Here is a 71,617-nt window from a genome sequence, read left to right on the forward strand (position 1 = left end):
CTGGTGTGTGTCTGTGTGTGTGTATGATGATATCATTCATGTGAAAAAGTATATTAGTATGTGCATGATATGATATTAATACAAAAAAGTACAAGTGTGTGTGCCAATGAGAGCGATTGAGAAAGGGAGAGGGGAAAATTGAGATGCAATCCTGAAATAGATCCTGGAACAGAAACAAGGGCAACGGTGGAAAAACCAGAGAAACCCAGATGGAGTCTGGAGCTGAGTCAATAGTAATGCACCAACGCCAGTTTCCTAGTCTCGACCAAAGTCCCAATGACAACGTAAGATGTTAACATTAGGGAAACTGAGTGAGTGTGACCTCTTCAACTCTTCTATAAATCCTAAAGTTAAAATTTTATTTTAAAAAAGTCTGGAAGGAACTTCCTGAAGTTCTAGAATAGCAGAACTAATCTCTGATTGTTGTGTTCTTTAGTCGCTAAGTCGTAGCTGTCTCTTTTCCGATGGACTGGACCCTGTGGACTGTACCCCACCAGGCTCCTCTGTTCATGGGATTTTCTAGGCAAGAATACTGAAGTGGGTTGCCATTTCCTTCTTCACTATATATATGTATATGTGTGTGTGTGTGCATTGTTGTTTAGTTGCTAAGTTGTGTCCAACTCTTTTAAGACCCCATGGACTGAAGCCTGCCAGGCTCTTCTATCCATGGGATTTCCCCAGGCAAGACTACTGGAGTGGATTGCCACTTCCTTCTCTAAGGGATCTTCCTGACCCAGGGATCAAAACTGCAGGCGAATTCATTACCACTGAGCCATAAGGGAAGCCCTGTGTGTGTGTGTGTGTGTGTGTGTGTGTGTGTGTGTGTGTGTGTGTGTGTGTGTGTGTGTGTGTGTGTGTGTGTGTGTGTGTGTGTGTGTGTGTGCGCACGCATGCACATTTTATTTTTTTTTTGTTAAACCTGGTAACCCCAGAGGTTACGAACTCCCACTGTTCTGACCCCTAACAGCAGGGATTCATTTTACCTGTTTACCCACACACTGTCTTGAAATTTAAAGTCTTAATGTTTACATTAGAAAAATATCAGAAGCAGTGATCAGCAAAGTGGGAATCACAAGTTTATGTCTCCTTTATCCATCTCCCCTCATTCCAAGCCCCTGAAAACAGTCAACCCAAACAAAGGTGTTGGATCCAAGTTCAAACAGGGACTTTGACTCTGAGACACCCCATGTCGAGGCTCCAAATGGTCAATGGAAAAGGACTGTCCTTTTCCATTTCCTTCAAGGATTCCCTCCACCAGGTTAGACCACATTTCCCAAGGCTGGGAAAAGGTAAAAAAGTTCCTGGCCCCAAGTCGGGGTTCCCAGGTCTAACATCTAAGTGCCCCAAAGACAATCACAGTGGCTAACGTTTATCGAGGGCTCAAAACACTCTATCCTATTTGATCCTCATGACAATCTTATGAGGCAGTGCTATTATTACCTCCATTTTACAGATGCAGAAACTGAGATTTAGAGCGGAGGAAAAAAACACTTCCTGAAATAATACAGCTGGCCTGAACTCAAACCTTGGCTTATTGGATTCCAAAACCCTGCACAATTATACAAGGCCATCTCGAGAAGAATCAAAAGCAAACACTCCTCCTGTCCTCAGTCTGGCAGGTGACCGATTCCCGGGACCTAGGGTCTGTGGTCTGCAGTCCCTTGTCTTCTGACTCCTTGCTGCCAGCATTGCCAAAGAAAAGTCCGACACCAATTATATTTTTTCCACAGGAGCTATATTCTTTCTGCCTAGAAATATGTCAGATTTTCTCTTAACCCTGGAAGTTTGTGAATTTTGCCAAGATATACCTTGGTGTGTGCTTTTTTTCCTTATCCACCCAGCATGGAGGAGCTTGGGAGTCCTTTCAATTGGCAGATTTCATTCTCCCCTCGGCTGAAGACAATTTTCTTGTGTGTGCTCAATCACGTCTGATTCTTTGCAACCCCATGGACTGTAGCCCACCAGTGTCCACTCTCCAGGCTCCTATGTCCATGTAATTTTGCAAGCAAGAATACTGGAGTAGGTTGCCATTTCCTACTCCAAATTTTCTTGAATTATTTATTTTTGGCCCCTCCTTCTGGAATGTGTAGCATTTGCTTCTCTTTATTTCCTTCCAAGATACTCTCTGCAGGTCATCCTCCAGACCACTGTATGGATTGCAATGACCCTCCTTGCTGACAAGTCATCTAGTTAAGTTTTTATTTCAGAAATCGGCTCTTAAAGCTCCAGGAAGTCATTTTTGGATTTCACTGGCATTTCTGTATGTTTGTTTCAGTTTTTGTTTTATGTAGTAAAACAAAACATGGGTTTTAAAAAATAATCAAATTAACACACTGCTTCATTTTCAAAAGAGAAGACTATTATGCCATGGACAGTTGGACATAAATTCCTACTTTTCTCAAATTGAAGCTTAGTATGTACATCTCTCTCCTTAACCAAACAAAGTTTTACTGATATACATCAAGCCCTAAGAACAGGACCCTGCCCTGAGTGGGGCACCAATAAATATTTAAGTAATTCTTGTCCTTTGAATTGGGGTTGATATCATTCTTGCTTTAAAACAATGTACATCTATAAGCACTACTTATATTGTTTCCTCTCCTCACACCTTCTTTTAAAATCGTCAACGGGTAATTTTTAAAATTACCATTCGATAAAATTGACCTTTTTTCATGTACAGTTCCATGAATTTTAATACACTTAAGTTTTATTGTTGTAATTAATATTACTTAGTTGTTGCTCTGTTTCCTCCTCTGCTCACTAGATGTGGAGGACAGTATAAAAGTCCTTGGAAATGTCCATGTCCCTGTAACTTGTGAGTATGTTACCTTACCTGTAAAGTCCCCTGACAAAGGGGACTTTGCAGAGGTGATAAAAAATCTGGAAGTGGGGAGATGACTCCCCCACCAAGACTACTGGATTACCCACGCTGGCCCAAAATAATCATGGGGGTCCTCAGAAGATGGAAAGGAAGCAAGAGGAACAGAGAGGTTGAAGCCAAGAGCCTGGAGTGATGTGTCCACGAGCCAAGGGGTGTAGACAGGCCCTAGGAGCTGGAGAAGGCAAGGAACGGATTCTCCACGAGACCCTCCAGAAGGAATGTTAGCCCTGCATTTTCAATTGATTTCTGACCTCTAGAACCATGAGATGAATAAATTGGTGCTCTCTTAAACCACCAAATTTATGGTAATATTTTTATAGCTGCAATATGGAACTAATCCACTAGATTCATTTTCTGATTGTTCTGCCCGATGTTCTTCTCTTTGGCTTCTGTTCAGGTGGGCAGTTATTTTTCTCTTTGGCTCCATGGAACTTAGGTCTGGTTGTTGGATACTTATTGACCATAGGAATCCCACCAGCAGTGAAAAGCTCTCAGGCCTGGTGGAGCTGCATTCTCAGGCAAGGTGCCTTAGCCGTACCAGCATCAAGGACAGAGAAGCTTCAGCCCAGCCATGAAGCTCCCTCCCCTGATATACCCTTGAGGTTGGGGCTGAACGTACCCTTGAACATCTACACAGACCCAAACCCCAAGTCTTCTCAGACTGCCACTCCCAGGGCTCTCGGGGACTCCCCAGGGCCAGTCCAGCTCATTGACAAGAGGGGATATTCGGTTCTCCAACAACAGAACCTAAGGTCTAACAGCCTGTGGGCCCAAGTCCTGGTGGCCACATGGCACCACAACCTACTCAAGGTGCCATGTTCCCAGGATTTCCCTGACACACATAATCTCACTTAATCCTCTCAACAGTCTTATGAAGGTGTGTGTACTATTATGGTCTCCACTTCCCAGATGAGGAAACTGAGGCCCTGAGAAACTTATCACCCTGACCAAGACCCTCCCACCCCCCGTGAATTAACAGAGCCGAAACTCCCTCCCCAGCACCTTCTCCCAAAGGCCCAGTTGAATCAAATATGTTCTTAGAGGGTCCAGCTGTACAGATGCCCCTCTGGAGGGGCCTCAACCAGGGACTCTCTACCCCTACCATGCATTCTGAACATCTACTGTGGCTGCAACAAACTTTTTGTTTACCCATTTATAGCTACTGACTGCTCACACAAGTGTTTTACTGGAAATCCATGGTGTGCCTATTAGCTCGGGAAACATTTGTTCTGGTGTTGTCAGAGAATCTTGGGCAGAAAAGCTCTTTTTGCTCTGTCTGCGTGCAGGTACATGTGCGTGTGAGTGTGCATAGATGTGTGTTATTATGTGCCTCTGGACGTGTGCGCAAGTGCATGGGTGTGGGTGCATGTGCCCACTCAGGTGTGTGTACCTGTGCCTGCACACAGACAGGAAAATACATTTTTTGTTATTAAAGATTCTTTAGAATCAGCTCCTGGGTAATTCTAACCCAGGTGTGATTGCAGGGAGGAAATAACGTACACTTTTTTTTTTTTTTTTTTGCCATGGCAATAAATTATTTTTGGGTTTGCACCCCCAAAAGTGAAATTTTTTTCTATCTGAGTGATCACTGCCATTTACTGAGGACCTGCCTGGGCCTCATAGTTACTTACTCTGGAAAAATCTCTTAAGGAAGGGCTTTTTATGGTTCTCACTTTCTGTGCTCAGAGAGGTAAAGTCACTTGCCCGAGGTCACACAGCGTGCCCCCCGCCCCCAGTTCAAGTGCAATTCTGTCTGACCTTCCAGCCTGAGGGCTCAATCATTCCACTCCACCGCCTCAAATCGCCTAAGGTTGAATGAAAACTTTATAACAATCCCTACTCAGGCCCTTGACAAGGAAAGCAAAGTCTGTGTTACTTGTTTCCTTAACTACCTTGTTCTTTCCTAGGGGCCAAGGATCTTCCAGTTTTCTCCAGCAACATCCACAGAGGTTTCAGCACATCAGAGCAACTGAGCACATATTGGTAGATTGATTTGGTTGATAGGATCTCGTTTGCTGGCCTTGCTCCCAGTCAGATTGCCCCTGGCATGGGCAGCCTAGGGGCTGGTTCAACACAGTGTCTCCTGCTCCCCTCGTTTCTGGTGTGAAATTCCAAGGCCAAACCATGCGGTCTGCCTTGCACACCCTGCTGTTGCCTCACCTTGCGCCCCTGGCTCCCTCACTCACTCAGCTCAGGTCGCACGCTCCTTCTGCTCCGCAAGATTCCCAATCTGTCCTCCTCTGAGGCTCCTGCTGTCCCTGGGGCCAGAAGCACTCTCCCCATCTCTGCTCAGCACTGCTGCCTGGCACTACCCATCTCTATTTCTTCCCTCGCCTGGCACTACCCATCTCTATTTCTTCCCTCTGTCGAATCTGTCACCACTGGAAATTCTCTGCGTTGTTCATTTGTATCTTTTCATCCATCTACCCCTTGCACGGTGTCACGAGGCATGCAGTTTGTCGCTAGGCGGCTGTCTCCCCTACACTAGCCCCAGGCCTGGCATGCAGCAGGGCTCCACGAGGGGGTGACCACCCAGCCAGCCATTGACTCTGTGGCTATACCACTGGGGCGGCTGAGGAGATGTTCTGCTTCTTACAGGCAGATGTTCTGGTTCTTGGACTCTGAAGCCCGTCACCCACGGCCACTAAACAAGGCCACGACTTTATTCCAAGCCCTCCCTTCTCACTCCTTGGATCCCAAGGCTGCCTGCGAGGCCACAGGAGGAAAACCATCCTGAGAGAGATTAACCATCACAGTGCCTTGAGTTCTGAGAACAAACCACCTTTCCCAAGGCCCTTTAAGAGCCTGGACTCTGGAAGCAAATGGGCCTCAGATCCACTCCCAGCTTCTGTCTGATCCCAGGCATCTCATTTTTCCTCTCAGCCTCAGTTTCCTCATCTGTGAAACGGGGACACAGAAAACAAGGGGGTCTCTCCCACACAGGGTGATTAGATTTTAAATAGGAGCACAAAACATATACACGGTTCCTGGCACACAGCAGGCACTTGATGAGAGCTGTTACTTCAATCAGTTAACAGACTTGCTGAGCAGCTGCTGTGTGCTGGCCAGTCAAGAGCTTGGAGCCGAGGAGAGTGTGGTGAGGACTCACCCTCCTGAGCGGCCCACTGAGAGTGAACAAAATAAGTGAATTGCACAGTATGTTGTTGTCCAGTAGCTCAGTCGTGTCTGACTCTTTGCGACACCATGGGCTGCAGCATGCCAGGCTTCTAGGAAGTGGTAAATGCTGGGGAGAAACACAAGGCAGAGAAAGGGCTCTGCAGGGCTAAATGGCTGTTTTTTAAAAAATATTTATTTGGCTGCATCAGGTTAGTTGTGGCACTCAAGATCTTCGCTGCGTCATGCAGGATCTTTCATCGCAGTACAGACTCTCGAGTTACGGGAGCACTCTGTCTCTCTAGCTGTGGCCCGTGGGCTCAGTAGTTGCTGCGAGCAGGCTTAGTTGCTCCGCAGCATGCAGAATCTTGGTTCCCTGACCAGGGATCAGACCCATGTCCCCTGCACTGCCAGGCAGATTCTTAACCACTGGACCTCCAGGGAAGTCCCTAAAGGGTTATTTTTAAAATAGCGTGCTGAGGAGGTCTCATTGAGAAGGTGAGCAAAGACCTGAAGGAGGTGAGGGAAGGAGGTTCACAGATGGCAGATGGAAAAGCATTCCTGGCAGAGGAACCCACAGGAGCGAAGGCCCTGAGGTGGGACCCGTGACTGATAATGTAAGAGGATTTTTAAGTCTGCTCTCCCCACCATTTTCCTCCTCAAAATTGACAAGCACAAGTGCCGACTGCCCAAGCGCTGCAGCGAGCAAGCAGCATCTCTCCCCATGCACCAGCCGCCCGGCTCTTTAACCTTGAATGCCTTTCTGGGTCCCACGTGTCACCGGGTGGCGACTGAGCTGCCCTTACTTCAGAAGAACGGCATGGGGTGGGGGGGCCTTAGGTGGTGTCCGCCTCACCTACCACTGCCAAAAGTGGTCATGGGGTTATTTTTAAACTTGGGGAGGAAGTATTTATTGTTCCCGGGCTGAAGAGAGCTGGGCAGACCGTGGGATTCTTCTGGGGGAGCAGTGCTGTGTCCTTTCCACCATGGTGAGTACTCAGGGCCCCCGGAGGAGGTAAGTGATGCTGGGTGGCGAGGAGGGGACACCACCTACAAGCAAAGGACCAGATGGGAGGGGGAGCACGGCAGCTCTCTGGGGCCCCAGATCCTGGAGGAAAAAGCACTGCTTGCTGCGTGCACACAGAGGAACCCCAATCAATGCCCCCGATAAGCCACAAATAACAGCAGCTCCCGGGGACTCGCAAAAACAAAGTAAGAGAGTTGGCTTTTTTATGGCTTGTCTACTGACCTCTTGAGGAATCAATAACTCCCAGGGCTTGCAAAATGGGATTGAACGCTTTTAAGGATCAAATTGTAATTCTTTTCTCTTGTTCAGGCAGCTGGGGAAAAGAATCTTTTTTGTTTTCACCTTTTGAACTTGCAAATTTAAAACCTCTCTTCCTCTGTTGTTTAGTTATGTGTCCCTCTCCAGAAGCAGGAAGCCCCCAAAATCAGGATCAGAGTAAGGCTGTGGTTAGGGGCACAGACTCCGGAGTCAGTCTGCCCGAGTTCGACACTGGCTCTGCCTTTTTGTGACTGTGTGACCTTGGGTAAACGAGCCAACCTCTCTGAGCCTCGGTTGCCTCCCCGGGAAAATGGCGATGGTAATAATAGCATCCACTTGACAGAGCAGTTATGAGGACTAAATGCAATAACATATGCAGTGTTCAAGCGTTTGCTGCAACTCAAGTCAGAAGCAGGTGGGGAAATGTTAACTCACTCGCCTCTGCTCTGTTTGCATGGTGCAAGGACAGAACATTTAGAGGAGATGTTGCTGCCATTTGGATCAGGGGGAAATCGAGGGGGACAGAGCAGTTGGGTTTTAACACCCTGAAAATGTGTCATTTCGTCTCGCATTCTTCATGGTTTAGTGAGCCTGACTTTTTTTTCGCCTCCAATCAATTTTCCTTCTGTGCATTACTGAACTTTTTGTGAAATGCATCAGAACAAAAGCAGCTGGGTCCTGCTGGAGCTGATCCGAAAGCCTGGCCTCCATCCCTGGAGACACACCTCTACCTCCCCTAGTTTGCAAAGGAGCTGCTGCAAGACCCACAGTCTTTTGCCATCCACCAGAACCAGGCTGACTTTGAGAAGTCTTATTCCATGTCCTTTTAACTTTACAGCACTGCCCTTTTGAGATGAGTGTCGGCACCACACCCCCATTTCGCAGATGAGTGGCTGAGACTTACCCAGTGATGGAACCTGATCTAGTCTTCTAATTCCCAGCCTCTGACTCTTTTAACTGATGTGTTTTTTTTACCCTCTAGTCACCTAAGAAAGCCAAGAAGAGAGCAGAGGGAGCCAATTCCAATGTGTTCTCCATGTTTGAACAGACCCAGATCCAGGAATTTAAGGAGGTGGGTGCAACTGGGTGGAGATTCCCACATGCTAGAAGGAGCCTTTCCCTCATTCCATATTCCCTGCAAGGACCTCTCAGTTATGTCGTCTTTGTTTCCGTTCTGTTGTTGTTGGCCATCCCATGCCATGTGCGGGATCTTAGTTTCCCAACCAGGAATCGAACTCACACCGTTGCAGTGGAAGTGCAGTGTCTTAACCCTTGGATTAGCAAGGAAGTCCTAGCTTATCTTTATCCTCCCCAAAACACCCCAAATTCGGTCTGAACATGTGCGTCAATGACTTAAAGAAATTAACTTTTGCTGATCATCAAAACAAAGTCTATGTCTTGTTGAAAATGTAGGAATGAATTTCAGAAATGCCTGAAGAGTAAAAATGGCCCGACTTATAATTCTATGACCCAGAGATGATCAGTTAACATTTTGGGATACGCCCTGCCAGTGGTTTTTGTTATGTATGCACATATTTGCTAAACAAAGGGACCATCTTCTATGCACACTAATCAGTACCTGTTATTTTTTCTTGAGCAATTCAGCACCAACATTTTCCATCATTTCTTTAAATCACCTCCTATGGTTAGATGTTATGTTTAGAATGTTTTACTATTATAATTAATACCCTTTGCTTGTATCTCTGGTTGTTTCCTTGGGGTAAATTCCTAAAAGCGGAACAGTTGGATCGAAGGAACTTTTTTTTTTTTTTTACAAAAGAAACTAAAACCAAGTACAACCACTGGTCCAAGCTGCCCTCCAGAAATCCTGTGCTCATGCTGACTCCCATCAGCCCCAAGAGGAGAAGGTGCCTTTCCTGCCACATCTGCATCAACACTAGGTGTTAACATCTCAAACATGATTTCTGCCAGTCAGAGAGATGTCTGAGAGTATCTTGAGATTTTAATTTTTGCCATCTTAATTGTTGACTGCTAGCTAGGCCTGAAACCCTACCCCAGTCTATGGGGATGTGCCTTTGTAAGCAAACCTAAGTACCAATTATGTAAAATTAAACCACTGCTGCAGGCTCAGGATACACTGAATTAATTTTCCAGCCATCCTGATGGCTCACACTGAGTTATCCACTCTCTCACCTGGCCCTTCAGAGGAAAACACACCAAAGCTATGCCAGAGAGGCCACAGTATTTTATATGAAAGGAGAAACCACTGGGGGCTTCCAATGGGACATGAAGACTAGCCCCTTCTGTCCCCACCAGCATTCATATCACAGGAACATCACGCCCCACAGGCTACCAGGGAGAGAGGAATTTCTGGGATGAAATGTCACATCTGAACCTGAAATAGTTCTCTTCCCCGGAGAAGACTACATCCTCTCTTCTCCCTCCCTCTGTCCCAACTTCTGGAATGAGATCAGCTGCTTGGGGGCATGACCTGGGGGTGCAAATACTTTCGGGAACCAGTTGTTAAAAGAACTCAAGAAACGTCATTGGTAAAATACCTGGGCATTCACAAAGCTCTTGGAGTCTCCCTCAGAGCCAGCTGGAAAAGATTACTGGCTTCATTTTACAGATAATGTGGGCTTGCAAGTTGGTGAGCAGACTCCAGTTTTTAACTCTTTTTTTTTTTTTCAGCAACAGCTTGATAAAGTTGTAATTCACATACCATGTATTCACCCTTTTAAAGTAACTGTACAATTCAGTGGTTATTTAATACAGTCACAGCATTTTGCAACCATCATCACTTATCTAATTTTAGAACATCTTCATCGCCCCCAAAAGAAACTTCATACCCATTAGCAGTCACTCCCGAGTCCCCCCTCCCCGCAGCCCCTCACAACCACTAGTCTATTTTCTGTCTCTAAGGATTTGCCTGTTCTAAATGCTTCATAGAAATGGAATCATACCCTATGTGGCCTTTTGTGTCTGGCTTCTTTCACTTAGTATCATGTTTCAGGGTTCATCCATGTTGAAGCATGTGTCAGAATTTCCTTTTTATGACATTTCACATTTTCCTTTGAATGACATTCCACTGTGGGGAGAGACCACATTTGTTTATCCATTTATCAGTTTGGAGCTATTGTGAATAGTGCTGATGTGGACGTTCACACCCAGGTGTTTGTATGGATACATGGTCTCATTTCTTTTGGGAATACCTGGGAGCATGAAATTGCTGGGTCCTGTAGTAACTCCAGATCTAACACCTAATATCCCTCGATGCTCCTTGAAAACCCCAGAATCCCACTTCCCTCAGCCCTTGGCACAATCTCTGGGGCTCCTTCCCACAATTTCTCCCAGGCTGACCAGACAATCGCCTCTCTTTCACAGGCCTTCACCATCATGGATCAAAACAGGGATGGCTTCATTGACAAGAATGACCTGAGGGACACCTTTGCTGCTCTTGGTACGTCGCCCCGCACCACCACCCAACACCAGCTAGGAAGGTCTTCTTATCCCACTCCCGTGAGGGGCAGGAGGTGAGGCTATCAAAAAGGTCAAGAGCTTGTCATTTTGAAACAGCTCAACCAAGATCAATCTTTAAGGCAAATTTCAGAGGACAGGAAAGAAGTGTTTAGTCTTTGAGTGTCTTAACATATCTTTTTCTTTTAAAATCATTTTTATATGGTTTTGAATATAATGGCAGTTTACAATAGAAAACTCGGAAAATTCAGAAAAGTATAAGGGAGTAGACAATGTTGACCACCAGGGCATATTCCACTGTTAACATCTGAGCCTCTAATTTTTTTCCTAGGCATCTCATGTGCGTGCATGCTTAACAGTTAGACTCATTCTATTTTGGATTCACCTTTTAAAATTTACCATCTCAGTAGGGTGATCATGAGTACCTGGAACTGTTTCAAAATATAAGTGTCCAATCTGTCACCTCCTCCTCCATTCCATGGACCTCAGGTCCATGAACAGCTGGGCAGGTTTTGTACTGAGCAGTTATACAGAGTACTATTCGTATTTGTAGCCACTTAAAACATAAGTTATCTTAATAAGGGGTGGCTTTTTCTAATTTATACAAACGTACTATATGGGCTTGTGACAGTGGCTAGGACAGATATATCAGAATCTCCAAGGCTGTGTGGGTTAGAGCAGCTATAATTTGAAAAAGTTCCCTCAAATTCTGATCTGTCTCTCCCACCTCCAAGTGAGAAGGGCTAATTTTATAACATGAGGATTTCTTATTTGAGTAAAACATTAAAACATCTGTATAAAATGTTCCAGGTCCTGAAAGCACAGTTTTAAAAATAACTAAACCCTCTGTGAGTTGTTTCCAGTTGTCTGGTTACTATAAATAACACTTTTGAGAACATCTCACGTGAATCTCTGGCCCCGTCTACTCTGGCCCCGATTATTCCTAGACAAGATTCCTTGAAGTAGGATTACAAGGGCAAATGCCAGTGCCCTGACAGCTGTTTCTGTCCCAGCTCAGAATTGCTGAGTGTCTGTCTCCTGCTCTAGGGCGTGTGAACGTGAAAAATGAGGAAATTGATGAAATGCTCAAGGAGGCTCCAGGTCCCATTAACTTTACTGTGTTCCTACAGATGTTCGGGGAGAAACTTAAGGGTAAGTTCATGTGTATTTCTGTTTATCTACGTCTGTAGAGGTATATATCTGTGTATGTGTGTGTGTTGGTCTGTGCACTTGGGTCTGTCTTTATGTGTCTTCATCTTTGGGCATCAATTAAAAGCACTAGGAGAACATACAGGAGTTGGCAGGTGAAGGCAAGGTAACATAAGAGCGGGAGAGAATAAAAAGAGCAGTTAATAGTGCTCCAAGGTTGGCCTTCATCCAGACCTCATACGAAGCACTTTAAATGCATTATATGCATTCCCTTAGTCTAGGATGTAGCTTCTCTTCTTATCCTCATCTACAGAAGGGGAACTGAGACTCAGAGACGGAAAGTCATGTGCCTGAAGCTACACAGCTAACAAATGCTGGAGCCAGGATTCAAATCCCAGTCTTTCTAAGTCTAGATCCATGTCTGACCTTGGGTTTGCTCCAGAAATAACTGGATTCTCAGCCCACACTTTCAAAACACCAAGGCTCGGTGCTCAGAAGTGGTGAGGTCTTTCTTCCTTACCCCAGATTCTCAGCCACCCATGGCACATCAACCCCATTTTCTGTTTCAGGAGCAGACCCCGAGGAGACCATTCTCAACGCATTCAAAGTGTTTGACCCTGAAGGCAAAGGAGTGCTCAAGGCTGATTAGTGAGTGGGATGTGAGTGGTGGGAGGGGGACATGGGGGTTCCTTGATTCTCCCCACAGCCCTCCCCACAAAGCCAGAGGCAATATCTGCTTTTCTCTCTCTGCAGTGTCAAGGAGATGCTGACCACGCAGGCAGAGAGGTTTTCCAAAGAGGAGGTAACAGGGCCCTTCAGACACCCTCTGTACCCCAGTTACTGGCCTCACCTTTCTAGGGACTCCCTCTCCAGACTCTCTTACATAAAATACCCCTGACCCCACACTGAGAGAGAATCTGCTCTTGTTTACTGAGCCCTTATCTCATTTCATTCCCTCAGTCACCCTGTGAGGTAGTGACTAGCACTATGGTCATTTTACAGATGGCAAAACTGAGGCTCAGGGAAGCAGTTACTAGCCTGAAAGGACAACCCTAATGGGAAATGCCAGGTCCTAGATCCAAACCTCTGTCTGACTCCAGGTTCTGCCTTCCTCGTAATACATTGAGCCCTGGTGACGGCATCAATTTCCTGAGGGACTGAAGGTGTCATGCAGGGTGACCGTGTATTGTGTAGGTTGTACACCGCACAATCCTCCTGGATGCCCTTAATAATATATACTGCAGAGTATCTATTTGTTGCAAGTTTTTTCCAGCAGATGGCAGTAAAGTGTCTTGCTAGAATTTTCTAAAAATCAGAACATACATAAGACTTTCTGGCAGGTGGCAGTAATGTGCCTGGAAGAAGGGGCACTATTGTTATCAATAATTCATCAAAGGCCCTGTATAAACAAGCAACTGTCTTGTCAACATTGCTAATTAATCTTAATGAATCTATTTAAAATAGTCCCTTGCAGCCTCTCAGGCCTGATTCCGTGAAGTTTCATATTTTACTAAAAATTTTATTTGAATTTCCTCCTTAAAATTCAAGCAGTTGAAAGAGCCTGCCTTTAAACTCCCACCATCTTTGTGACTTCGGACAAGCTCCTTAACCTCACTGTGCCTCTATTTCTTCATCTGTAAAGTGGGGACAATAATAGAATCTACTTCATAGTACACATGACGATGAGTGTACTATGAAGTACACTTTAAATGAGTTCAAATGTGTAAAGTGCTGATACATGAAAAAGGTAATATGTGTTAGTTATTATTAACCCCAAATTAAAAAAACAATAATTAGCTAATATTCTTTAAGGACTTCCTGGTGGCTCAATGGTAAAGAATCCTCCTGCCAATGCAGGAGACTCAAGTTTGATCCCTGAATCAGGAAATCCCTTGGAGAAGGAAATGGTAACCCACTCCAATATTCTTGCCTGGGAAATCCCGTAGACAGAGGAGGCTGGTGGGCTACATTCCATAGGATCGCAAGAGAGTCGGACACAACTTAGCAACTAAACAACGAAAAAAATTTTTAATGTAGAAATTACACATTAAAAAAATTAAATTTCCCTCAAAGAATCAAATTCCTCAAAGAGTCTGACCTCCTTGCCCACATGGCCACAATGGCCACAATGGCTGGCCCTGAGGAGTTATAATCTCTGTAGATAGCCTATGTCTCCATTTAACCACAGTCCCCAACAGGCCCATCGTGCTCCCCTATATAACCTGCCCCGCCCTTTACACACACAATTGAGTTTGCAATCCCTGCTTTCCCCATTGCAGGCTGGGTACCTAGGAACATCCCTGCAGGATGGCCCTTGGGGTCAGCACCTGGGGAAGGAAGCAGGAAGGCAGGGAGGGAGATACCCATGGCAGCCCATATCCTCCAGGCCCCAGCTGCCTCTCCACTTGGGCCGCCCTTCCCCCAAAACCCTCAGCATGTCTTGCTCGTTCGTTGCAGATTGAGCAGATGTTCGCCGCCTTCCCCCCTGATGTGACTGGCAACTTGGACTATAAGAACCTGGTGCACATCATCACCCACGGAGAAGAAAAGGACTAAGGGAGTGGCTTGCCTTTGGGTGGGCAGATGGGGGCATCCTTGCCCTCTTCTCATTTTGCCCAGTAACACACCACCCCTGACCTTGGCCAGCTGGTCATGTGGCTGCCTCATTTATCCACCTCCATCTTCTTTGCAGCCTGGGTGCCTTAGAGCTACCATGTGACCACACAGCTGGCAGATGGAAATTCACCCAGAGTCCATGTTCAAATAAAAAGGAGGTCGTGTATTTGTTCATGATGTGTCCTTGAGTAAGGAAGACCCTTTGCTAGTTCCCATGAAGGCAGTATATGAGTTAGGGATGCCCCTGCTGTCATTATTATTGAATCTTAGTGACTCTTTACTTAAAACAGATCTTCAGGGACTTGGGATTCTGCTGGTGGTCCAGTGGTCACCAGCAGTTCCTGGTTCTTGTCTATCCCTTCAGCAATCCTAGTGGAGAGAGGACACCTCTCTCTCTCTCTCCCAGTTCCACACAAATCCCAAAACAGGGCCTGTGCGATACCTGAACCAACCCTGAAACAGGTGCAGTACTCTGACTAGCAGACTTGCTCAAATGACCAACCCTTGCACGGGGGCTGAAATCAGCCCCTTCCAAACCTTACATGGCCAGAGGGTGGGAAGGGCCATTCCCAACGGAAAGTCCAGATGTAGTTTAGGAGGAAGGGGGAGTAGATGTCAGGTAGTCTAAGTTTCCAAGGGAATCCCAAGAATCTGAGACCTAGCCAAAGCGCAAGATGTACTGGAAACAAAGAGCTGAAGCTGGGATCAAAGTGGCAGCTGGGGTCACCTAGAGGGAATCAGACGGTCTGGGTGGTTGGAGGAGCCAGAACTGAAGTGAGTCTTTAAGGTTCAAGAACAATAACAGAGACCCCCAGAGGAGAAACTCAGGGTCTGCTCCAATGACATCACCTGCTGGGAAATATGGTTCCTTTCAAGCCAACTGAGAGGGCAAGGACTCAGGACCCCCATGCCATACCATGATGACCCTTCATGATCCACACCCTGCGATGACCCATGCTCCCCTCACATCCAGAACCTGTGACCTGGGGCTCCTGCAGAGACAAGGCCAGGCCCTGGAGAGGCCCCAGCTTGTGGCACTCAAATGGAGTTTGTGTTTCAGGACAAGACATCCTGGACACAGCTCTACAGTGACACACTCATCCATGCGCCCATCCCACACACAGATGCAGACACAGGGCCTCCTCGGCTCCAGGTTCCCACCTGTGAGTCTGCTGCACCCTATATGGTTCTAGGACGTGAAATCAGTATTTTGGCTCCCATGTGGCCCCTACACTTCACCTGGTGAGCCGTGACGGGGGGGGGTTACCGTCTCAAGGGTTCTCAAGGGCCACAGTGACCTCACACCACTCGCGCCACCTACGTCAGCTTTGGACCTCCACCCTCCTGCTCCTCCACACCATCCCAGGGAGGTGCCAGTGCCCCAGTCTCTTAGTAATGAGTGTGAAAAGGCACTGAGGTTAGAGAACAAAACATTTACTCTCTCTAGTTATGTACAAATGGCCAGAGCCGCCTCAGGCTGTCGCCTTCTTCTTGGACTTCAGCTCCTCCCCCTTTTCGGGCGTGCTGTCCCTGTTCCGAGACTCTCTTGCGGTGTAGTGACTGAGCGCCATTTGCCGAAGGCTGCTGTGGTCCAGGGGCTGCTCCACTGCACCAAAGACGGGACCCATGTGAGGAGTTCAAAATCAAATCCAGCACAGCGGAAGGGCGGGCTTCCTTCCCAGGGCTAGTGCCCCTTCGCCCTGTTCAAGGAACTCCAAGCCTGGCTTGGTGACGCTCCACAGCACTGGGGATGGGAGTGTGAACAGTCTCCATGTTCAGGGAGAGGGAGGACAGGCAGGGATGTGCTGCTCAGGGATGGCCAGACAATAACTGTCTTTTTCCTCCCAGACGAGGATGTGAAGGTGAGTTGGATTTAATATCAAGGAGATAGGGCCACCACGTGCAGTTGCTCAGGATGTAGACTGCACAAAGACACCTGTTTCTGCAGGACTGAAACCCACCCCCCCGCCCATCCACACACGCTTGATTGCCAAGCCACGTCTATCCAGCAGGGGTGGCTTTTCCTAATTAATCTGCCTAGAGGGGCTTCCCTCTTCTAAGTTACACATGCAAGCCATAGAGGCTAGTGGGCTAAGAGAACCCAATGTTTATCAATATTCCCTTGAACAGAAATGAAGATATCATCTGTATATTCCTGACCTTGTGAGGACAGTGTTATCAATGGCTGTTCTCTGCCACCCTCCTCATTTAAGAACTCAAAGGGTCAAGAGAAGCTGTGCTAAGGTGGCTGACACCAGCCCGGGTTTTCACTCCTGTTAACTTTCAGTTGCTCTGAATAAATCAAACAGATGTGTGTACACCTGTGCATCTCTGCATGCGCACATATTGGCAATTCCCTCCCTCCATTCTTGGCACACCTGCACGCTTGAAATGCTGCTCACAGAAGAGGGGAAACTTTTTTAAAAACCAATTTTTCCCCTCTGGTTACTGAAATCACACAAGGTCACTGTAAAAGAAAATTCTAAGCAATGACAGAATTAACTCAGAAATAAAAAATTCTCTGCAACCCACCACCCAGAAATACCCACTATAAGTCGGCATATACATCCTCTTCATTTTTATATGTATAATCTAGATACTTTCCTTCCCTTCCTCCTCCTCCTCCTTCCTTTTCTCTCTCCCCACCCCCCACCCCCCCACCTTCTATCTCTTATGTACCAGGTTGTGAAAGGCTGTCTTGTGAACTGTAGGTTTTACGCAGCATCCCTGGACACTAGATGCCATATACACATATGTCAGTTCATGTCAGCCCACAGCATTCTTTTTAGTGGTTGCCTAGTATTCCATCACATGCATGGGTGAACTGTAACTTGTTTAACCAATCTCTAATAGGCGAGCATTTCAGTCATTTCCAGTTCGGCTGCCCTCCTACTTCCAACTTTGAACCTTGAGTAAGTTTTTCTCTGAAGGACCAATTCCCACAAGCAAGATTACAGACTCTACGCATGTATCTGAAATCCAGGGTAATTATTAGGTAAGCCCATTTCACCTGTAACCTGCCTTCACTAATCAAGGTCATTTTCTTATTGGTATAAACGTCTCGCTTGTCCTCCAGGCAACATGTGGCCTAAACAATGTGTCTGCCTGAGTTGTTTTCTAGGAGCTTGGGTTCAGCTGTGTCTAGTTCCAGCTGAGCAGGTTAACCCTGGATAGAACCACAATCCTTCCACTGAGCACATGGGAGTGTTGCTGAATGACATCTTGAACACACAGAGGCCCAACACTTAGTTACACCTATACAGAACCAGGATTAGGGCACCATTTTCCAATCACCTTTCCCCACATGTTCCATGCCTCAGATCACCTGGCATCTTTATTCTTTATCCCATAAACACCAGAGCCCCTTGCTTTCTGGGAGGCAGATTTTGGAGATTTGTCTCCCCATCTCCTCTCCTTGGCTTTGCGGACTTGCAAATGAATCACCCTCTCTCTGCTGACCCTCTGTGTCTTGGCCTGGCTTGCTGCGCATCGCAAAGATGCAACCTGGCTCAGTAATATAACCACTTCTCAACCTTCCGGAACATGTTGCCAAACTGCCCACCAAACACCACGTGGGGCCAGACTTTACCCCCACCTTCAGAGAGAAGGGCTAGTTCCCTCAACCCCCGCAAACCACAGTACCACCAGCTTCTGCCTCCAAAAGCAAAGAAGATTAATGTGCCTGTGCCCACAGGGCCACAGTTAATCTCTGGTGTGAACCAAGCCTCAGCTGCTTCAATCATGGGGTGGGGGGACACAGATGGGGTTGGGGAAAGGAGGTCACAGGTGGAGCGAGACTCAAGAGCATACGGTGAGGATAGGAGACGGGATCAGGGAATCTCGTCTGCTCATAACGTGCCAACTTGGAAATTTTGGCTACTTTAAGGTTCATGAAATGGTCACAGAGTAGTTGTAATTTTTTAAAGTATCCGAGATAACTACACTTCAGAATCTGTGGCTTTGTCATCATGCTGTAGAAAGAAAACTCCAGGTAAGAAGAGAACTTACCTTCATCCAACTTGTCGCTAAAGGGGTCAGCCCCGAACACTGGGGGGACGACCTTGATGGGTTCTACAGGCTTGAGGAGGGCGGAGCCGCCCCAGAAGGGGTTGAGGAAGGATGGCTGGACCTCCGCCTCTGCCACTTCCATTTCCATAAGCCGCTTGTAGGATTCTAACACCAGCAAGTCATTGGTCTTCTTCTCAATGATGGCTGGAAAAAAGGTGTAACCAAGAAGTTTGCCAAAGGGACCTGGGTCCTAGGGGAACTAGAGGTAGCGCTCCCTGCTGGAGAGGAAGGGAAGTAACAGGAAGGGGGCAGGTCATGAATGCCTATAAGGACAATGGCTTTCTCTTGGGTTACATCATTCACTCCCTAGAGAGCACAATTTGGTTCTTGAGAGGCAAAACCAATATGACTCTTTGATGTATAAGGCACGATATACATAAAAAACATGAACAGTTATATGGTATATCAACTGTATGAAAATTCCATAAGGAAGAGCAGTTAGGAAAAGTATGTCTGAAAAGGCTCCATAGGGGACAATAATAAAAAGAAGGTTGAGGAACATTTTTTTAACACTAAAAATTGGGAGCCGTGGGAAAACTCTGCCTTAAACTACTGATCTTTTCCTCAGTGCTCTGAGTTTGGGGGAGCTGTCCTTCCCACTGTGTTTCACAGCCCCATGGAGTCATCAGAATAATTCATTCATTCATTTATTCATTCATTCCACAAATGATTATTGGATGCTTATCAGACCAGGCACAGTGCCTGAGACGCCACGATGCATGGAGGGAAAACAATGACGATAAACAATAACAGAGATGCAAACCCTGATGGAGCTCATAAACTTCAGCGTGAATGGGAAGATGGAGAGAAAGGCAAGTTCAGCAAATAAATACACATATCCTCACTATCCAGATGCTTGTTATCTGAATTCAGTAACTATTGGGTTTAAGGTGTTTTTTTTTTTTTTAATTTTCATATACCGCATACCATTTCTCTTCTCTCTGAAAATCAGGAACCAAAAAGATTCACATCTGAAACTTGCTATTGGTTCTCAAGAATCTCCTCAATTCACACAATGATAATTACCTGTTTATAGAGACAAACTAGGCAAAGATTAAATAATAGAATTGCTATGAGAGTGAGTACCAGACCACCTGACCCGACTCTTGAGAAACCTATATGCAGGTCAGGAAGCAACAGTTAGAGCTGGACATGAAACAACAGATTGGTTCCAAATAGGGAAAGGAGTACGTCAAGGCTGCTTATTTATTGTCACCCTGCTTATTTAACTTATATGCAGAGCACATCATGAGAAACACTGGGCTGGATGAAGCACAAGCTGACATCAAAATTGCCAGGAGAAATATCAATAACCTCAGATATGCAGGTGACACCACCCTTATGGCAGAAAGCGAAGAACTAAAGAGCCTCTTGATGACAGTGAAAGAGGAGAGTGAAAAAGTTGGCTTAAACTCAATATTCAGAAAACTAAGATCATGGCCTCTGGTCCCATCACTTCATGGCAAATAGATGGGAAAACAATGGAAACAGTGACAGACTTTACTTTGGGGGCTTCAAAATCACTGCAGATGGTGACTGCAACCATTAAATTAAAAGATGCTTGCTTCTTGGCAGAAAAAGCTATGACCAACCTAGATAGCATATTCAAAAGCAGAGACATTACTTTGCCAACAAAGGTCCATCTAGTCAGAGCTACGGTTTTTCCAGTGGTCATGTATGGATGTGAAAGTTGGACTATAAAGAAAGCTGAGCACTGAAGAATTGATGCTTTTGAGCTGTGGTGTTGGAGAAGACTCTTGAGAGTCCCTTGGACATCAAGGAGATCCAACCAGTCCATCCTAAAAGAAATCAGTACTGAATATTCATTAGAAGAACTGATGCTGAAGCTGAACATCCAATACTTTGGCCACCTGATGGGAAAAGGTGACTCATTTGAAAAGGCCCTGATACTGGGAAAGATTGAAGGCAGGAGGAGAAGGGGATGACAGGGGATGAGATAGTTGGATGGCATCACCGACTCAATGGACACAAGTTTGGGTAAACTCTGGGAGTTGGCAATGGATAGGGAGGTCTGGCGTGCTGCAGTCCATGGTGTTGCAAAGAGTCAGACACAACTGAGTGACTGAACGTAACTGATGAGAGTGAATAATAGTGGGTACAGCAGGACCAGCCTCAGATGGAGCAGTGGAGAGGGGCCTTTCTGGAGAGAGGACATTTAACCTGAGATCTGAGAATGAGGAACTGGATGTGGGATGAGTATCCTAGGAACAGCCCATGCAAAGGCCCTGAGGTAGAATTAGTTGGGGGAGAGACTTGGAAATACAGAGAGGAGAACAGTGTGGCCACAGGAGGTGAGCAAAGAGGAAGAGCAGGACAAGAGATGATGAAAAGGGTAAGCAAGGGGACTTTCCTGGTGGTCCACTGGTTAAGAACCCACCTGCCAATGCAGCGGACACCAGTTCGATCCCTGGTCCGGGAAGATCCCATGTGCCCGGGGCAACTCAGCCTGTACATCACAACTACTGGGTCTGAACACCCTAGAGCCTGTGCCCCACAATAAGAGGAGCCGTTGCAATGAGAAGCCCGTGCACTGCGACTGCAAGCAGCTCCCTGCTCACCACAAGAGGAAGCCTGCACACAGCAGTGAAGACCCAGGACAACCAAAAATCAATAATAAGTAAGTAATTTTTTTAAAAAATGTAAGCAGGGGCCAGGCTACTAAGAAGTTGAGAGGCTGTGGGTAAGAAAGAGTTAATACAGCAAAATCTGACTGCTCTCCTTCGAAAAGGTTGCTCAGCAGTTTGGTCCTTGGACAGTATCAGGGAACTTGGATTTCAGGAAGGTCCCCACCACCATTAACTGTTAAGAGAGGCTCATCATGCCTTTATTGTTCAGTCGCTCAGTCGTGTCAGACTCTTTGCGACCCCACGGACTGAATCACACCAGGCTTCCCTGTCCTTCACTATCTCCCAGAGTCTGCTCAAACTCATGTCCACTGGCTCAGTGATGCCAGCATGCTTAATCTATTAAAAAATGTAGCTTATGCTATAAATAAATACTTGCTGTTCTTTCTGGGGTCTGGAACTGGGGTATGTGCCAGGCTGGAGGTGCCTGTATGATCAGCCCCCATCCTAACCCTAAGTGATGAGTAGCCAATGAGCTTCCCTGGTTGACACCATTTCACTTGTGTTGTCACGACTCATGGCTGGGGGGGATTAAGCACATCCTGGGAGACGACCCTTGGAAGCTTGCTCTTAATTTCCTCCGTGCTTTCCCCCAAGCTCCTTTCTCCTTTACTTATTTTGCTTTGTACCTTGTGGCTGTAATAAATCATAGCCATGAAAATATGACTATGTGCTGAACCCAGGAGCCCTCTTAGTGAATCCCTGAAACTGACAAGAGGGAGGCGCCTTGGGAACCTCCCAAACACAGATGGTATTAAGAACCTTCGATTCTATCCTAAGAGTGGTGGAAGTCATTCATTCTAAACTGGCATGATCTCTGTGGGTGCATCTCCCTCTCTCCTGAGCTCAAGGCCTAGAAATGTGTATTACAGTTAATAGGCATTTGCTACATGCCAGGCACTGCTCTGAGCACTTTCTTTCTTTCTTCCCAATCTGAATGCTTTTCATTTCCTTTTATTGCCTTACTGCATTATCGACGACCACCAACATAATATTCAATAGGAGTTGTGAGAGCAGACATTCTTGCCTTGTTCCTGATCTTAGAAGAAAAACATTCAGGTTTTTTTTTCACCATTAACTATGAGGTTAGCTTCAGGTGTTTCTGGAGATGCTTTTTATCAGGTAGGGAACTTCCCTTCTAGTTCTAGTTTGTTGAGAGTTTTTTTTTTATTATGAATGGATATTGAATTTTGTCAAATACTTCCTTCTGTATCTATTCACATGATCATGTAACTATTTCTCTAAGAACCACTTATTTACTTAACCTTCCCAACATTTTTTAGATGAAAAAACTGAGGCACAGAGAGGTTCAGAAGATTGCCCAGAAAATTCCCTGATGGTCCAGTGGTTAAGCATCTGCTTTCCAATACAGGGGACGCAGGTTTGATGCCTGTTTGGGGAACCAGGATCCCACATGCCATGGGGCACCTAAATGCTACAACAAAGATCCCAATTGCCGTAACTAAGATCCGATGCAGCCAATAAAGAAATATGAAACACACACACAGACTCAAAAATCCATGTTTAAAAAAAAAAAGTTGCCAAAAGTCATACAGCTAGTAAGAGTAGAACCACGATTTGAACTCAAGCAGGTTGGCTTTAGTGCCAGGCTTCACCACCAGGCTCACTACCTCCAAAAGAACAAGTCCTTGTGCCTGCTCATAGAAATCTCTGGAAATGGTTGCTAAAAGTCTAGTGGGCTTGACTCACCAAAGTACTGCGGGAGGTTGATATCCGTGACTTTCCCCGTCTCCCCTAACTGCACCAGGATCTTGGTAGCATCACAGTTTATCTTCTTAAACAGATTCTCCACTGAGTTCTTGAGATACTCCAGGGTCTTGGTGATCTCCTTGTAGTTGTTCTCGTACATGTCTGCCTCCTCCGTGGTCTTCTTTAGTTTCTCCTATGGCAGACCCCCAGTTCCCATCCAGGTCAGCCAGGTGGCCACTCTGGCTGGGCTCAGCCCTCACATGTGAGAGTCTGAAACCAGGGTCTCCAAACTGCAGGTTTGCAAACCTCTAAGGGGCTTCCCTGGTGGCTCAGACGGTAAAGAATCCACCTGCAGTGCAGGAGACCCAGGTTCGACCCCTGGGTTGGGAAGATCCCCTGGAGAAGGGAGTGGCAACCCACTCCAGTATTCTTGCCTGGAGAATCCCCATGAACAGAGGAGCCTGGCAGGCTACAGTCCATGGAGTCACAGAGTCAGACACAACTGAGAGACTGAACTAAGCTGAGCGACTGAACTAAACTGAGCGACTAACACTTTTCACACAAGGGGTTGCAAGAACAATTTAATGGGTCTCAATCCACATTTTTTAAGTAAAATAAAATAGATCAGAAAATAGAGAAAGAGAGGAGAAAATACTAGTATTCACTGGAAGTAGTGAGGATAGATATTATTTAATGTAAAGATTAGTTTCACTTACATATGTGCATCTGCATGTCTACTGAATTGCAGCATTTTTTAAAAGCTGTTGACTCATTTTTTTAAAATTAAGGCCCACGGGAAGAAATATATCTACATTGCAGTCCAATACATTCACACACTGCTGTTCAGTCGCTAAGTTGTGTCCAACTCTTTGTGACCCCATGGACTGGAGCATGCCAGGCTTCCCTGTCCTCCACTGTCTCCCAGAGTTTGCCCAAGTTCATGTGCATTGAGTCGGTGATGCCATCCAACTGTCTCATCCTCTGCCGCCTTCTCCTTTTGCCTCCCATTTTACATGTATGTATTTATATACATTTATCTAATCAAAGGAAATTAAAGTTTCACAAGTCAATATTCTTACTGTGTGTTCTAATATTTTCCATTCTGTTCTATTCCATCTTGTTATCTTTAAACGCTAGTGACAATCCAACAAACCGATTTCACCATTCAGTTTAAATCACATTACTAGAGACCAGGGGTTCTCAAAGTGGCGTCCCAGGACAAGCAGCATCAGCTCCATCAGGGAACTTGTCAGAAATGCAAGTTCCTGGGCTCCAGTCCAGACCAACTGAATCAGAGGCTCTAGGTGTAGGCTCAGCAATTTGTGTTTAATGAACCTCCAGATGGTCGTGACACATGGTAAAGTTTGAGAACCTCTGTGAGTCCACTGGATCACAATTTCAGTTTCACATTGGTATCACCCGGGAGCATTAAAACATTGGCTGCCCAGAACCCAGCCTCAGACATTCAGACATCTCGGTCTGGCGTGCAGCCTCAGCACTGGGAACTTTAAAGCCTCCAAGGCGATTCTGACTTGCAGCCCAGACTGAGAATCGCTGCTCTAGGATAAGTGCTTTGATGGCTTCCCACCTCTCTCCCTTGTTCTCAGCTTGCAAAGGTGAACTGGGCCCTGGAAGGATCAGCCTTGTCCCTACCAGCTCCATATGGACCATTCCAAACAAGGATCCCAGAGGGCCCTACCCACACTCCCACTTATCGGGTGAGGGAACTGCGGTTCTGAGGCAAGGGAGAGGGAAGCCGTGATTTGAACTGTCCCTCAAGCACCACACCAGGCAGCTTCCTCTGTCTCAGCCACTAGTATATTCAGTCCCCAGGGCTGAATTTCCTCATATGTCAGCCAGAGCCCCTCCTCTCATTCTAAAGGTGCAGTAAAAGATCACATGATAAAAACGCTTTTTAACAGCCTGATGTGATGTTGATAATACATGTATGTGTGTGCATGCTCAGTCATGTCCAACTCTCCGTGACCCCCTAGATTGTAGCCCACCAGGCTGCTCTGTCTATGGAATTTTCCAGGCAAGAGTACTGGAGTAGGTTGCCATTTCCCCCTCCAGGGTATCTTCCCGACCCAGGCATCGAACCCTCGTCTCTTGTGACTCCTGCATTGGCAGGCAGATTCTTAACCACTGTGTCACCTGGGAAGCCTGATAACCCATGTCCAGCACCTAAGATGTTCCAAGCACTTCACACACATCTTCTTAACTAATCCTCACAATTGCCCCAGTTTCCAGATGAGGAACACTGAAGTCAAAGAAAAGTGAACTTGTGCTTACCTCATCTGTGTTGAGTTGTCTAAGAACCTGATCTTCGGATCTTTATTTAAGCAATTATTTAGTAACAAGATGATGGTGACTTGAAGCTTTATTGACTTACAGGATAAACAACAATAATGATAGTTATGTTTATAGTTCTTTGCCCTGCAGTATGCCAAGCATGTACATGCAAGATTTTATTCAATCTTCACAGCCCTATGAAGTGAGTACAATTATTATTCCCATTTCACAGGTGAGAAAACTGAGGTTCAGAGAGGTTAAGTCAACTTTCTCAAAGTACTAACGTCAGGAAGTAACTCTTCTGGGAATCATACCCAAGCCTTTGTTCCCAGGACCTGGTTGCTTAATTTCTATGCTAAACCTCCCGTGAAAGGACTGATTCCACCACTTCTCTCAGATGGGACAACGAATGGAAGGTAAGTAGAAAGGTTCCAAGAGTAAAGGAGATAGGCGTGATCTTTAGTAGGGGGTAAGAAAAGTGGGTTCTAGGTGAGCCCATTGCTATTAAGACAAGTTCTCTTGCTAAGTGTATTTGCATTTGAAAAGAGGCTTCAGGAAAGCCCAAGGAACAAAGAGTTACTGGAGGACTTCAGACAGAGGTTGGGCGATGCTTGGGGTTGTCTGGTCAGCCTCTCCAAGCTGTATCCCCCATTAGGCCTTCAAAACCCCAAGATGCAGAGCAGCAACAGTCCCAACCCCAAGGAAGCACGTGGACACGGAGTGGCCAAGAGTCAAGGATGCGGGATGCCAAGCATGTGTCCAACTTGACGGGGGTGTCTCCTTGAACTTGGGCCCTGCCTGTGTCTACTTTCCTCATTCCCGAATCCTGGGAGAAGTTGCTGAGCCTGAGAGGTGCTTTGCTGCCCTCCAGTGGTGCATTAGAGAATGGCAGGGCCATCCCTGTCTACCACCTGCAATGCCAAGAACAGAAATCAGCTACAGAAAAAAGGAACGGAAATGACCCATGAGCATAGTTCCTGGGACAGGAACTACTGAATTAGAAAAGGGCTTTGCAATCAAGCTCTGTGGTTCATATCTTTCTCAGACATTTGCTATCCATTCTCCCCTTATACCTTAATAACAAAATGGTTATCATTTCAGTGTAGCAATGTGCCAACTAAAAGTTGTATTTCCAACCATCCTTTGAAATAGGAATGGCCAGTAAGACACAGATACAGATGCTGTTGACTGAAAATTCAAGGAAAGAACTTTTAAGCTGACTAACTAAATTAGAAAGGCCTTTTTTTCCTTCCCTACTTTCTTTCTGCTTGGAATGTATATGATGGCTGGACTGTAATACAACCACGAGGCATCGTTGGGAATGCAAGCCACACGCTAAAGATGGCAAAACTGGAAGAAGAAGCCTGATTTACTGATAACATCATAACCAGCCCTAAAGTGCTAATCTCCAGATTTACATTTTAACAAAATAAATAAACTTATATGGCATAGACCACTGTTATTTTGGGTCCCTATTATTAGCAGCTGAATGCAATGCAAAGCTCATACAGCATCACAACTCCATGATGATGGGGATTGCTTCTCTGAACCTCAGTTTCCTTATCTGTAAAATAGATCATATCACCTACTTCATAGTGTTGTTGTGAGGATTAAATGAGATAGTGCAAGCCAAGCTCTTAGCCCAGTGTCTTGTGCATAGTAATTGCTCAGGAAATGTTCGTAATTACTATTATTGACTGAGAACAGGCCACAGCTAGGACAAGGGAGAGAGAGAAGTAAAGACAGAGGCAGAGATCTGTTTGGAACTCACCAGTCAGGGATGAAATTACAGGCACAAGGGCCTGGGATAGGCTTCCTGATGTGGGAGAGTCTTTAAAATGGAAAAAGAAAGCCTTTGTCTTTTTTAGGAGCAAAATTTTGCAGCAACATCTGTAGCAAAGGCTGCCTGTGACAAGGGGTCAGAACATGTCAAGACATGACTCAGGCCAGTAGTCACAGGACAGACATCTTACTCCTACTGAGAGTCAACTGACAGGCCATCAGATAGACAACAGAGACTCCCATGTCCCTCCCTCCGCAGTCTGGTCTTACCTCCAGCTCTCTCAGGATGGCGTGGTTGTCTTCATGGGATGATTTCTGCTGGGATCGCAAGCGCATGATCTCATTCTGCTCAGGAGAGAACCAGACCATAAGGAAAAGTGGTGTCCCCCTTCCTAGAACACCTCAAAATAAGCCAGGGCCTTGAAGAGTTCATGAGGACTTATTTCACTTTTTTAATATATCTAGAATATATTTTAATTGGAGGATAATTGCTTTACAATGCTGTTTGTTTCTGCTGTACACATGTGAATCAGCTATAAGTACACATATATCCCCTCCCTAGTGAGGATTTAAATGATCCATTTCAAGAAACCTCAGAACCCCTGGACCCTTCTTAGGTCCATGGAAGTTTCCTGATGCTTTTTAAATTAAAAGGAGGATGAGGGGCGTGAGTGGGTGGGTGGTTCATCCTTTCTGGAGAATTGCCTATAATCAATAGGATTTGCTGCAATGGTGGCAATGTTCTATCTGCACTGCCCAGTACCGCAGCCATTAGCCACACAGGCACAGAGCTCTTGCAATGTGGCTAGGACCAATGAGGAACTCATTTTTAGATTTAATTTAAATTGATTTAAACTAAAATCTCGCATGTGACTGGCGGCCACAGTAATGGACAGACAGCTCCAGAGCAGGGGTTCTACCACTCTACCGTGAATCAGAATCACCTAGGGGTTTGTGAAAACAGATATCTGGGCTCCACACCAGAGCTTCTGATTTAGTATGTCTAGGTGAGGCCCTGTGCTGTGCTATGCCTAGTCACTCAGTCATGTCCGATTCTTTGCAACCCCATGGACTACAGCCTACCAGGCTCCTCCGTCCATGGGGATCCTCCAAGCAAGAATACTGGAGTGGGTTGCCATCCCCTCCTACAGCAGATCTTCCCAACCCAGGTATCCCGCATTGCAGGTGGATTCTTTACTGTCTGAGCCACCAGGGAAGCCCAAGAATATGAAGCTTATCCCTTCTTCAGGGGAACTTCCAGACCCAGGAATTGAACTGAGATCTCCTGCATTGCAGGTGGATTCTTTACCAGCTGAGCTACCTGGAAAGCCCGGGTGAGGCCCTAGAACGCACATTTCTCACAAGTTCCCAAGAGATGCTGCCACAGTGGTAGCCCAGGGGCCAGATCTGAGAACTCCAGGGCTAGGACAGTGTATCCAAATGTAAAAGGCATGCACTTTTTGATGGGGCAATACCACTTCCAGGAATCTGTCCCAAGGAAATAGTAGGACACGTGGGCAAAGGTGGCCACTCAAGGCCACCTCTTGAGTTATCATTCATTATCTCCATTAGGAACAACCTGAATGTCTACTGGTTGTGGATTGGTTAAGTAAATAATGGTACATTTATATCATGGGGGGAAATGGCCTCAAATTAAAATACAATTTAAATGCATATTCCAGGCTTATTTTCAGAGAATCTAGGTTTGTACGTATGAGACAGGGCCTGAAGAATCTTCTTTTTTAAGAAGCATCTTGTGATATTATTACTACAGAGCATCTAGGGAGCATCGAGGGGCTCCAGAAGCCACTACAAAGAACATAGGAATAAAAAGGTTTTTTTAATTATGTAAATTTATTTAAAATACCAGGGGAGAAAACCATAGATGATATTGGGCAAAACTGTCGGAGAAAAAAGTTCATAAAACAGCAAAAACTATTTTGTTCGCTACCACGTTACCAATGTCCTTTGGCCTTCAAAAACCTTCCCTGTGATACTGAAGATGGCCACCAGAGGGAAGTGGCGAAGCGCCTAAACGGGAGGTGGCCCACTCAGAGGCCAACAGGGCCCCTCTTGCTTGAGACTGGTCTGGTCTCTTCAGAGCAAATGAGACCCCAGCTCCTCTCAGCAAAGGAGGGAGAGTATGGTCTGACCAGTTTATAGGGGCAGTGCACTCAGCTTCCTGTGAGAATGTGGGCTGGAGTTGTCAGATCTGATTTTCCTAGAGAAACCAGAAATCCACATTTTCATGTGGAATATCCTGATTTTTAAATGTTGGCAACTCACTAATTTTAAAATTTGGGTATGAAGGAGGCCAAGCAACAGAACAATGAAGCCTGCGTTCATCAGTTTATGACCTCTGACCCCAGCCCTCTAGGTAAGAGTGAAGCCAGATGTTAGAATCCTAAATGTTTTTTACTTAAATCTGAACCCTACTTTGGGCAGAGGTGCCACAAGAGGGCAAAGAGATAAGGGCTCAAACACCCCCTCCAGTAACCCATCTCACCTCCACCCCCTTCATCCAGAACCACTCCATTTCATCTGTTTTATTTACTGATGTTTCCTCATACCCTAGTTTAAAGAAAAACTTCGGTAGCTTTTAACGAAAGCTTGGAAACTACTGCTCCAGTCCGAATATGTCATTCTACAGGTGGGGAAACTGAGGCCCAGAGAAGGCGGGAGTTTGGCCATCTTTCCTCAGATACATTTGTCCTCACAACAGAGACAGGCTGTGTGGCTGAAGAAGAAAGGAGAGTGCCCTCAAGGTGATTGGGAAAGTCAAGGTCAAGGTTGCTGTTGGAGAACAGCTGCTCAGTGCCTCCCACTGTGTGCAGGGCAGTCCTGGGCTTTGGGAATGGACAGGGCACCCACGAGGGTGCCTGTCCTCTGAAAGATGGGCCTCCTCTCCCCTTAGCTCTCTGGGCCACCCAGCCAAAGGGGTACCCCAGCTGGACAGTGGAAGGAGAGTGGGATTGGGGTACTTGCCCACCCTCTTGGCAGGTCATTCGTTTGGCCACCAGCCACCAGGAAAGACACACAGACAGCCTTCTCCACATACCTGCCTCCTGGTTCCAGAAACGGCTCCGTCACCTCACCCATTCTGGAGCTCAGCTATGCGATTCAGCAATTCCCGCCTTAATTTCTTTAGGGCTTTGTAAATAGTCTCTTTTTTCAAAGCTCACCTCTCTTTACCCATTTTGGGCATGCCATCTGTTTCCTGTGACAGCCCACCTCCGTTTCCACGTGTCACCTGAACTATTATTATCTATTAGTAGCTTTCTTTAAATTGACCCAATTTTGTGTAGTTTGTTTATCACTATTTGTTTACCGTTATTATTACTACCTGGGCTTCCCAGGTGGTGCGGTGGTAAAGAATCCACCTGCCAATGCAGGAGACTCAAGAGGGGCAGGTTCGATCCCTGGATCAGGAAGATCCCCTTGCCTGAAGAATCCCATGGACAGAGGAGCCTGGCGGGCTATAATCCACAGGGTCGCAAAGAGCTGAACATGACTGAGCAACTGAGCATGCAGACATTACTACTACTTACCACCCTAAGAAATCCTCTCTATAGAATCACAATGCTCTGCGTGCTGTTCTTTCTAATCCCCATTAAAATTAACTTCATCACTCATTTTGAAAAAATTAAAATGTTTCCCCCTGTCTTCTAGCTACTTGCATGTGGCCCCACATTCAGGAAACGGTGACAGTGCAAAAGGAAGGGCTCCCCTAGGTTTCCACCCAGCACAGGGACCTCAGAGGGAAGAGTAATGAGTTCTCAGAGGAGGTGACATTTGTCAGGACTAATGAGTGGTATTGCATCAGAAGAAAAGTGGGAGGGGGGGGGAACAGCATGAGGAAAGTTTCAGAGAAGGGAAACACAGGGGGCAGCTGGGACTGGCAGCTGATGGGAGTGCCTTGAGGGTCGCGATGAGAGCTGAGCCTGCAGGGGCAGGTTGAAGCCAAATTCTGAAAGGACTGGAGTGTCATGCTAAGTTTAGACTCTCTCTGTGCAGAGAGTTCCAAAGGCTGTTTCTGTGTGTTCTGGGGAGTAAGCAGCTCAGGGAGTCAAGCTCGGGAAATTACAGGTTCAACAAAGGTAAATAGTTTCTTTACTGCAGGACTTATCAGAGCCCTTACTATGCTCACGTACATCAGTTCTCTCCAAGATCAATTTACCATCTCTCCTCAATTCTACAAAGCTGTCTATTGACAGGGGTCAGCCAGCTTCTAAGGCAAAGGGCCACACAGTCAATATTTTGGGTTTTGCAAGCCATATATGGTCTGTCTTGCATATTTTTTTCCCTTACAATCCTTTAAAAATGTAAAAATCATTCTCAGCTCATGGGCTGTGCAAAAATAGGTCAAAGGCCATATCTGGCTGTAGCTATAGTTTACTGAACTCTGGATTATAAGACATACCATGGATTTTAAATGTCACCTCTCAGGGGTGAGGGGACATGAACCTATTAAGTGTATGTATCAACTGAAAGACAAATACCAGTTTCAGGAACGTTAAAATGTAGAGGGGAGAACATTGGGGGAATATAGTATTTCCCAAACTTTTTTTGACTTGAAGTCCTTTTTTCTGCAGAGCAGCTCAAAGAGTGTTCTGAGGAAGCTGCCTTGGGGAAGGCTACTGCGGGAGCAGGTGGGCCCCTGGCCTGGGAAAGGAGAGGTGCCCCGACCTGGATTCTCTCGATCTTCTTGTGCATCATCTCCATGTCATTGTTGAGCTCCGTGACATACGTGAACCGAGCAAAGTTCTTCTCCTCCTTGGCCAGAAACTCCTCGATGAGTTGATTCAGGTTCCCAGTCTTTGTCAGTTTCAGCAGCCGGAGGTGAGCCACCTCGTAGCTCTCAAAACTCTCACCCTTGCTCTTCTTCCCATACTTCTTTGCCTTGAGAGCTAGAAAAGGAAGAACCAGCAACTGTGAGTCTGAAAGGGAAGCCACTCAGAGCACAGCCTGGCAGAGGAAAGAGCTCCATAACATTATCACTGTGCCCCAGGGAGGGGGCTAGACTTTCCCAGGACAAGGAGGGGGAAAGTGAGAGATGGAGTTTCCCAGAAACACACTTCTAGCCATACAGTTGCAAATGAGAAGGTAGAAGGGGACAGAAGGGCTAAAAGACCAAAAATCAAATGCAGCTACACAGGGGGCTCTCTGAAGAGCTCAGATCTTTCAACCTGTTCAGGAGAGAGTTAACATAGCAGCCCTGAGCCTGCTCTGCTTAGAAAGGTCTGTTTGCAAGACCGGCCTTTCACCTTCATCTGGGAACTTAAATGGTGAACATTTCCCTACACTGATATAAAACTGTCCTCAAATGGTTAAGAGTGGCTCCTGTGCCCTGACTGTATGGACAGTGTGGCCTGTGCCGAACACCTGCCTTCCTGCTGGGAGGCTGGAATCTTGGGATGTGCTGGGGAGAGAGGGCCTACACGACCAGCCCCTAGTAAGAATCTTGGGCATCGAGTCTCTAATTAGCTCCCCAAATAGATGACTCTTCACACATGTGTTGTCAAAGCTAGAGGCTGGAAGAATTAAGCATATCCTGTGTGACTCCACTGGGAGAAGATCCGGGAAGCCTGTGCCTGGTTTCCTCTGGACCTCGCCCCGTGCACCTTTTCTCCCTGCTGATGTGTCTGCATCATAGCCATGTTTGCAATGATATGCTGAGTCTTGTGAGTCCTCCTTCAGAATCTCCAAACATGGATAGGGCTGCCTCCAATAAAAGTTCCTCCTCTAAATAATGGAAGCAGAGCCACAAGGTGAGGCCACATCCTGTAGGTTAGGGATGGTGGATAAAATCCAACTCATCTAGTTTAATTCGAATTTCAGACAAACAATGTATTTTTAAAAGTATAAATATGTGCCAATTGTAGATAAACCACAAATCTTTAGTGTAAGCATCTTTCAAATATTGCATGGGACTAAAATTTTATTCTTTGTTTATCTGCAATTTAAATTTAATGGTGTCTTGTATTTTTCTTTGCTAAATTTGGCAACCTTGGTACAAGGAGACTTGGGCACCTTCAGTTGAGAGAAAGAGGTATTCGGTGGAGAGAGATACCTTCTTCCTTTTTGGACTGCTCCTCGAATTCAAGACGATCATTCAGCTTGATGAGCAAGAAGGATTTGAGCTTGGTTTCATGATCGTAGACACGCTCCAGCTCTCGGATCTCCAGGTTGTACTGAGAGATGTCCTTCTGCTGGCGGTCCTTCATGGCAGCCATTCGAGCCATGGCTTCCAGCCTCGGTGGGGGGAGGGGAGCACAACAGAGTCTGAGTGTCCAGGGGCTCCTTCCTTCTCCCCCGCTTCTCCCTACCAGTCCAGACGGACTTCACTCCTGGGCAGTGATCATTCCTTCTTTTAATTATGGAGATTTCTGGGAGTAGAGGAACCACCTTCCTCACCTGAATGACAGGAGCTCACAACTCTAGACCACCCTCAGGAAAATCTCTGTCACCATCCTGATCATCACCACCACCACCACCACCATCATCACCACCATCACCATCACCCCTATCATCACTACCAACACCATCAGCATCACCACCATCAGCATCATCAAACATCACCATTATCACTATTACCATCATCATCACCACTTGTCAAGTATAATACTATGCCCCAGCCACTCCCTTATATACTCATTTTTTTAATATATATTTATTTGGGCTGCACCAGGTCTTAGTTGCTACATGCAGGGTCTTCGATCTTCATTGTGGCACGCAGGATCTTCTGAGCTGCAGCAAGCAAACTCTTAGTCTCGGCATATGGGATCTAGTTCCCTGACCAGGGATTGAACCTGGCTCCCTGCATTGGGAGTGCGGAGTCTTAGCCACTGGACCACCAGGGAATTCCCTATACTAATATTATGTAATCCTCACTTCCACCCAAAGAAGTCCCACAATAAATTAGTGGTGATGGAGCCAGGTTTCAAACCCAGATCTCTCTAGCTCCAAAACCTGCACCCTTCACATCTGAACTGCATGCCTTTTGCCCTTCCAGGGGTGAAGCCGGGAAACAGTCCAGACTGAGAGGGATCCCTAGGACTATAGGCAGGGACACCGGGGGACGATGATACAGAATAGGGGTTTAAATCTCAGCTCCACCACATCTGCCACTTACCTGGATCTCAGGTAAGCATTTTGACATATCTAAGCCTCCATTCCCTGGCCTGTAAAATGGGGATAGTAACTCCTAGGGCTGTGGTGAGGGTTAAAACACTACCCAGAGCATCTAGCATCTTGCTTGGCAGAGACACAACCAGTGCTCGGAGTTACGATGATGATGGTTTCAGGTTCCTCAACACATAAGCACAGTGGGTAGACGGGTAAGAAGCCCAACAGGTGGCTGAGACATCTCTGCCCCCAAGAGTCCCTCCACCAGCCTACCTCTGCTCGTAGGCCTGGGCAGACTGCTCGATGGCCACATTCATTGTCTTCTTCTGCATCAACAGGCGCCGACAAAGATGCTGGTAGACGTTGTCGTAAGCAGCCTTCTCATGCCTCAGTTCCTCGATCTCCTTCCGGAGCTTTGCGTTGGTGGTCAGCATCTGGTCAAAGTGTACAGTGACCTGCAAGGAGAGCTGAGCTTCGAAAAGAGGCTCACTCCTGGGGCACGAGACAAGCTTCCTTCCAGAAGGCAGCCAGAGTGTTGCAGCGCCTTCCCCGCACCTCCCACCCCAGGCCCACCGAACCACAGTTGGAGCGCTGCCTGGCCTGTGTGTACACCATCGTTCACCTTCTCCTGACTCAACCAATGAAATGTATGCCTGCTAATGGCTTCATGGACATCATCCTTTCCTTCTCCGAAGGGAGGGAGAGCTGTCTGCAGAGATTTTGTTTGGCCGCGTTGCACCACGTGGGATCTTAGTTCCCCACGTGTTCCAGGTACATTCATGCACACGTGCTCAGTTGCGTCCGACTCTGTGCAACACTATGGACTACAGTCCACCAGGCTCCTCTGTCCATGGGATTTCCCAGGCAAGAATACTGGGAAATACTGGGGTGGGTTGCAAGTTACTTCTCCAGGGGATCTTCCTGAACTAGGGATCGAACGCATGTCTCCTGCGCTACAGATGGATTCTTTACCACTGAACCCTAGGGAAACCCCTTAGTTTCTCTACCAGGGATCAAACCCGTGCCCCCTGCAGTGGAAGCAGAGAGTCCTAACCATTGGACAGCCAGAGCATTCCCCCAGAAGACACCTTACGTACAAGATTCAAACGGGTTTCCAAAATGTGGATCTGTTTTTGCAATTTCCGGGGGTTATTGGCCTCCTGTATTTTTGTGAAAATCTGTCTTTGGTTTACAATTTTTTTCTCCATCTGAACAATCTGAAAAAAAGAGAGAGAGGGAAAACCCAGCTGTGTTAACATCTGTATGGGGACAAACGCAATAGCTCACTAACTCAAGCATGCTAAAACAAAAACCACCATGTTATTTCTTTTCCTATGAATAGAATCTCTCTTGGCTGTGGACTCAACTTAATCTTAGTCAGTTTGGGACAAAATGAGCACCTAAGAGTTTTTATTCTCACTTGTGCATGTAAATTTCACTCACATATGGGCAAAAATTTCACCTGATCCTAAAGCCACTGTTTTCCTGGAGAAGGCATTGATCCCCCAAGAAGCCTTCTGTAACCTTGTTTTTGGTTGGTTGGCAGGTTTTTTGTTTGTTTCTTTTTCTGACTCTCACAATAATGGGGATGCTGCTGCTGCTGCTAGGTTGCTTGTCATGTCCAACTCTGTGCAACCCCATAGACGGCAGCCCACCAGGTTCTGCCGTCCCTGGGATTCTCCAGGCAAGAACACTGGAGTGGGTTGCCATTTCCTTCTCCAAGGCATGAAAGTGAAAAGTGAAAGTGAAGTCGCTCAGTTGTGTCCGACTCTTAGCGCCCCCATGGACTGTAGCCTACCAGGCTCCTCCATCCATGGGATTTTCCAGGCAAGAGTACTGGAGTGGGGTGCCATTGCCTTCTACCGCTTCAGTCACTAGCAACTCTTAAAGAGCAGGTCATGAGGTGTCACACCCTGCAACATGTAAGACAGCACCAGACATCCAAAAATTGACCCCATCCCTTGTGACTGTCCAGTGCACCATAGGCAGGTGAAAGTCCTCTCTATAATCCTCTGTACCTAGAATCAAAATGTCTTCTACATATACACACACAGCATTTTTCATTCTCTCTTTTTTTAAATTTTTGGCTGTGCTGGGTCTTTGTTGCTGTGCATGGGCTTTCTCTAGCTGCAGAAAGCAAGGGCTACTCTCTAGTTGCGGTGCACAGGCTTCTCATTGCTGTGACTTCTGTGGCTGCAGAGCACAGGCTCTGGAGTGCACTTGCTTCAGTATTGTGGCTCCTGGGCTGTAGCGCACAGGCTCAATGGTTGAGGAGCGTGGGCTTAGCTGCTCCGCAGCACGTCGGATCTTTTCCAGCCAGGGGTGAAGCCCACATCTCCTGCATGGGCAGATGGATTCCTTACCACTGGACCACCAGGGAAGTCCTTTCATTCAGTTTTAATAGACAAGTATCCAGGAATGGAGTCACTGTATAAATTGAGAGAATGTTCATTGATTTGTCTGGAACTTAACCAAGAGTTGGCCATCATTTTGGAAATCTTGACACCAGCACAACGTGGATCATCTTGTGGTTTTTGTTTGGCTATGCTGTGAGGCTTGTGGGCCTCTTAGTTCCCTGACCATGGATTGAACCTGGGCCACTGCAGTGAACACAGCAACTGCTAACCCCTGGACGGCCAGGGAATTCCCACGGATCATCTTCTTTGAGTTGTGGATACAGCAAGCCCCAGCCAGTCTGCAGTGTGGAATCTGGCCCGCTGCCTGTTCTCATAAAGTCTTACTGGCCCACAGCTATGCCCATTCCTTGCATTGTCCATGGCTGCCTTCAGGCTATGAAGCAGAACGGAATAGCTGCAACACAGACCACATGGCCTGTAAAGCCAAAATATTTACTATCAGGCCCTCTGTGGAGCAATTTGCCAGGACTGTTCAGGATAAGTCAGGCCAAAACATGAACATATCGAAATACATACAATTTTAGTATAAACAGCTTTCCTTTATGTTTCCTTTATATTATAGTTATAGCATCATATTGATTTAAAAGAAGAAGGGTAAAGGATTATATCATCTATGAATTTTACTTCAGGATTGTAAAGGAGGTATTATAAATATTTGCTGTTAAAAAGAGGTGCTGGCAGTTGAGTGATTCATAATTTCAAGTGTCAATGACTAGAAAATGATTAAGTTCATTTAGGCTCAAAACTTGTTAAAAATATGCTTTCCTCAGAAGAATTTCCTCTGCTTTTATAGGCACAGATCTCAGCAGCCTCCCTTAAGGGGTAGCAGCTTGTATCAGTTAGGAATACATGCAACAACAAATTACAGAAAGCCTGGCTAAATAGTGGTTTAAACAAATTATGGTTTATCTTTCTCTCATAATACGTTGATGGCTTAAGTTCAGTAACTGAACTATGTAAGGACAAGATCTGTATAATTCACCTGACTTCTCCGTCAAAACATGGCTGCCACAGCACCAGCCTTCACAGTTATGTTCCATGGAGGAAAACAGAGGAAGAAATATGGATGAAGGGTAGGACCTATATTTAAGACGTTTGGCCCTTCGAAGAAAAGCTATGAAAAATCTAGATATTATATTCAAAAGCAGAGACATCTCTTTGCCAACAAAGGTCTGTCTAGTCAAAGCTATGGTTTCTCCAGTAGTCGCGTATGAATGTGAGAGCCGGACCATAAGGAAGGCTGAGCACTGAAGAACTGATGCTTTCAAACTGTGGTGCTGGAGAAGACTCTTGAGAGTCCCTTGTACAGCAAGGAGATCAAACCAGTCAACCTGAAGGAAATCAACCCTGAATATTCATTAGAAGGACAGATGCTGAAGCTGAAGCTCCAATACTTTGGCCACCTGATGCGAAGAGCCGACAATGGAAAAGACCTTGATCTAGGAAAGACTGAGGGCAGGAGAAGGGGATGACAGAGGATGAGAAGGTTGGATGTCATCATCAACTCAGTGGACATGAGTTTGAGCAAGCTCTGGGAGATGGTGAAGGACAGGGAAGCCTGGGTGCTTGCAGTCCATGGGGTTGCAAAGGGTTGGACACAGCTGAGTGACTGAACAGCAACAGCAAACCAGCTGGAGTCTCTGAGCTGCAGGGGCATCTGGTAGGGAAATGTCCGGAAAACGTTTCCTTATTCCTAAAAGGGAGTTCTAGGAAGAGATGGTCTGTCTTCTCTTGCAGATGTTGTTCCATACGGATGCAGTGCCTAGAATTGCTGCTGCCCACAAAGGACAAATACTTTGATAACCTAACTGAGCTGCTGAATCAACCATCCTGAAGCTTGTATTATTTTTATACTTCCTGTTGGTTTTAGTCACCAAGTCATGTCCAGCTCTTTGCAACCCCATGGACTGTAGCCCGCCAGACTCCTCTGCCCATGGGATTTCCAGGGCAAGAATGGTGAAGTGTGTTGCCATTCCCTTCTCCAGGGGATCTTCCCAACCCAGGGATCAAACCCAAGTTTCCTTCATTAACAAGCAGAGTCTTTACAACTGAGCCATGAGGGAAGCATGCTACTGCCTGTTAAATGAGATAAAAACATTTTCTTATTGCCAGTACTTTACTCAGGGAAGGTGGGCTCTGCCCCGAGGCCCAAGGGATAAATCATTATCGATCTAAACCAGGGGCTGGGAAACTTTTTCTAAAAGGCCACAACAGTAAATATTTTAGGCTTCGAGGACCAAGAGACTCACATAACCATTTTAGAGTATGTGAGTATGTAGATACTCACATAACCATTTAAAAAGCAAACATTTAAGATGTAAAAACCATTCTTCACTGGAGGGCCATAAAAAAACAGACCAGACTTGGTGCTTGCACCATAATCTGCTGCCCCTGGTATACCTCAAACCAATTATGGAAATTCCATAATTTCTCTTTACCAGTGATTGGCAAAGGAATGGACCTATACCCCAGCCCTGGCCAATCAGAGAAAATCTGCTGGAGGGATTTTGTGAGTTATTCTCCCTTTCATAAGAAGAGAATATCATGTAGGAAAAACTCCGATCCATTCTTTGTATTTCTGAATGCAATTCTATGAAATATTATACCAGCTAATGTATCCATTCAGTTCAGTTGCTCAGTCGTGTCCGACTCTTTGCGACCCCATGAATCGCAGTACGCCAGGCCTCCCTGTCCATCACCAACTCCCGGAGTTCACTCAGACTCACGTCCATCGAGTCCGTGATGCCATCCAGCCATCTCATCCTCTGTTGTCCCCTTCTCCTCCTGCCCCCAATCCCTCCCAGCATCAGAGTCTTTTCCAATGAGTCAACTCTTTGCATGAGGTGGCCAAAGTACTGGAGTTTCAGCTTTAGCATCATTCCTTCCAAAGAAATCCCAGGGCAGATCTCCTTCAGAATGGACTGGTTGGATCTCCTTGCAGTCCAAGCCTCTCAAGAGTCTTCTCCAACACCACAGTTCAAAAGCATCAATTCTTCAGCGCTCAGCCTTCTTCACAGTCCAACTCTCACATCCATACATGACCACTGGAAAAACCATAGCCTTGACTAGATGGACCTTAGTCAGCAAAGTAATGTCTCTGCTTTTGCACATGCTATCTAGGTTGGTCATAACCTTTCTTCCAAAGAGTAAGCGTCTTTTCATTTCATGGCTGCAATCACCATCTGCAGTGATTTTGGAGCCCCAAAAAATAAAGTCTGACACTGCTTCCACTGTTTCCCCATCTATTTCCCATGAAGTGATGGGACCGGATGCCATGATCTTCGTTTTCTGAATGTTGAGCTTTAAGCCAACTTTTTCACTCTCCTGTTTCTCTTTCATCAAGAGGCTTTTTAGCTCCTCTTCACTTTCTGCCATAAGGGTGGTGTCATCTGCATATCTGAGGTTATTGATATTTCTCCCAGCAATCTTGATTCCAGCTTGTGTTTCTTCCAGTCCAGCATTTCTCATGATGTACTCTGCAATATAAGTTAAATAAGCAGGGTGACAATATACAGCCTTGATGTACTCCTTTTCCTACTTGGAACCAGTCTGTTGTTCCATGTCCAGTTCTAACTGTTGATTCCTGACCTGCATATAGGTTTCTCAAGAGGAAGTCAGGTGCTCTGGTATTCCCATCTCTTTCAGAATTTTCCACAGTTCATTGTGATCCACACAGTCAAAGGCTTTGACATAGTCAATAAAGCAGAAATAGATGTTTTTCTGGAACTCTCTTGCTTTTTCCATGATCCAGCGGATGTTGGCAATTTGATCTCTGGTTCCTCTGCCTTTTCTAAAACCAGCTTGAACATCTGGAAGTTCACGGTTCACGAACTGCTGAAGCCTAGCTTGGAGAATTTTGAGCATTACTTTACTAACGTGTGAGATGAGTGCAATTGTGTGGTAGTTTGAGTATTCTTTGGCATTGCCTTTCTTTGGGATTGGAATGAAAACTGACTTTTTCCAGTCCTGTGGCCACTGCTGAGTTTTCCAAATTTTCTAGCATATTGAGTGCAGCACTTTCACAGCATCATCTTTCAGGATTTGAAACAGCTCCACTGGAATTCCATCACCTCCACTAGCTTTGTTCATAGTGATGCTTTCTAAGGCCCACTTGACTTCACATTCCAGGATGTCTGGCTATAGTGAGTGATCACACCATCGTGATTATCTGGGTCATGAAGATCTTTTTTGTACAGTTCTTCTGTGTATTCTTGTACTCTTCTTAATATCTTCTGCTTCTGTTAGGTCCATACCATTTCTGTGCTTTATCGAGCCCATCTTTGCATGAAATGTTCCCTTGATCTCTAATCTTTCCCATTCTGTTCTTTTCCTCTATTTCTTTGCATTGATCGCTGAAGGCGGCTTTCTTATCTCTTCTTACTATTCTCTGGAACTCTGCATTCAGATGCTTATATCTTTCCTTTTCTCCTTTGCTTTTTGCCTCTCTTCTTTTCACAGCTCCCCAGACAGCCATTTTGCTTTTTTGCATTTCTTTTCCATGGGAATGGTCTTGATCTCTGTCTTCTGTACAATGTCACGAACCTCATTCCATAGTTCATCAGGCACTCTATCTATCAGATCTAGGCCCTTAAATCTATTTCTCACTTCCACTGTATAATCATAGGGATTTGATTTAGGTCATATCTGAATGCTCTAGCGGTTTTCCCTACTTTCTTCAATTTGAGTCTGAATTTGGTAATAAGGAGTTCATGATCTGAGCCACAGTCAGCTCCTTGTTTTGTTTTTGTTGACTGTATAGAGCGTCTCCATCTTTGGCTGCAAAGAATATAATCAGTCTGATTTCAGTGTTGACCATCTGGGGATGTCCATGTGTAGAGTCTTCTCTTGTGTTGTTGGAAGAGGGTGTTTGCTATGACCAGTGCATTTTCTTGGCAAAACTCTGTTAGTCTTTGCCCTGCTTCCTTCTGCATTCCAAGGCCAAATTTGCCTGTTACTCCAGATGTTTCTTGACTTCCTACTTTTGCATTCCAGTCCCCTATAATGAAAAGGACATCTTTTTTGGGTGTTAGTTCTAAAAGGTCTTGTAGGTCTTCATAAAACCGTTCAACTTCAGCTTCTTCAGCATTACTGGTTGGGGCATAGACTTGGATAACTGTGATATTGAATGGTTTGCCTTGGAGACGAACAGAGATCATTCTGTCGTTTTTGAGATTGCATCCAAGTACTGCATTTTGGACTCTTGTTGACCATGATGGCTACTCCATTTCTTCTGAGGGATTCCTGCCCACAGTAGTAGATATAATGGTCATCTCAGTTAAATTCACCCATTCCAGTCCATTTTAGTTCGCTGATTCCTAGAATGTCAACGTTTACTCTTGCCATCTCTTGTTTGACCACTTCCAATTTGCCTTGATTCATGGACCTGACATTCTAGGTTCCTATGCAATATTGCTACTTACAGCTTCGGACCTTGCTTCTATCACCAGTCACATCCACAGCTGGGTATTGTTTTTGCTTTGGCTCCATCCCTTCATTCTTTCTGGAGTTATTTCTCCACTGATCTCCAGTAGCATATTGGGCACCTACTGACCTGGGGAGTTCCTCTTTCAGTACCCTATCATTTTGCCTTTTCATACTGTTCATGGGGTTCTCAAAGCAAGAATACTGATACAGATACCCCTTGTCCAAGGTAAGGAGCAGCAGCTATGCTTTGCTGGAGCAGCCGTGAAGAGATACTCCGCGCCCAAGGTAAGAGAAACCCAAGTAAGATGGTAGGTGTTGCAAGAGGGCATCAGAGGGCAGACACACTGAAACCATACTCACAGAAAACTAGTCAATCTAATCACACTAGGACCACAGCCTTGTCTAACTCAATGAAACCAAGCCATGCCTGCAGGGCAACCCAAGACAGGTGGGTCATGGTGGAGAGGTCTGACAGAATGTGGTCCACTGGAGAAGGGAATAGCTAATGTCTATTATACCATTATACAAGATGGCTATTTGGCAGGCCATCTTGTATCCATGAGGCCAAGGGAGTCACAGAGAAAAATAAAAATCCATCATTGTAGAGCTGCTAAACCATCCCTAGGATGGTCTATTTCCAGTAAAACATCTTATTATGTGAGAAAAACAAACCTCTATTTTCCTAGCTGCTTCCAGTCAGGAATTGCATTACTTGTAGCCCAACATATTTCTCAAGCAAGATAGTGGCTCAGAAGATCAGACATCAAGGGAACCAGTGGATCTCGCACAAAACTGGCAAGGTATAGAAATGCTGCTTATGACTGACATCAGCCAGGTTTAGACTTTAGCTGGAACACACTGTCTCTCTCCCCTATAAATTCCCTCACAGCAAAATCAAATTGCTTCATCAGTGCTGACAAAGTCAGGTTCAAGTCAAGCCAGGTTCCTTTTGCACTTGGCTCTCCTTTCCTGTTCTATGCACAAGGCAACATCCTCAACACAAACCCACTCCAGCTCTCTTCTGATATAAAACAAATGACTTGTTTTGATTTATGGGAGGGTAGCGTCCTCCCCCATATATCAGGTGTGGCCTCTGCAGCTCCGAAGGGCTGCCTGTCCCTGCCTGAGCTGACCCCTAGAGTCCTCAGGCTCTAGCTCCTTGCCAACGGAAGTTATGGCATCAGCTCTTGTGACTAAATTCAGAGCTGTATTCCCTTTGGCACCTTTATGTCAGACACTGCTTTTGTGATGCTGAAAGTAATTAGGCTTCAGCCCAATGGGAAACATTACCCAAAGCCTGTAGCTGAAGGGGAAATGCATTGCCTACACAAGATGCCCAGCAGGAAGGCATCAGCTTATTAATTATTCTGTGAGGCCAAGCAGGGCCCAGTGGTATCCTCGCCTCCAGTGACCCCTTGAAAGGACAACGTTCTGGGCACTGTGTGGTGGACACAGCAGGAGGGGATCCTGGGAGCTGGGATGGAATTAGACCAAGAAGGTTTCTGTGCTGGGCAGTGAGTGCTATACTCTTTGGATGATTGGCAAACTAAATCACCTTTTCTAATGTTTCTGAGAATCCACATCCCTGTTTCTTTTTGCAATTTTTCTTTGTTCACTTTTTAAAGCATTTTTTTCCCTTTGATGTGCACCATTTTAAAAGTCTTTATTGAATTTGTTACAATATTATGGGTTTTTTTTAATGTTTTGGTTTTTTGACGGCAAGGCATGTGGGATTTTAACTCTCCAACCAGGGATCGAACCTGCACCGTCTGCATTGGAAAGCGAAGTCTTAATCACTGGACCACCAGGGAAGTTCCCTCTTTGTTCACGTTTATTGCCTTCTTCTCATACATTCATATATTCATTCATTCACTCATTCATCAATGTTTATCAAACCACCGCTTGATGCCAGACAACAGGGGTATGAGAGTATCCAAGACAGAGTGGCCTCTGCCCTCAGTGAACCTACAGTCTAGGACTGGAAACAACCCAGGAAGCATGTTGAGTCCTAGGAGAGGGGAGAGAGAAGATAATTTGGACACACACAGAAGGGGCACATAGCAGGGAAAAATGAAGGGACAACTATCCTGCATAAACAGCATTTGAGCTGAGACCCAAAGGATGAATAAGACTCCCGCAAGCAGAGAGGATGGGGCCCAGCACTCCAGGCAGAGGGAACAGCATGTGCAAAGGCAGAGATGAGAGACAACAGTGTGGGTCCATAAAGGCAGCCAGTGTGGATGGAGCCCAGAGGACAAGGGAGGTAGGGGTATTTACTCCAGGTTCCAGAGTGCCCTACTTCTCTGAGTACCCTGACTGGGTGTGCTATCTATTCCTGGCCAGGAACCTAATACCAGGGGGATATACTTTAAACTGGATAGAGGCCATAGAGAAGGCCTCCCTGAGACCTGAGAAAGTCACCTTTAGGCTTAGAAACGGAGAAAGCAATGGTAACCCACTCCAGTACTCTTGCCTGGAATACCCCATGGACGGAGGAGCCTGCAGTCCATGGGGTCTCCAAGAGTCGGACATGACGGAGCAACTTCACTTTCACTTTTCATTTTCATGCACTGGAGAAGGAAATGGCAACCCACTCCAGTGTTCTTGCCTGGAGAATCCCAGGGACAGGGGAGCCTGGTGGGCTGCCATCTATGGGGTCGCACAGAATCGGACACGACTGAAGCAACTTAGCAGCAGCAGCAGGCTGAGAAAAAGATAAGCAACTAGGGTGAGGCATTTGGGGGCAGCATACACAAAGGCCCTGAGGTGAGAAAAGACAGCATTATTTAGCGGGGTAGGGGAGGGCAGCGAGAAAGGCTTTTGCAGCTGGAGTGAGAAGACTTCAGAAAGGAATAACATGGGATGAGCCTAGAAGGGTAGGCAGGGGCTAGATCACATAGGGACTTTCAAACCACAGTAAGGGATGAATGCTGTCCAGCAAATGTCTCTAGCTCTTTGTTTTCTGGACCCATGACGACTGCACTTCCTAGGTCCTTTTGTGAATGGGTAGAGTTGACTATTTTTGGATGGGTATGGGCACTGAGGGTATTTATGTGTTTTGTAGACTGTCTTGAGTCAATGGGTCATGAGCAGACGTGACACACTGGAGCACTCAATTGCCAGGGTGAGACCCTCAGGATCTCACTTTTTTCTACCACAACCCCTGGCAATGTCCAAGATGGGGGCTATCCCATCAGCCTGGCCCCAGGATGAGAGGATTTAAGAGCCCCTAGCCCATCCACCATAGACCATAAATCATGTACGAAAAAGAAACCTTTGTTGTTTTAAACCACTGAGTTGGGGAGAGGGAGTGTTTGTTACTGCAGCATACCTAACCTCTCCTGACTGATACAGTAAGGATTTGGGCATTTATTCTAAGTGTAATAGGGAGGCACTGAAGACCACAGTGGGGAAATGGATCAATGGAACTGAGAGATTAGGGGTTACAATGGTGGTAGAGACAGGTTTAGAAAAGCCAGCAGTGCAGGGTATGGTGGGGAGTACCCCGCCCCCACTCCTTCCCCTTGTTCAGTGTTCTGGTTAACCCTTTAAGAGAAAGACCACACCTTCTCATCCAGTTCAGCCAACAGCAGTTTCATTGATTTAATCAGGGCCTCGTAGTCCTCCTTAGTTTGCAGCAGGAAACGCAGTTCCAGGTAGTTTTTCTCATTGAGATCCAGGTTCCTGGAGGACTTGATGAGATTCAAAAGCAGGGTGATCTCATCCTGCTCCTCCTGCAAGGTCTTGATTTCCTTGCTGTTGGGAAAGCAGCACATGATTAACCCTGAACCCCTGGCTTTGCCTGGATTGGACACTCCAGGCCCCTTGACCCTGAAAAGAGACTCAGAGAGGTACTTCCCAACCCAGCAAGTTGGAAGGAACTCACGCAAGGTCTCTAGTCCAGGTCCTGAACTTACATCACCTCTGATCCAGTTCACTGCAACTTCCACTTCTCTGCACCCTTCTCTGAGTGATACCTTTTTTTTTTCCCCTCAGAACAATTTGCAGCTGTGCCTGTCAAAACCCATTACCTAGACATGGTGGGAGCCCCCAAGTTTTCTTTTGTCAGCAGCTCACTGGCATCTATCTGATTTTGCAGACCTTCTTTTCCAGCTTTCCAGCCAATTATCTCTGGTAATGACAGGCAAACCCATCAGACAGGATCTTTGGACTGTGCATCAACACAGAGCTGCACGGGAACCTCTAACCCCCACCAGCTCCTCTATTCAGGGGCTAATGATTTATGAAATTGGCTAACATGAGTCTTCTTTCTCTCCCTTGTCTACTCTGGAGAAGAGAGGGGGTCAAGGACGTGGGCAAATGGAGATTTTGAAAAGAAAAGAAGGCTTGGGTGACTGCACAGCAATTGAACAATGTGAAATGGCACAAAGGCCGAATTTCTTGCAAAGTCCTTGCAGCCTATTCCCACTGTTCAGTGCGATTTGCAGGCTTGCTGCATCAGTGTCCTTTGGAAGCTTGGAGAAATGAAGCATTTCAGGTCCCAACCCAGGACCTACTGAATCAGAATTTGCTTTGCAACAAGATCCTCAAGTGACCTCTATGCACTTTAAAGTTTTGGAAGCACCACTCTAGAACAGTAAAGAACATTCAAGGGCAAAGGGTCTGCAAAGACTTTTCTATAAATGGTTCAGTTCAGTTCAGTTCAGTCTCTCAGTTGTGTCCGACTCTTTGCGACCCCATGAATCGCAGCATGCCAAGCCTCCCTGTCCATCACCAACTCCTGGAGTTCACTCAGACTCACATCCATCGAGTCAGTGATGCCATCCAGCCATCTCATCCTCTGTTGTCCCCTTCTCCTCCTGCCCCTAATCCCTCCCAGCATCAGAGTCTTTTCCAATGAGTCAACTCTTCGCATGAGGTGACCAAAGTACTGGAGTTTCAGCTTTAGCATCATTCCTTCCAAAGAAATCCCAGGGCTGATCTCCTTCAGAATGGACTGGTTGGATCTCCTTGCAGTCCAAGGGACTCTCAAGAGTCTTCTCCAACACCACAGTTCAAAAGCATCAATTCTTTGGCGCTCAGCTTTCTTCACAGTCCAACTCTCACATCCATACATGACCACTGGAAAAACCATAGCCTTGACTAGACGGACCTTAGTCGGCAAAGCAATGTCTCTGCTTTTGCATATGCTATCTAGGTTGGTCATAACTTTTCCTCCAAGGAGTAAGCGTCTTCTAATTTCATGGCTGAAGTCACCATCTGCAGTGATTTTGGAGCCCAAAAAATAAAGTCTGACACTGTTCCCACTGTTTCCCCATCTATTTCCCATGAAGTGATGGGACCGGATGCCATGATCTTAGTTTTCTGAATGTTGATCTTTAAGCCAACTTTTTCACTTTCCACTTTCACTTTCATCAAGAGGCTTTTTCGTTCCTCTTCACATTCTGCCATAAGGGTGGTGTCATCTGCATATCTGAGGTTATTGATATTTCTCCCAGCAATCATGATTCCAGCTTGTGATTCTTCCAGTCCAGCATTTCTCATGATGTACTCTGCATAGAAGTTAAATAAGCAGGGTGATGATATACAGCCTTGACGTACTCCTTTTCCTATTTGGAACCAGTCTGTTGTTCCATGTCCAGTTCTAACTGTTGATTCCTGACATGCATATAGGTTTCTCAAGAGGAAGTCAGGTGCTCTGGTATTCCCATCTCTTTCAGAATTTTCCACAGTTTCTTGTGATCCACACAGTCAAAGGCTTTGACATAGTCAATAAAGCAGAAATAGATGTTTTTCTGGAACTCTCTTGCTTTTTCCATGATCCAGTGGATGTTGGCAATTTGATCTCTGGTTCCTCTGCCTTTTCTAAAACCAGCTTGAATATCTGGAAGTTCACGGTTCACGAATTGCTGAAGCCTAGCTTGGAGAATTTTGAGCATTACTTTACTAGCATGTGAGATGAGTGCAATTGTGAGGTAATTTGAACATTCTTTGGCATTACCTTTCTTTGGGATTGGAATGAAAACTGACCTTTTCCAGTCCTGTGGCCACTGCTGAGTTTTCCAAATTTGCTGGCATATTGAGTGCAGCACTTTCACAGCACGGTAAAGAGTAAATATTTTAGGTTTTGTGGGCCAGAGGACCTCTGTTGCATCTACTCAACAGAGCAACCATATGAAACACAAAAATGAATAGGTGTGGCTATGTGCCAATAAAACTTCATAAAAACAGGCAGCCAGTAAGACTTGGCTCATTAGCCACTACTGCTCTAAAGCAGCACTGTCCAGTAGATTATTCTGCAGTGATGGAAATGTCCTCTGGTTGCTCTGTCTGATAGCATCCACCAGGCACATGTGGCTACTGAGCACCTGAAATGTGGCTGATGAAATTGAAGAACTGAATTTCTAATTTTATTTATTGTAACTAATTACCAATGTAAATGGCCACATGCTGCTAGGGACCACCAGAGAGCACACCTAGTTCTAGAGCTCTTGTCTTCTAAACCTGGCCCTTGGGACTTCTCTGCCCCTCTTAAGCCCCTCATGGGAGGGGTCTTTGTAAAGGTACAGAGGAAAAAGTGATAGAGCAGGATAATCCATCAAAGATTATCACCAGGCTTTCAGGGTGTAGTGAGGTCAGAAGAAAGCAAAAGGAAGGTTTGTCCATCTTTAGGCAGGGCTGGGACTGCAGTGAGGGGAGTGAGATGCTTCAAAAATTAAGGAGATCTTCAGTCTCAGGGTGGTGTAGGTGCAAGGTCAGCACTGGGGAAAAGCACTTCCTTAAATATTGTACCCTAACTACCTCACTTACCTCAACCCAATTTTCCTCCTATTTTAGGTTGTTTATGTCTACTCTTTCACTCCCCTCCCCCGCTTCAGTTCCATCATAGTGAAACCAGATCAAATGGACTTGGGTCGGGTAGAGCAGGATGCAGAAGAGTAAGAAAGATTTAAGAAAAACTGAAGACACACCAGGAAGTGGGCATTCCCTGATGCCCACACCAAGGACAGACTGTGAATCAAGATCACCAGGCACAGAAGTGCAGGCTATGGACTGCACAGCCCAAGGGAGCACCATCTACTTGAAAACATATCACCGATTTGCTGACTTATTGTACTTTTCTGAGAGATAGTTCATTCAGTTCAGTCGCTCAGTCATGTTCAACTCTTTGCGACCCCATGAACCACAGCACGCCAGGCCTCCCTGTCCATCACTAACTCCTGGAGTCCACCCAAACCCATGTCCATCGAATGAGTGATGCCATCCAACCATCTCATCCTCTGTTGTCCCCTTCTCCTCCTGCCCTCAATCTTTCCCAGCATCAGGGTCTTTTCAAATGAGTCAGCTGTTCACATCAGGTGGCCAAAGTACTGGAGTTTCAGCTTCAGCATCAGTCCTTCCAATGAATATTCAGGACTGATCTCCTTTAGGATGGACTGGTTGGATCTCCTTGCAGTCCAAGGGACTCTCAAGAGTCTTCTCCAACACCACAGTTCAAAAGCATCAATTCTTCGGCACTCAGCTTTCTTTATAGTCCAACTCTCACTTTCATACATGACCATTGGAAAAACCATAGCCTTGACTAGATGGACGTTTGCTGACAAAGTAACATCTCTGCTTTTCAATATGCTGTCTAGGTTGGTCATAACTTTTCTTCCAAGGAGTAAGCATCTTTGGTCGTGTTTTAACAAAATCTCTACATAACAATGATGTTTCCAACAGATGGCAGTAAAGAATCTTGAAAAAAGGGTGCCTTTTTCTAATTCACAGAGTGATCTCATACTGACCAACAGTGGCTCTGAGTAAGCCAAACCTTGGAAAATCTAAAGAACTCCTCTAGCCTCTGAACTTCGCACATCATCTAACAGTCAAATTTTCTTTCTACTAAGAGGCAGTTACTGCCTATATAAACATTTTAGATGTAGTTAATGAATCACCTTTCCTTGGACGGAATCTAAGAATGCCTGTTTAACGTTTGCTGCTTCAAACCCTGAGAACATCTTTCTGTTGCCCAGGGAAAACTGCATAATTTCTCGGGCAACTCAATTTCAAATATTCAGTCTTGAAGATCCCAAAAGGTCACACAAACAGGAAATGTCCTTTGGGGTATCCACTGCCGGGTGATTTCCCCTTCTCTGGGAACTCCCCACCTTCACTGCTAGAACCGCTGGGGATACCCATAGCTATTTTCCGTCCTATAGTTCAACCCCCAGACCACAGCTGATTGGGCCAGAAGCAGACACCAGACCCAAGCTGAGACAATCAGATTCTCCCTGTCCTGAGAATTCTGGGATGGATTCTCAGAATTCTGGAATTGATTAAGGACAGTCTCTCTGTGTGGCCCTTGGTAGCTCAAGAATTGGAGAAAGCCATCTCCCACCAGCCACAGATGAGATCAAGAAAAGGAAGAACAAAACCCATGTGATGAAAGAAACAGGAACCAGCAATGGCTTCTAGTTTGGGTCCTTCCCTGAAACATGGGTGCTCTGCTCCCCTTGGGGTCCCCAAGACACCCTGAACTCTGAGAATATATCTCCTTTCCCCACTGAAGCTATCCCAAATGGGTCCATGCCCCAGAGGCCACATCAGAAGGCAAGCCCCATGAAACCAAAACCCCAGATTTTCTCTGACCATCACTTACTGCTGGTTCGTGATCTTCTGCTGGGAGCGGAAGTTAAAGGACTTCCGACTGTCCACCATCTTCCGGAACTGCTGCCTCAGCTTCCGAAGCTCCCCCTCAACCAGCTGCCCTTTGGTCTTCTCTGAAGGTTCCTGGGAACTTTCAGGGTCTTTTCTCCTGTGCTTCTTCTGGGTGAGACAGGGTGGGTATTAAGCAACAGGTTAGGTGACTAGAAAAGCCCACATTTCAACTCAAGGATGGAGGGCAAGAAGGGTGCTTGGGGCAGAGCTAGAGTTGAAAGACCACCCTTGGGTGATGTCAGCTGCTTGTGTGTTACATGGAAAACCTGCCCTGGGTTGCTGAGGTGGAGAGGAGGCTGGGCCTCATTATTACATACTGAAGAGGTGGCCTTGCTGTGTGACCTTGGGTGAGTCACTTAACATCTGAGTCTCCAGTCTTTCATCGATAAAATGGGTGCACACAGATTTGCTGTCAAGATTCCATAAGCTAATATGTGTTTAGTGGACAGCACAATGCCTAACCCCACAGTAAACCCTCTCTATATACGAGCTATTACCCACCATTGGCATCTTGAAGGAATTGTGCTTTTCCTCTCCTCAGACACCGTACCCAAGGGAGGTCAATGCCAGCAAGTGCTCCTCTCTCTCTCTCTGCAATGCCCTGTCCAGAGTGGCAAAACAAAGAAAACTTGTGAGCCACCCCTGCTGGTGGGGCCGGACCCAGCAGCACCCTCTCCCTCCTCCCACAGTTTGGCACCAGAGGAGGACACGACAGATGGCTGCCCGGGTGTGAGAAGAGGCTTTTTTTTTTAAGCAATGTTTTCCTGAAACCTGTTCCTCTCACAATTTATTATTAGGAGCCAGGCAGATGGTTCTGGCATGTTGGTTACCCTCTTGCTCCCTGTGTTCCCAAAGAAGAGGGGCAAAATGGCATCAAGGCAGTGTGTCCTCTGATGGGGTTACATTGAAATTCACCCAGCTTCAGCTGTGAGGATAACCTCCCCTCACTTTTAAAAGCAGGAGCCATTGGTACTGAGAGGCATTAGGTATTCAGAGGCGGGAACAATGCTAACCCTATGAACCCCATGGGGCTGTAAGATCCACTGCAACCCAACTTCCAGACTTCAGGAACTAAATTCCTAAACTAGAAACTCTGAGCTCCGCCACCCACTGAAGGGTCCTACAGTGCAGTGGTTTAAAGCATTGCTGTATCAACCATCAAATCTCAGGAAAAATTCCCTCCTTGGCCACTTGTTAACTTTGGACAAGTCATTTCAGGTTTCTGGGCCTTGGTTTCCTCATTTGGAAAATAGGAGAAATTCTAGAAGCCATTTCAGGTTGTTCAGTATGCAAGGCACTAAACCAGGCACAAAGTAAGAACGCAGTAAATGGTGTGATGTGGGTCTTTTCATATGATGACAGTTCAGCATAAAAAATATTTATGTGGGTTTATGGGGCATCCAGCATTCCTCTGCCTCCTGTAGCAATACCTGGAATTTCCAGTAGGAAGCCACACCCTCCCTCACTCCTGGTCATTTCCAGATTGGAACCTGTGACTCTGAATGGGCCAGTCATAGTGCCAGACCCCTGGCTAATCTGCATTATCTCAAGGCCTTGGCCTGAGTGATCAATTCTGTGATAGGTCATGACCCCAAGCAGAGTAAATGGTGGAATTTAAGCTTGCACATTCAGGAAGAGAGAAATTGTTTCCTGCTGCACTTTAACCTATGTGAATGAGGTTGCGAGTGGCTGGCAACTCTTCAGGGAGCCTAAGAATAAAGCTGTCTTGGAGGACAGAAGACAAACTCAAGAGAAATTTGACCTTGGGAGAATCATTTGAGGCCCTGGATAAAGCCAAGCCTGAAGATACTCTGGGTCATGTCCAATTACATGAATCAGCATATTCACTTAAAATAATCCAAGATGAGTTTTCTGTTGCTTGCAACCAAATGAGTTCTCACGCCTGAAGTAAGTAAATCTCTTTAGCACACAAATTAAGAGGCTGCTGATGCTGCTGCTAAGTTGCTTCAGTTGTGTCCAACTCCGTGCGACCCCACAGACAGCAGCCCACCAGGCTCCACTGTCCCTGGGATTTTGCAGGCAAGAACACTGGAGTGGGTTGCCATTTCCTTCTCTGAAACTAAGAGGCTACTGTGTGCTAAGTATTGTAGGGAATTCAGGTGTAAGTCAATCTTCAAGGTGCTATGAACCCTGCCCTAGGTAAAACAGTGGGAAAAGGTGCACAAAGAAGATGATTTTCAATTTGGGTTTTGAAGGATTAATAGGAGTTCACCATGCAGAGAAGAAAAGTGGGGAAGAAATTGGGGGTAAAGAGAAGTGCCTGGGCGAAGGCTGAGCAGCAAGTGAATAAAAGGAGTGTTCAGAGACAGGTGTGTGCTCTAGTATAGATCGCAGCACCCACTGGGAAGAGCCAAGAGGTTTGGAAAAGCTAGGATGTTCCTTAAAAGCAGGGATGTAAGAAGATCAGCCTTTAAGAGATGAGGTAATTGTCTCCCAACAACCACTTCTCCTTCATGAAGAATTGTTGCCACGGTAGCTGCCTGACCAGGGCTTATACTTCCCAACTCCTCCCGAATCCATGCAGGCCTATGAATCCTCACCCATGGATGTGAGCAGAGAGATGTGTCCCTTCCAGACCATGACTTTAAGATGTGGATGTGACATTTCCATCTTCCCTTCCCCACTCTGACATTTAAGGGAAGTGCAACTCCAGATGGGCAGAGCCACAAGACAGGTCCCCTAAACCAAATTGTGGAAGAAGTCACCTGCCAACCATGAACATCCTCATTGGACTGTTACCAAAAAAAGAAATTAATTTCTATTATGTTAAGCCAATGAAATGTGGGAATATCTTGGTTATAGAACTAGCTATAGAGCTAGCATGACTCTTAGAACAGCCTAAGTTCTTCTTAACAGGACTCTGATTTTGTCCCTCGTCAATGTGCCCAGTTCTAGAGGATGAATCTTGATTGGTTCCCACTAATCCTAGTAACCCTATTTCCCTTTGTCAATGATTGGTCAAAAGATGAGCATGTGACCCAGATCTGGCCAATGAGACTTCAAAAGTCTATTCCTATTTCTTTATGACAAAAAGAGCTTGTCCATATTCCCCTTTCTTTTGCTTTTGGAAATTACTGTGAAAGAATGATAACTGGGTGCTGGAGCAACCATCCTGTGACCATGAGGAGAAATATCACTGTCACACTAAAGAGAGCTAAGAAGAAATATGGGGGGAAATTTAGGTCCTCACTGACACTGTTTGCCACTGCCCCATTCTTAGAACAGCCACCTCTTGGCTTCTTGTTAAGTGAAAGAGTTAAGTGTCACTGCTGTTTAAGGTATCCTTATCAAGTATTTTCTTCATTGCGGCCTACAGCATTCCTGCCTTACATGACACACTACCTTGAAAATGATTCTCTAGCTGCTGGGTGACAAGACAGTAGTGACTGAGACTATTGGACCTTTGACATTTCCCTAATATGTTCTAGGGGGTTTCTAGAGGGTTTGGAGACTAACTGAATTTTGGTAAATCACAGCTGAAGGAAAATATCTATTTCTGGAAAATTTCCACAGACAGGGAAGTAGAGTAAAGACTAAAGTTCTATAGCTTGGTTATTTTTGGAAGAGCCCTCAAGGTAGGCCTAGAGGCAGGATTTATTAGACTGAAAAGATTTGGGTAAAGGATACTCACTTTAGGACCTCCTTAAATTATAGAATTTTGTACAGCTCCAATTTCATATGGTCCAGGAGCTTTTCTATATCTAAAGATTTTTGATCCTAAGTGGATCTATAATGCACTTTTCTAAAAGTATGACTAAAGGATATCTGACATTCACTGACAATGTGATTTCTCTCTCTGATCTTCAGTCTCCTCATCTGTCAAATGGAGATACTCACCCACATGCTCAGTACAAAATAATGTATATAAAGCTCTTTGTGCAGAGCCTAGCACATAATAGGTGCCTGATGAATGTAACTTGTCTGTGAATCATGATTTTTAAGTATCAGTTTATCTTGCCCTTGAGCTAATTGGTTGTGTGTTTTCCCCCAAGAACTGGAGACTCCATCATCTTCTACCTTTTGGCTGATACACACACACACACACACACACACACACACACACACACACACACAGAACCAGGCTCCTCCTGGGACACTGGCTTTTCTCCAGCTTCTAGAAGCCAACACAGACCTTTCTGTGCCCTCTGGGCTGGGCCCACTCTGCTCCCTGGGAAGAGATCAGCCCTCATTCACACAGCTTGGACTTCAGAGAGCCCTGCAGGGTGTCCTGGCCCCTGGCACACCACCCTTTTGGTCAGGGTTCTCAAACTCAAGGCCCACGGGGCAAATTCAACCTGCCGTCAGTTCTGGTTAGCAGGCAGTGTTTTAAAATGTGAATGTAGGTCATGCTCTCTCTCTCCTGGCTACAGGCTCTATTCCTCCCCATTGCCTAACTCCTCCTCCCCTCAATTCCCACATTTCCTGTATTGGGAGCCAGCAAGAATCTGAGTATGCAGTTCTTGGGAGGAATCTTAAAGCTGCCCATGCGGTGGAAAGTGTCAGCAAATCCAGAGGTCCAGGTCAGGGAGCATCATGAAAGTGCCTCCAGCTCCCTGGATCTCAGTCTACCCACTATAGAATCTGTAATCCTGGGCACATGATTAGCTCTTAGCAAATACTATTGGAATGAATGAAGTCTCCTAGTGGGTGGAGACTTCATTGTCTAATATTTAATTAGCTGAGGTAGAGGGGGCAGACTCCTCTGCTGCTGAATTTTAACAATCTGCCGTTAAAAGAAAATCCTGACTCCCCCCTGGAAGGGCTCTGCAGGGCCCCTTGGACAGTCTACTATGTGGATTATAAATGCCAAGTCTGAGAGAGAAGGATCCTACCAAAATTAAGTCAAGGCTGCATAACCTGTTAGAATGTTAAAACATATGCTTGCAGCACTAAGCGGGGCGCAGAACACAAATTTTTTAAAATTGGGACAGTTTCGGGGGGGGAGTGAAAGTTTGTTGGGCTTTCTTGGAGTTATTTTACACACTGTAATTTATTGACGTTTAATTGAGGGGGGCCAGGATATTTTCCAAGTTTAGGGGCAGCTAAACCTCTGAAGTCGGGGGCCAGGGGCAGCCACCAGGTATCTGATTTCCCCAGCAGGGAGCGCTGTGACGCAGCAGGCGCGGCTGCAAGCGCAGAGAAAACTCACCAGCGGCGGCCTTCAGGACCGCTCCCACCGCGTGTCCGACAGCCGCAGCTGCGTGTCGGACCGCGCTGGGAGAACTGCTAGCTGCACCGCTGTGCTGGACCGCGCCGCCCCCAGCCCCAGGTCCGGGAGTTCTCGGACCCCTGGAACGGCGCCTTTGTGACTCCCACAGACGGACGTTCTGCCCTGGAAGGTGCTGGGAGGGTGCAGGGCCCTTAAGTGAGAAGCAGAACAGCCGATCAGAGGAAGGGGTTTTGGGGGGAGGGCAAGAAGGGACACTCTCCCCGGAGACACCCCTTACTGACTAATTGAACCCTCACAGCACTGCTTGACTCAGTGACCGCTATCCTTCCGTGGCTTGGCCACTCACACCGCCATTCAAGCTCCAACGTCCTCTCTTATTCACACGAATCTTCTCCTGCCTCACATTCGCCGTCCTTACAGCAGTCCTACTGGGTGCATACTTTACATACACAAACGCAAAGGAACCTAGATCTTCCTGCTTTGGAAACAAATACCCACAGGTGCAGGGGAACTCGTCCATCAATTTTCTTCAGGAGCACCCACCCTCATCCTCTGTGAGCTTAACATGGGGAACCCCAGTCTGATCCTGTTTACCTATGACCAGCACCATAGGTGGTCAGCATTTTTCACTGGCCTAACTGTGTTTGATTGTTCAAAGATAAACATTTCTTCATACAAATGGCTCTGAAATACAAGCCAACCACTTCCTCTGAGGCTAAACTCAAGAAGCAGCCACAGTGCTGAAGGGAACCGATTACTGGGTTTCTAGGGTGCACAGAGTCAGACACGACTGAAGCGACTTAGCAGCAGCAGCAGCAGCAGGGTAATTTTGATGCCTGTGATTTCCACCTTACCTCCAGCCACTTGAGTGAATGGTAGCTCAGTCTCACTTAGCTCTCCATTCTCTTATCCCTAAACTCTTGGGACAAGATGTGTTTTAGAAGTTACTGTGTTTGGGATTTCAGAAAGGTACTTTGGTGCACAAGGAAGCATGTTGCCTCTGATGTTGCTGGCAACCATGTAACCGTGAGGGAAGTTAGTGGGACAGTGTATATTACAAATGAGATTTGGGCAACATGTCAAAATCAAACACACTGACATCTCTGCAAGAAAATATGAATATTAATAAAAATTAGAATAAATAAAGATCATAAGCAGCTTCATGTTAGGCCTGGATGACTCACACAAAGTGTTTTCGGACAAGTGTTACCAGCCTCATTTTACAGATGAGGAAACCGAGGCTCAGAGAAACAGAGTGACTTTTACAGTTAGTGGAGGATCCAGGATTTGAACCAAGAGCTGTCTCTAGAGACTCATGCTTCATCGCAATTCTGAGTGAATTCAAAGCTCCAACCCTGAGAAGTTCTGGTAGCTGGTATCTACCATCTCTCTGATATTTAAAGGGCTGCTCTAGCCCTTGGCTCCATACATAGCCCAATGACTCATAATTTCAAGTGTCAACGACTGAAAAATGATTAAGTTCAATTAGGTTCAGGACTTGTTAAAAATAGGCTTTCCTCAGAAGAATTTACTCTCTCTGCCTTTATGGGCACAGATTTCAGCAGCCTCCATGCAGAGAAGTGCAAGGCTTTTTAAATTAGAACATGCCAGAATCAATTCTGCTAAAGGGATCTTCAGCTCCATCAGTGGGGCTTGGAGCAGAGTGAGATGCCAACTTGCCAAAATGATGAGCCAGTGGTGAGAAGTGTTGGCGATAGCAGCATCTACAGAATGGAGGAGGAAATTAGAATCAGGCTGCAGAGGGTCTAGGCAAAGGCATTTGGCCACAGACCAGGAAGCTGATTGTCCAAATGACTCTTTGACAAGGGATCAGAAACCCACCTGAAATAACTCAGAGTGATTTTTTTTTTTTTCCTCTCCAGCATCTGTTCCCCTTCCTCCCTCCAAAAAGATCCCAATTTGTTCAGGTAACCATCCCTTTCCCATTCAGACTATGTGGCCAGGAGAAATTGATTTTCGTACACATCTCCAGGATCACTCTCAATTCCTCTTAGCCCATCACAGCTATCCCATCCTCCTTGCCAATGATTGAACCTGGAAGCTAATTTTAAGCCAGTTTGTGCATAGCATTCTCCTGGAGATTGCAACTGGCCCAGGAACTGGCACATAACTGACAGTGGCCTAGGCAGACAGAAAGGAAGAACTTACAGGCCAGGGCTGGAGAGGAGATGCTTTTTTTTCTAGCTCCACAGATGGGAACAAGGAAGCATGTTGCCCTGCTGTTGCTGGCAGCCCTCCTGTAACCATAAGGGAAGGAAATGTGAGATCAAAGCCAACACGTTATACAGGGGGGAGCCTAAAGAGAACTGCAGAACAGTATCACTGGAACTCCAGTCATAGCATACCTGAAATCTACCTTGGTTCCACACTTCTTGTTTTTGGTTGGGTTTTTTTTTTTTTGGACATCCCACAAGGCATGTGGGATCTTTGTTCCCTAACCAAGGATCAAACCTGTGCCCCCTGTCCTGGGAGCTCAGAGTCTTAACCACTGGATCACCAGGGAAGTGCCACACTTCTTGTTAAAGAAGTTGACACATTTTTTTTATTGTTTAAGCCAATCCGGATTTCTATTTCTTCTAGCCAAAAGTCTACTAAATTATATGAATATCATGGTTATTGCATGTAAACCGGAGGCAGTTCCCCACGAGGAACAAGAATCAAGAACTAGAAAGCTGTCAGAAATCAAAATAGCTCCTCTCTCCAGCTCTCTCTCTCTTTTGAATCATCTGATCTCTCAACTTGGTCTCTTATTTTTAAAAAGGACAAATTTTTCCTCCCCTCAGCTTGCTTCTTATGAATTCCCATTTTAAAGTCCACATTAAAAGAAATCAAGGTCTTCTTAATTTCAACTTTCCAGAAAAGAGAACCCAAATCCAAACCCAGTCTGGATTTGGTGTCCACTGTTGTGGCCAGGCGGAGAAGGCAACGGCACCCCACTCCAGTACTCTTGCCTGGAAAATCCCATGGATGGAGGAGCCTGGTAGGCAGCAGTCCATGGGGTCGCTAAGAGTCGGACACGACTGAGCGACTTCACTTTCACTTTTCACTTTCATGCATTGGAGAAGGGAATGGCAACCCACTCAAGTGTTCTTGCCTGGAGAATCCCAGGGACAGGGAACCCTGGTGGGCTGCTGTCTATGGGGTCACACAGAGTCGGACACGACTGAAGCGACTTAGCAGTTGTGGCCAGGGAGCCACTATCAGGTGACACAACTGCCCTTCCACAAGGACTGTGAAAATAATTCTCAAAACAGGTGAGGGCACAGTCATATGGTGGAGAGAACTCTGGACCATGTGTTATGATATCCAGGTTCTAGTCCTAGCTCTGCCACTGAAGTGTGATGTGCTCTCAGGAAAGTCAGTTGACTTCTCTGAGCCTTCATTTCTTCAGACTGCCAGGGCCAAGTTGAGGATTTTAAAGCCTGAAAAGACTGTAAAATATTTCATCCCACTTACAGCATTGAAAAAAAAAACAGTACTAATCCATAAGATAAGGGTCAAGTAGTCTGATAGGATTCTGACTTCTGCCATGATGCTTTTTCAAATAAAATGATGAGTTGTTTTGGTGGAAAGTACTTTCAGGTGTCCCTACGTAAAGGTGCCCTTGATGCTGCCTGCCTTCTGCTATGACGGACTAGACAAGAACCCCTCGCCCAAGTTAGACAGAATTTAGACCCAAAAAAGCCAACACGTTATACAGGGGGGAGCTCTTCTGTTTCCCGAACAAAAGACTGATGAATAGGAATGGGGTGCCAGAGCCAGGAGACTGTGAGGTCAGGGCTGGGGCAGCCAGTTTTCCCCAAGTGTATGTACTTCTCACAAAGAGTCGTACATGACTGAAGTGACTTAGTGTGTGGTTGCGTGTGTGCATGTGCACCCGCACGCACACGCACACACACACACATGCACTGCTCAGAGGTTGACTACACACAAAGCCCTTCCCTCACGTCTTCCTTGCTGATAAAATCCTGATTTGTATTCCAGAATTGAGTATAGAACATTGAATATACAGAAGGTGAGCCCACTGAAATCTTGGGGGCAGCCAATGAGATGTGAGGGAGAGCCCACTGGGAGGTTTGGGACAGATCCAAATGTTAGCTGAACCTCCACTGCACAAAGGTGTGAGCTGAAGTGCTGGGCCCAGGGGCAGAGGGATCTGAATTACATTCCTGCTGCAGAGCTGTAAACCCACACGAGACTCCACAGACCGCCTAATTGCCTGTAATAATCTCCATGTCTGCACATACCAGCTTCTGTCATTTGCAGTCAGAAATATCATCTACCAAGAGAGCGGGCATTATTGGTATTTAAAAGCTTCAAATTATTCTCTAATGGGATCCAGAACTGCCCCACTCCTGGCCTCCCTTTCACTGAAGCCAGAGTTGCTGATTATTATCTCAGTGGCAGACTTCTGAGATAAGGAATCTGTACACCCTACAGAAAGTAATGCAGTCTCATACAGCAAGAGTGATAACCATGTTTATACTCTTGAACCCAGGAAACCTAAACCTGGAGATTCATCCTAAGAAAATAAGCCAATGGCAAAAAAAAAAAATTTAAAGAAAAATCCATAGACACAAAGATGCTCATTGTAACATTATCTCTACAGGAGAATGAAGCTGTGCTTTTGGGGTCAGAATCCAGGCTCTTTGGTGAAGGAGAGTTGGAGCAGTGATAACTGGAGGGGACTCAAGAGGCTTCTGGAGTGCTGGGAAAACTCTGTTTCTTGATCTGGTTACATGGATAAGCTCCCTTGTGAAAATTCATCAAGCTGTGCACTTCTGACATGTCCCTTTTATATATGTATGAAAGTGAAAGTGAAAGTTGCTCAATCTTGTCCAGCTCTTTGTGACCCCATGGACTATACAGCCCACAGAATTCTCCAGGCCAGAATACTGGAGAGGGTAGCCTTTCCCTTCTCAAAGGGATCTTCTCAACCCAGGGATCGAACTGGGATCTCCTGCATTGCAGGCAGATTCTTTACCACCTGAGCTATCAGGGAAGCTCTGTGAAAGTCACTCAGTCGTGTCTGACTCTTTGCAACCCCATGGATTGTACAGTCCATGGAATTCTCCAGGCCAGAATACTGGAGTGGGTAGCCGTTCCCTTCTCCAGGGGATCTTCCCAACCCAGGGATCAAACCCACGTCTCCCACATTGCAGGCAGATTCTTTACCAGCTAAGCCACAAGGCAAGCCCAAGAATACTGGAGTGGGTAGCCGATCCCTTCTCCAACAGATCTTCCTGACCCAGGAATCAAACCAGGGTCTCCTGCATTGTAGGCGGATTCTTTCCCAACTGAGCTATCACGGAAGCCCCAATATATATGTATATTGCACTTCAATGGGCTTCCCCGATGGCTTAGCGGGTAAAGAATCCACCTGCAGTGCAGGAGACACAGGAGATTTGGGTTCGATCGATCACTGGTTGGGAAGATCCCCTGGAGGAAGAAATGGCAACCCACTCCAGTATTCTTGCCTGAAAAATCCCACAGACAGAGGAGCTTGACGGGCTACAATCCAAAGGGTTGCAGAGAGTCAGACATGAGAGCACACACACACACATACAAACACTTCAATAAAACAGCTCTCTACAAAGAAGAACAACAGGAGGATTTTTTTGGTGTGGGGGGGGGGGGATGTGGTGACCACACTAGTTCCTTGTCTGGTTTCTTCCTGCCTTTCTGTAGTAATGGTTTCCCTCTGATGCTAATCTCTCAGAGCTTCTACCTCCCTTTTCCAATCCCCTAACCCTGAACACTCTGACAGTAGTCCCTTCTTTAAAGTCCCTTGAGCATCTGAACTGGTTTCAGTTTTCTTGCAGGACTCTGTTGCAGCCCTTCCCACCCCCCACCCCCCGCCCCGCCGCCACCCCATCCCCTGTGACAAGCAAGTGACCTTCCTGGATTCAATGCTGCAGAAACTCTGCCCTCCAGAGAGGATGGGAACCAGCCCGGGAGTGAAGCCAGCATTAATTTCAATTTGGCACCAGGAGCTGTGCCAAACCTTTCTATCTTTTTGAAAAAGTGAATAACTGGGCTCTCCCTGCTTCCCATATGTGCTCTCATCCTCTCCCTGCCATGGTCCCACCCCTGTGGGCGAGGCCCTGAACAGGTAGGAGGCATGCTGAGCTAGGAGAGAGACAGAGAGGGAAAGAGGACACTGGATGCCACTACAATGCGCTGGTGCCCCAGCAGCACACACACCCACCATGTCACTCAGCCGCTCTAAGGAAAGATCGTCTCTGTCTGGTCTCGTCTTCACGGGGAAACTGACGCTTCACTGTAGGAGGCACTGGCGTTTACTTCCCCCATATCTACTCTTTCTCCTTCTTTTCATTTCTTTCTTTCTTTTTTTTTTTTTTTTACAAATTTTTATTTATTTATTTTTGGCTGTGCTGCGTCTTCGTTGGCTTTCTCTAGTTGCAGTGAGCAGAAGCTACTCTCTACTTATGGTGCTCAGTAGCTGTGGTACACGGGCTTAGTTGCCCCAAGGCATGCATGTGGAATCATCCCGGACCAGGGATCGAACTCTTGTCCCTTGCATTGGCAGGAGGATTCCTAACCAGTGGACCACCAGGGAAGTCCTCCTTCCTTCCTTTTCTTACTTTTAGTGGGATAACAGCTCCCCTTAACTGGGAGCTGGGTTTGTGACTTGATTTGATCCATAGAATGCCACAGAGTGATACTGTGCCAGTTCTAGGCATAGGCCTTAAGAAGGCCTGGCAGCCCCCACTTTTGCCCCAGAAGGTGTGAAAGACACTTAGTTACTCAGAGACCACCATGCTGTGAGGAAGCCCAAGCTAGCCACATGAAGAGGTCACACAGAAGGGCACCAAGGCCCTAGACATGTGAGTGAAGCCTTCTTGGATCTGCCAGCCTGGCTCATCTGCCAGCTGAATGCAATAATATTGTACAGAAGATACAAAAGACACAGTTTAGCCCTCTAAGGGCTTATATTCTAATTATGGAAATCTGCTGGGGCAAGACTCAAGTGGCTTTGCTTCCAGCACAGCCCAGTGTCCCCTTAATGTCAAGGGTGACACAGCCCTGGGTGAGCTCAGGGTCATGGGCTCCCAGACCCTGGGCATTGTCTCTCCTACTGAGAATGCTCTCTGGGCAGATCCTGAGCCAGCCTAGGGCTGACTGGGGTGCAGGGAGAAGCAACTAGGTGAAAACCAAATGCCAAAGTCAGCAGTCGGACTGGCCAGAGAAGTGGGCTCCTGAGGCAGAATCTGGGTTGTTTTTTTTCCCAGATTGCTGAGCTCCAGAACTGGGCTGCCCTCCAGAGAGCCTGCAACTTTGAGTGGGAGACAGGGTCTCCCAGTAGAAGGGGCTGAGCCGGTTTAAATATCTGCTTTTCCTTATCTGCCCCACCTTGGGTTTCTGGAACAGAAGCAAGAAAGGCCACCCCACAGGGTACACAGGTGATAAATTTGGGCTTCAATCTGACAGGATCAAGTACAAATCTCAGCTTTGCCTCTTACAGCTCTATAATGTGAGGCAAGTCCCGTCCCCTCTCTGAGCCTCAGTTTCTCTTCTGAGAAACAGGAGTAATAACTACACCTACCCATGGACTCTCTGGAAATCATGCCTTAGGCTAGCACATAGTAAATGCACAATAACTTGCTGGTTATTATTATTCAAGAAAATCTCATTAGGCACCTGATGAGGGTTGACTGTGGGGAAGGAGAGCAGAGTATAGTTTCTGGGTCTTTCCAAGGACACAGTAGTAGATTGTACTACTGGCCATAAATATTCACTGCCCATCCCATGTTGAACTCAGACATGGTCATGTGACTTACTCTGGCCAATGAAATCTGGATAGAAGTGACCCATTACTTCTGGGCAGAAGCTTTAAGAGCTGGTGTGTGATCTTAAACACTTGTTTTAAGCCACTGAGTTCATGGGGCCCTTTGTTACTCAGCAGAGCCTAGTCCATCCCAATTATCCTGTAGCCTAGCCCCCAAGCCCCTCTCCCCTCTGCCACAACACCTGACAACTTCCAGGTGGGCTGCTCCCTTACTCTGGGTCTCAGAGTAGGCATGAAGTATGTGGGTCAGGGTGGCTGACAGAGAAACAGAAACCATAGCAGTCATTTTAACAGAATTAGAATGGATGTTGGAGGACAAAAAAAAGCAAAGGAGTGCAACTAGACAACACAGAGACGCTAACTGCAGGAAGCAGACACTCTCCCTGGGGCTGGCGGACAAAGGGTAGAGATTGGAGTGTCAGAACCCAGAGCCTTGGAAGAGAGGCCCCTTGGGGCTGGGACTCAGACCTTCGAGTAGGGAGTGCTGGGCACTTGTGGAGACATAAGGAGGCTGGTTCTAGGGGTGTGTGTATAAAACCAGAGACTGGAACCAGTAGCCACTGCCAGGATGCAGAAGTGTTGCTTGGGTGACCTTGACCTGAACAGACAATAGAAGGAAGGAGCAAGTCACTTCTCTTTCCTCCAGCCTGCCCCCTATTGGCAGAACCTACCAGGAGCAGCTGACAAGGAAGGAATGTGGCTGGTCTCAGCCCCAGCATCACAAAGCAAAGTATGGGAGGGGAAATTTGGAGCTGAGAGACAGCAGCCTAGCAACATGTGGAGTGAGAGTGACAAATAAACACTTGTTTTAAGCCACTGAGTTTCATGGGGCTCTTTGGTACTCAGCAGAGCCTAGTCCATCCTGATTATCCTGTAGCCTAGCCCCCAAGCCTGAATCCTAAATTCCCTCCCAGTGCAATGTGAAGAAGGCTTCCCTTCTTACTTCTTTACCTTCTCACCTGCCTCATATCAAATGTCTTCCCTTTCTAAGAGGTTCTAGAAGCCTTAAGGCTATATATTGTTATCCTGCTTATTTAACTTATAAGCAGAGTACATCACGTGAAATGCCAGGCTGGATGAAACACAAGCTGGAATCAAGATTTCTGGGAGAAATATCAATAACCTCAGATATGCAGATGACACCATCCTTATGGCAGAAAGTGAAGAACTAAAGAGCCTCTTGATGAAAGTGAAAGAGGAGAGTGAAAAAGTTGGCTTAAAACTCAACATTCAAAGAAAGAAGATCATGGCATCCAGTACCATGACTTCATGGCAAATAGATGGGGAAACAATGGAAACAGTGACAGACTTTATTTTGGGGGGCTCCAAAATCACTGCAGATAGTAACTGCAGCTATGAAATTAAAAGACACCTGTTTCTTGGAAGAAAAGCTATGACCAACCTAGACAGCATATTAAAAAGCAGAGACATTGTTTTACCAACAAAGGTTTGCCTAGTCAAAGCTATGATTTTTCCAGTATTCATGTATGGATGTGAGAGTTGGACTATAAAGAAAGCTGCTGCTGCTACTGCTGCTAAGTCACTTCAGTCGTGTCCGACTCTGTGCAACCCCATAGACGGCAGCCCACCAGACTCCCCTGTCCTTGGGATTCTCCAGGCAAGAACACTGAAGTGGGTTGCCATTCCCTTCTCCAATGCATGAAAGTGAAAAGTGAAAGTGAAGTCACTCAGTCGTGTCTGACCCTCAGTGACCCCATGGACTGCAGCCTTCCAGGCTCCTCCATCCATGGGATTTTCCAGGCAAGAGTACTGGAGTGGGATGCCATTGCCTTCTCTGATAAAGAAAGCTGAGCTACTACCAAATGCAATCTACAGATTTAATGAAATTCCTATCAAATCACCAATGGCATTTTTCACAGAACTAGAACAAAACATTTCACAATTCATATGGAAACACAAAAGACCCCGAATAGCCAAAGCAGTCTTGAGAAAGAAGAATGGAGCTGGAGGAATCAAGCTTCCTGACTTCAGGTTATACTACAAAGCTACAGTCATCAAGACAGTTTGGTACTGGCACAAAAACAGAACTATAGACCAATGGAACAAGACAGAAAGCCCAGAAATAAACCCATGCACCTACAGGTACCTTATTTTTGACAAAGGAAGCAAGAACATACAATGGGGCAAAGATAGCCTCTTCAATAAATGGTGCTGGGAAAACTGGACAGCTACATGTAAAAGAATCAATTAGAACAACTTCCTAACACCATACACAAAGATAAACTCAAAATGTATTAAAGACCTAAATGTAAGACCAGAAATTATAAAACTCTTAGAGGAAAACATAGGCAGAATACTCGATGACATAAATCAAAGCAAGATCATCTATGACCCACCCCCTAGAGTCACGGAAATAAAGACCAAAGTAAACAAGTGGGACATAATTAAATTTAAAAGCTTTTGCACCACACAGGAAACCATAAGCAAGGTGAAAAGATAACCCTCAGAATGGGAGAAAATAGCAGCAAATGAAGCAACTGACAAAGAATTAATTTCCAAAATATACAAGCAGCTCATACAACTCAATACCAGAAAAACAAACAACCCAATCAGAGAGTGGGGGGAAAAAAAAACAAACCTAAACAGACATTTCTCCAAAGAAGACATACAGATGGCTAACAAACACATGAAAAGATGCTCAGCATCGCTCATTATTAGAGAAATGCATGTTAAGGAAATGGCAACCCACTCCAGTGTTCTTGCCTGGAGAATCCCAGGGACAGCGGAGCCTGGTGGGCTGCCGTCTGTGGGGTTGCACAGAGTCGGACACGACTGAAGTGACTTAGCAGCAGCAGCAAGTTAAAACTACAAGATATCACCTCACACCAGTCAGAATGCACCTCATCAAAAAGTCTACAAACAATAAATGCTGGAAAGGGTGTGGAGAAAAGGAACACTCTTGCACTGTTGGTGGGAATGTAAATTGATACAGCCACTATGGAAGACACTACGGAGATTCCTTAGAAAACTAGGAATAAAACCACCACATGATCCAGCAATCCCACTCCAAGGCATATTCCCTGAGGAAACCAAAATTGAAAGAGGCACATTGTTCATGCAGTACTATTTACAACAGCTAGAATGTGGAAGCAACCTAGATGTCCATCAACAGATGAATGGATAAAGAAGTTGTGGTATATATACACAATGGAATATTACTCAGCCATAAAAAGGAACGCATTTGAGTCAGTTCTAATGAGGTGGATGAACCTAGAACCTATTATACAGAGTGAAGTGAGTCAGAAAGAGAAAGATAAACACTGTATTCTAACACATATATATGGAATCTAGAAAAATGGTACAGAAGAATTTACTTGCAGGGCAGCAATGGAGAAAGAGACATAGAGAATAGACTTATGGACATGGGGAGAGGGGAGGAGAGGGTGAGATGCATGGAGAGAGTAACTTACATTACCATATGTAAAATAGATAGCCAATGGGAATTTGCTGCATGGCTCAGGAAACTCAATCAGGGGCTCTGTGTCAATCTAGAAGGGTGGGATGGGGAAGGAGATGAGAGAGGGCTTCGAAAGGGGATGACAGAGGATGAGATGGCTGGATGGCATCACCGACTCGATGGACATGAGTTTGAGTGAACTCCGGAAGTTGGTGATGGACAGGGAGGCCTGGCGTGCTGCAGTTCATGGGGTCGCAAAGAGTTGGACACGACTGAGTGACTGAACTGAACTGAACTGATGGCTGATTCATGTTGAGGTTTGACAGAAAACAGCAAAATTCTGTAAAGCAATTATCCTTCAATAAAAAATAAAAGGAAAAAAAAAAACTGAGCACCGAAGAATTGATGCTTTTGAACTGTGGTGTTGGAGAAGACTCATGAGAGTCCCCTGACTGCAAGGAAATCCAACCTGTCAATCCTAAAGGAAATCAGTCCTGAATATCCATTGGAAGGACTGATGCTGAAGCTGAAACTCCAATACTTTGGCTACCTGATGCGAAGAACTGACTCATTGGAAAAGACCCTGATGCTGGGAAAGACTGAAGGCGGGAGGTGAAGGAGATGAAAGAGGATGAGATGGTTGGATGGCATCACCGATGCAATGGACACGAGTGTGAGTAGGCTTTGGGAGTTGGTGATGGACAGGGAAGTCTGGCAGGCTGAAGTCCACAGGGTCACAAAGAGTCAGACACTTCTGAGCAACTGAACTGAACTGAACTGAACTGAGAAGCCTCTAAACATGAACCTGCTGAGAGAGACAGAACTCCTGGTTCTTCACAAAGGAAAGGGAGGTGAAGAAACTTGTTCAAGGTCACACAGTGCACTTCTGTACTCCTTAGACTTGGCCCAGGATTCCTGACTCCCAAACCTGGTTGCCTAAGGAACTTGGTATTAAAAACAACAGCAACAACAACCACAGATGCCCAGACCTCAAGCCAGGAGATTCAGACTCAGGAAGTCTGAGAGGATCTTGATGATTATCTGTTTAACAACAACAATAATACATGCAAAGATGTATATAGCATTTTTGTCATACCAGGCATTGTTCTAAGTGCCTTAAGTACATGAACTCATTTGTACTTAAGGAATTCTCACCACAACCCTATGAGATCTGTATTTTTCTTTTTCCATGAAGAAACAGGCATTTCTCTATAACAAGCAGGAAATTTGATGCAAAGGAATATCAGATTCTTTAATCAACTGCAAATTGTTTGGCCCACAGTGGCCAGCATTTAAAAATCAGGAGCATTCATGTAAAAGAACATAGAGTATGGGTTCTAAGAGCAGAATATTGGAGCTAGGACTGACCAAGTTTCAAGCTAGGATGATCAACAGTCCTAGTTCTCCCAGACTGTAGAGTTTCCTGGGATGTGGGTCTTCTAGTACTAAAACAAGGACAGTTGGTCACCCTACATTCCAATTCTAATATTTTCTAGTATGTACCTTTAGGGCAAATCATGTGACCCCTCAGTTTCCCCATTGGTAAAAAGGAGATAATGACAATATCTACCTTACAACATTAAGTCAACATTTAAGGTGTTTCTAAACTGCCTGAGTATTTGCCATTAATATGATTATTAAAACTTGGATTTCCAGATTTAGTTCCCTTGAAAGATTGGAAGACATGACAACAAAGGACCTATATTCTAATTTACCTGTTTATTTAGCACACATTTAATAAACAGTGCTTTTCACTACATACCAGGCACTGTTCTAGGCATTTACAAATGTTCATTCATTCAGAACATCTCTAAGAAGTGAGTTTTTATTATTGTCCAATTTCACCAATGAGGAAACTGAGTCAGAGAGAGAGGAAGTGACTTCCCCAATGTCACACAGTGCGTAGGAGGCAGAGCCAGGATCCAAATCCAGCCAGTCTGGCTCCATTCAGTGACCGTCAACAAGCACTGGGTTTTAACTGCCCTCCTGAGAAAGGCATGAGCTCCCCGGATTTTCTGTCTCCCTGGTTTTCTATCTCCATTCCTCCCGGACACCTTTGAGTTCTGTTTCCCAGCCCCACATCCCTGGGGGTCTCGACCACAGTGGCAGCTTTTCTAAATGATCCAAGCGAAAGAGTCTGAGGTCTTTAAGTCCAGCTTTCATTTTCTGGGTCCCAGGGTTTCTCGAAAAACATCCTCTCCTCCAAGAGATTTAGATTTAGATTAATCTCCTTAGCCAGTGGCTCAGGATCAGGCGGACAGTCGGGTCACCTGCTACAGCCTGGCCAGACCCAATTACCTGCTGTGACCCCAAAATTCACTCATGCACACCTGCTCCTGAGATATTTGCTGATTAATAACAGCGGGGGCTTTAGGGATGGTATGTTCCTCACCCTCTGGGAAACTCTTCAGCTTGAACATGGAGGCTGGCTGGTGTAGGGCTGTAGATAAACACGCAGCTCTTCAACCCTCATCCTCAATCCCCCCAGCTACCCTCCCTGAATCTGCATCATTCAAAAGCTCCACCAGATTCCATGTTATTTAATGTCCCAGAAAGTAAAAGCTGATTTAGTCAATGGTCATCAAATTAGAGTTTGACAGCTGCCAGCATGTTCAGAGATCATCCTGGTCAGGGTCACGTGATGAACGTCTGTCGAGTTTTCCTGGCTCCTTGTGGTAAGGGCATCCCAGTTTCCCTTTGCAGGTTTATCCCTTGAGCCCTCTTAGTCTGTGAGGCTGAGGTGGGGGGTGCTGCCCTCATGCTGTCTGGATGCAGGCTGCATCTGCCTACAGCCTGGCTCCTTCTCAAAGCTACAGCTCTCACAAGATTCCAGAACAACCTTTCCCCTCAGGCCCCGAGCTCCCTGCTCCTGCCAGCCCCACCCGTTGCTGGTTTCCTTTCTCCTGTTCACAGCTGTTACAAGCTGTTCATTAATGCTCATCAGTTACCCGTGTCCCCTAGGGGACCTTAATTGATTGATGCCCCTGCAAATGGATACACCAGTAGCCCTTTTGAGAACTGAGCATCATCCCCAGGTCTGTTTCCCCAGGCCCCAGGACTCATCTGCTTCCTTCTCACTGGACCTTCTACTGCCACTCTCTTTCTTTCAGGGTTGCTCTTCTCACACTTAGTTTCAGAGTGGGATTCAATCTCCCAGCAGCCCTTAAGCTCACTGCTCAGAGTTACTTTCACTGGGCACCAGGCACCGTGCTCAGGATTTTCACAGGCATGAAAATGAGTTCATTTGCTATCGATCCCTGCAGGAAAATCCATGTGGGAAAGTTTCGCAACTTCAGCAACCATCATAGATGCCGAACTGTTTTCCAGATTTGGCAAATCGGTCGTGGGCAGGAGGTCATGCTGGTTACAGGCTTGGGTTGTGGAGTCCAGACAGACCTGAATTCAAATCCCACCTCTGCTATGTGCTAGCTGTGTGATCTGGACAAACGATGTAACCTCTCTGGGCCTCTGTTCCCTCACCCAGGCAGCCAGGAGGCACAGCACAGGAAGGCGGTCTCTCACATTATCATACCAGAGGGCGACACTTTTCACAGGCTATGGTGTGAACGCTAACCCTGGAGCCCAGAAAGGAGCAGCACTGGCAATACTACCTCCCTGGATTATTCTTGCCAGCGGCCACTATGGCAAGACCCAATAATCTTCCCCCATTTCACAGAAGAGGACACCAAGGTTCAGAGAGGTAAGACACATTAAAGAAGTGGCTGAGTCAGGATTTGAATTCAGATTTCTTTTCACCCAGAGCATGCGCCCTCTTTAGTCCTCCGAAGACCTCCAGCTTGGGTAGCTGCACCACACACCTTGTTCACAGTCACAGTCCACCTCTTTCCCCTCTGGGCACCTCTATCATCTCCAGCAGAATTTTCTCTGAAGTGCAAATGGTTGTCTCCCATCTCTCCTTCCCCAACCCCAGCAGAGTTTCCTGCAGACCCTCACTTTGTCCTTAGTAGTCCACCTCTGGGATGTCAAAGGCCATCCCAAACTCCACCTCTGGGGACTCTGACTCCAAACACAGCAAATAATAGTTCCTCACGTTGGATCCTGCGGCAGACATCACTAATCAATCCTGGAACTCTTTCCCTGCAGATCCAGGATGCCCGCAGTCCAGGCAGGCAGCCACTACCAGCTGATTCAAGCATTGTCAAGAAAAAAAAAACCCATTTGCTATTCCTCCTAGAGATTATAATCTCCTTGAGAGCAGCAGTAGAGTCTTAATCAGCTCTGCCCACTTCCTGCCCCAAAATAGTTATAAGTGTTCCTATATTAAGAACTCAGGAAAATTTAATACCTTCATGTTTCTAATGTCAAATGGAAATGCAAGCTCAGAAAAATGAAGGGCCTTGCCCAAGGTCACACTGCTGGTAAGAAGGGGAAACAAGGTCTTCGCTATGTATCATTGGAGGTGTGGATCCACGTAAAATTCTTGGCATACTGCTTGGCACCTGGTATGAAATCAATAACGTCAAACTTATTTTGTATAAAAAGATACTGGCTCTGTTCCGAGGCCACAGCCTTGTATAAACTGTTCTCAAGTGCTCTCTGGCCAGAATCT

General features: G+C 46.1%; 2 protein-coding genes and 1 non-coding gene across 3 annotated transcripts; 1 reads left to right on the forward strand and 2 right to left on the reverse strand.

Annotated features, from left to right (window-relative positions):
* MYL2 (myosin light chain 2) lies at positions 6,850 to 14,657 on the forward strand. The gene is made up of 7 exons (XM_005691447.3): positions 6,850 to 6,984; positions 8,263 to 8,352; positions 10,626 to 10,701; positions 11,766 to 11,870; positions 12,437 to 12,515; positions 12,621 to 12,669; positions 14,325 to 14,657. Exons 1-7 carry the CDS (start codon positions 6,982 to 6,984, stop codon positions 14,421 to 14,423), a joined length of 501 nt encoding a protein of 166 aa, XP_005691504.1. The 5' UTR covers positions 6,850 to 6,981; the 3' UTR covers positions 14,424 to 14,657.
* Positions 15,900 to 55,883, reverse strand: CCDC63 (coiled-coil domain containing 63). Its single transcript, XM_005691446.2, has 12 exons — positions 55,778 to 55,883; positions 51,109 to 51,208; positions 50,549 to 50,715; positions 45,513 to 45,702; positions 35,203 to 35,322; positions 34,379 to 34,560; positions 33,051 to 33,232; positions 31,667 to 31,887; positions 27,251 to 27,325; positions 22,907 to 23,099; positions 18,492 to 18,695; positions 15,900 to 16,089 (listed from the first exon to the last, which is right to left on the reverse strand). Exons 2-12 carry the CDS (start codon positions 51,115 to 51,117, stop codon positions 15,956 to 15,958), a joined length of 1,677 nt encoding a protein of 558 aa, XP_005691503.1. The 5' UTR covers positions 51,118 to 51,208; positions 55,778 to 55,883; the 3' UTR covers positions 15,900 to 15,955.
* On the reverse strand, positions 33,769 to 33,840 carry TRNAG-CCC. Its single transcript has one exon. It is a non-coding gene; the product is annotated as a tRNA-Gly (tRNA).

The sequence above is a fragment of the Capra hircus genome, chromosome 17 (genome assembly GCF_001704415.2).
Source record: "Capra hircus breed San Clemente chromosome 17, ASM170441v1, whole genome shotgun sequence".
NCBI classification, from domain to species: Eukaryota; Metazoa; Chordata; class Mammalia; order Artiodactyla; family Bovidae; genus Capra; species Capra hircus.

What these genes read in the sequence shown, in the direction of transcription:
- MYL2 (XM_005691447.3), top strand. An exon ending in AGATCCAGGAATTTAAGGAG is followed by an intron (nt 8,353 to 10,625) that starts GTGGGTGCAACT and finishes TCTCTTTCACAG; the next exon opens with GCCTTCACCATCATGGATCA. An exon ending in GGAGTGCTCAAGGCTGATTA is followed by an intron (nt 12,516 to 12,620) that starts GTGAGTGGGATG and finishes CTCTCTCTGCAG; the next exon opens with TGTCAAGGAGATGCTGACCA.
- CCDC63 (XM_005691446.2), bottom strand. An exon ending in AGAAGATCGAGAGAATCCAG is followed by an intron (nt 27,326 to 31,666) that starts GTCGGGGCACCT and finishes TCTCCTGAGCAG; the next exon opens with AATGAGATCATGCGCTTGCG. An exon ending in CAACCTCCCGCAGTACTTTG is followed by an intron (nt 18,696 to 22,906) that starts GTGAGTCAAGCC and finishes CCTTTTTTCCAG; the next exon opens with CCATCATTGAGAAGAAGACC.